The following is a 72,089-nucleotide window of genomic DNA, read 5'->3' as shown; positions in this document are numbered from 1 at the left end:
CAAAACTAACTTTTTATTCAATTCTAGCAAACATGTTATTAAATATGAGGTCATTCTTGTTCCAGAAACCCTGCGGGTTGTTTGTTCATCTAGGAACTTGACCTTTAATTACAGTGCCTTGCAAAGTTATACAGACCCCTTGGCATTTTTCACACTATCGAATAACAACCACAAACTTTATTGTACTTTATTGCATTTTTCGATAGACCAACACAAAGTAGTGCATAATTTGGAAGTGGAAAAAAAGGATGCATAATTTTCTTGTGGTCATACACTTTGATTCAACCCCTCCTAAATAAATACTTTCAAGAGCTACCTTTTCTTGACTTTACTGTAGCTACAACCTTTTATGGAAAGGTTCTCCAATTCCAGTCGTGAGAGCTATTGTCCTGCTACAGTTAGATGCATCATGCTCTACCACGCCTCTATCAAATGCTGGCAAGATAACTTGTTGATTTTATTCAGGAAGGTAGTGACCCCTGCTTTAGGCGAAGTCTCATTTAGGGCTGTAACTATTCCTCGAATGATTCGAGTACCTCGATTATTAAAATTAAAATGTATCTGCCCCGAAACTTCGTTAGATTATGTTTCATCACACCGTGTTCTGGATGGATCATTATTTGTGTTGCCCGGTGCTCTCATTTTCACCTATGAGTTGTTGCTGCATGCTAAGTGCTAAAGTCCAATTTTCAAGTTCGGTCTGGGAGGATTTTATTGATTGATGATAATGTCCGGATTTTTATTGTTTTTTGGGAGGACCAATAAGCATCCTTAAAATGACTGGTGCCTGGAGTACGGCAGCCTTTCTCCTCTTGGAGCTGCTGCCTGGTGGCCGGGTCAGAGCGAACGGCGGAGAAGAGAGCAGTATTTATACAGGTGAGCGGATAAACTGAACAGAATGTGCATGGTAAATATAAGATTTAATATTCTGCACATTTATAGTTTGGTCTATTTAACTCTCTCTGTGTGTGTGACCTTATACTTGGTACATTGTAAGGACTATTTTCCTAACACATACTACATTGAAGGGAACAACTGCCCTTTACAAGGCCAAAAGCCCGGACCCAATAAGGGGAGGTTTTTGGGTTATGACTTAGGTTTTAGGACTAAGGTGTAAATTGAAATTGGGTTAGGCTTATGCTTAGGCGTGTACTGCTGATGGTCAGGTTTAATAAGGGTCAGGTTTGGGCTATGTAAATGAATGTAACATGAAAGGAAGTCAATGCAAACTCCTTGTGAAGATAGAAAAACATAGTATTTGTGTATGTGCATGTGAAAGAGAAAGAGAGAAACCGAGGGAGAGAGAGATAAAGAAAGATGTATTCAAACTGCCTGTCTGGCTGCAGACTACGCCTTAAGTAAATAAGGGCCAGTCTGACCCTGTCATTGCAGACTTGGTTTTGGGGGAAACAGGATTCCATAGAGCATCCTTTTTCTTCCCTTCATTTGCAGCAAACCTGGTTTAGCTCACCATTATGTGACCAAACTCTTGGCAATCAGGATTAAAGTGTTACTACAGGGTAATTGAGCTGTCTTTCTCCTGGCTCCCACACATACAAACTCTGACATATTAATTATAGTTTCTTCATTACTGGGCCTATGTATTATGTGTGAAGAATGCAACATTTATACGACATGTTGTATTGTTTAGAAGTGATGCCTAATCACTGGATATTTTTTTTATTTACTTAAAACAGATTTGAATTAATATGTCAAAGAAGTTAGCAAGATAAAGAACACTACAGCAAATCTGAAGTATATTCATATGGCATTTGTACAAGTCATCTGGGGCCTTTACTGTAAGTTGATTGCACCTCAAACATCAGAAATCCTCTGATTTAAATTTAATGTCAACAAGTGCCCTCATTAGAAATAAGTTGGCCTTTAGCAACCGTCTCTTTTCTTACTCTTTTCTTTGGGTTTGACACATGCTGCACGCAGGATAATTACTCATTTCTAACTGTGCCAGATTAGCTGACCCCATAAAACAATAGTGACACAGAATGCCCAGAAAAGAATTACAATCTCTAAATGAGTTTTTATTTTTGGGTTATATCCATTTTTAATACAGCAGTTAGAGACTGCGCATGGGCAATATAATAAGCTCATGTTGAGATCAGGCCTTACGAGATGTCAAAAGGGCAAAGAAAGGACAAGATATGGGTTAGAGGACACGGGGAGTTCAAGGATCAGCTGGAGCATCAGTGAGTGATACTGTATCTGCTACCTAGAAGGGGCATAGATGCTTCAAAGAGGCTTTCACATTATTTGAAGCACAAATGCACAACACTGACAGAATAATGCAAAATCTTCATAGAAGTATTAAACACACCCAAGAGTGATGTGAACTTTTGTTCATGAAACACTTAACACAATGTGTCGATGTTAAAGAATCCAAAATTGGCAGAGTTTTTTAGACTGAGCTCCTGGGGAACGTTATGTTGTCCGAGTGCAGAGTATAAGGAGGACCCACGTGCATAGAGCTAGAAGGAAATGAAAAAGAAAAGAAGACTAACGTACAAGGGTGAATCACAGGAACAATGGCGAACATGGAAATTAGCCGGAGTGCAATGGAAGGAGCCAGTGGAGAGGCTAGGGGGATTAATATAAAGAGAAGGGACTGGAGATCACAAAATAACTGATTTGAGAAGAGAATTGAAGGGAGAGCAAATGATGACTAACAGCTGGGAAGAGGGTCAAATGGAAGGTTGAGGGTAAGAACCAAAACAAGGAGAAGAAAGAGGGTTCCTTTACTAAGTAGTACTCGTTTAGAAAGTAGGAAAACACATGGATTTATGAACAATTTGGGAATGATAAACAAATTAAAATCATTTGCAATTATTTTTCTCTGAGTGGTTATTAAAGCCAGAGAAGATGGTTGATGTGTTCCATTAGGAAGCTGAAAGCTGAAAGGTGATTCTTTAGTCCAAAACATGTATCATACAAGTCTTGAAGACTTCCTGTAACATCTGCCACTACTAAAAAGAATGATTATTATTCTAACACCCTAAAGGTACAGACCATTCATACCAGTCAGACCATTCATACCAGTGATCTCTACCTGGTATGCACCTACAGTACAGTCTATACCACAGCACACATTTCTGCAACACAATTACAATATGGCACAAACAGTATGGTACAAGCAACTTTATCTTAACCATAACTCACAGAGTAGCTCTGGATTTGGGTTAAGTATTTTTTTTTACTTCTACAGTTAAGCAGGATAAACTTCATCTTATGGTAATATATCCAGTAGACTGTTTAGTTAAAAACTTGGTGTCCTTTCTAATCATAAATATTATTTACCAAATAAAAAAATTATCTATTTCCATTCAACTGAAAAACAAATTCGCAAACACAGTATGTTTGTGTTTACAGAACATTTATGGAGAGATGAAAGGCACTAATGCCTAAACTAATACTTACACTAACTCAAGGATGTCGACAAAAATGAAGATAAATGAAGGACAGAAAAAGAAAAGTTACAAGATTTAGATAAAGACTAGTAGGGATTATTACATATGTGTTTATTTTAAGGAGGGTTGCCTTAGAAAAAAAACTAAAAAGCTCATGAAAACAAACTGCAACTTTAAATGGTTGTGTATTGACCATTGTCTGTAATAAATTTTTGTGAGCCTGGGAGAAATGGTTCTCACAGGTAATGATAAACTCTTCTCTGGCTCAATTACACAGCACTGTATGACCTGAGGGGACTGTTTGATAGGTCTATTAGCTCTTAGTCAAGATAGCAATGCCGCCTATGGGACCTTTAGTTTAACACACACTCTAAGCACTTGAAGTTGCCTACACACAAAATGCACAACAGCACACACACATTGCTGAATTATTAAAAGGAAGTGACCAAGTTCAGTGTACATTGCTTAACACTGCCGAGCTGTAGAATATCTCGGGCGATTTGGCCTGATTCTTTGAATTTCAAAGAAGCACAAATCTTGAATGTCTGTTTATGCTCTCTGTTTAACATGTCACTATACTATCACATTATTTATCAGTTTTGAAAGAGTATATACTTAATATAACAGGGTGGGAAACTGGAGAAGCAGCTAACGTTTTCAGAATTGTAATTCTTATTGGCACATTTTGCAACAAATCTGAGAAGCATGAGTCACAGCAGATTTATACCATGAGATATCAGCTTGACTCTTGCCTGACTTCAGAACACTTATGATTATTTAGAAAGAGCAGGAAAATTATCTGTATTCCTATTTTTCTTTCTGTCTCTTTTTTTCTCCCAGGTGGATCGCCACCCATATCCAAATCTATAAAAGTTTAAATCTACTAACATGCAAAGCATGGTTGAATAAATTTGTATGCGTAAAAAAGTACTGCTAAACTAGGCCTACACACAAATTATTAAAGCAACAACTTTTTTTTAAAAATAGCACAATTTCTTTAAGTGATCTTGTACAAGCTATGGGTTTTTGGATGTGCACTTCTGTTTTTTTTATTTTTTTAATTAACTGTTTTAAATTACTGTTTGCAGACAAACTCTATATTGTCTTATTTGTTAGTTTTTATGGTACTAACTGCTGTGACCCTTCTAATTTCCCTTTCTGTGATTAATAAAGCATAATCTGTCTATATATTGTCTCTAAAAAGGTAACAAAAAAAATGTTTCACTTGGTAAAAAAAAAATAAAATCACTGAAAGAAGCAAAAATACATTTAATTAAATTCAAGTTTTCGTATGAAGCAATCCTTTTTTCAAAATATTAATATGAACCACATTTTCATCAGGCAGACATTCTCTTTGTATATTATCTTTCTTCTTATGCATTTCTCCTCAGTTTGAAGTGAAGATGCATTATGCAGTAATAACCATGCACTTTGGCATCTTGCTTTAAGTTTTTCTTATGTTGAAAAGTGCTGTCACTGCAAGACCGCCTTTGCTCTATGATTCTCTCTCTATATATCCACTCTAATAGCCAGAGAGTAAATAGCCTTACAAAAATGCACTTTTGAAGACATTTGGAAAATGAGCCAGTTATACGAAAAACATTTAGCCATCTTTTAGGGGACAAACTACAATAATAATTTCTTAAAATATACTTTTGAATGAAAAAAAAACACTTTTAAATCTAACTTTCAAAGTTTATTGTTACAAAGCTTTTCAAACTAGACAACCACTTTATAATGTAGAGCAGGAGAGTTAAATACATTTTAATTTTGGGCCATGCCAAGATCACAAATGCTCTCATATGGCCGGTTGTGCCAGAATATATTAATAAAACTACCCAATAATATTTTTGACATCTAATTTGGTCCTATACAAATGAAAACTGATCTAATTTTAATGATACAATAATACTGAAGCACACTGTTATATTAAAGTTCAATTTATGTGGTCTCCCAGAGTTTAGAGGGCCAGATAAATAGTTATGCAGGGACAAAATCACAAAAATCCAAGACAACTAAAGAGCTAGATCAGCCCAAGCAAATATTCATAGACCCTGTAGACTCTGTATACATTATTATTTTACCTAATGAATTTAAAAGTTGATTGCAGGGCATGCGGTGGTGGCGTAGTGGATAGCGTGACCCATATTTGGAGGCCTTGAGTCCTCGACGCGGCCGTCGCGGGCTCGATTCCCGGACCCGACGACATTTGCCGCATGTCTTCCCCCCTCTCCTTCCCCGTTTCCTGTCAGCCTACTATCATATAAGGGACACTAGAGCCCACAAAGGACCCCCTGGAGGGGTACATAAAATAAAAGTTGATTGCTTTTACAACCTTTGTTTTATCTTAACAAAAAGAAATGATCTTGAGCACACTTTTATGTTCATGCCCACTAAAACCCCATAACAAGCGAACTACGCTTGGCATGTCAGTACCGTGTGGCAATTTGAGGCTTCAGTGCTTTCCATTAGGAGTTTGAAATTGATTGTAAATGAATATGGATTCATTATAATTTCACAACTAAATAACTGTACTTTGATTTGCATCCACATGGCGTGCAGCCCACCTGATGTTAGATGTGGGTCCCGTGTTTTAAATTGGTTTCAGGATTGCAATGATTAGCATGGAAAGACACACATCACAAACACATGCAGAAACAAACATACAATGTGGATACTGAAACTCAATTGTGACAAAGGCCATAGGGATTTTATAATGAGTTCCCTACTGCCATAAATTGAATATTGCCAGTAAAAGGAAATATATTCATGAATGTTTTAGCTTGTGTGGGAAAACATTTTTCTTGTATTTATGTGTTTTTAGTTGCGTAAACCTCTGTGTTTCTGGGGAAACGGATTGCATTTCCGGGATAATCAATGCCTTAGTCAATATAACGTCTTTACAGTAAATGTCACATTCACATGTGGTCCCTGGAATTTGTTTGTTTTCAATAATCTGAACTTAAAAACATGAATTAGTCACAAACATTTTGAGAATGGTGATGCAATTTTGGAGAATGGTGAAAGTACTTGAATAATTCAACATTTTTACATAATCTATTTCAACCAATGAAAAGTGGAATTGAGAATGGGATTGCACACATTTATAAGGACCTTTCAAGCACCATAAAAGTTTATTTTTTGCTCCACATACTTTACTTCAGTCATCCCCAGCCCTGATCACCAGGGCCCATTGCCCTGCATGTTTTAGATGTTTCCCCTCTCCAGCACAGCTGATTCAAATGATTGCACAACCTTGTTAGGATTTATGTAGAATGTTTTGGGGGACATTCCTCTAGATACCGCTGTAACTTAGGAATAGGAAGTAAGAAGGATTGTCATTTTAGCCATGGTATGCATTGCACAATGGTCAAAGGACATTATTTTATGATACAGAAAAGAAATTCTTGATTTGACTTGATGCAGGTATCAAAAAAGAGTGCTTGGACATCAAGACATTTGACAGGCGCTGGTTCCTTTTGAAGTTACATTTGATCATCATACTTTGGAAGAAATATAATAATATATAAATATTTTCCAGACAAGAAAAAGGACAATTTTGTTTAAATTTACTTATTTTTATGTTTATGAAGTGTCACTTAAATAATGGCATTCTGTTAAAGTATACTTCGGGTTTAGAAACAAATATGTACCTATAACTAATCTATGAAAGTGTTTTTTTTTTTGTTTTTATTTTAACTCAATCTTACTAAAAATGTAAGTCATCTTCATTTTTAAAAATCTTTTGTGTAATATAGTTTTAATTTCTTCACATTTAATTATTTGTCCCACACATAATTGTTCGTTCATCTATGAGTACTAATTACTTTAAAGCTCTTTGTGCACTACATAATATTAAGAAGAACAGAAAAGGAGTAAAAGACCAAAAGAGATAAAACACAATAGGGAAAGAAAAACATACAAATAGAGTGAGAGAGAGGAAGGTACAGGAAATGAATAAGAACATACACAAGTCGCTCACCTCACTTTCCTTTCCTTCAGTCTCATATATAAATGTGATGGCACCTCTCCCCATACAAAACCCCATAGGCAATTTAAAAGAAAGTAGGCCAAAATGAAATATGGCTGCAATATAAAAACAACACTTTAGACACATACAGTGTCTGATAGGACCTTTTTGTGTGTGCACATAAACAAAAGTGTATGCACATGACCACACAGTGCAGGGCAGCTATAGATGCAATGGTACATTAGGTGAGCTGCATGACAGAAAAGTGTTTTATTAAGATTGAACAGTACGTAAGATTTGAAATGCAATTTTATGCCACTAAAAGTGCTGTATAATGAATCACCCACTACACCAACACACACACACACACCAGTGCCACACGCAAACTCCATTATTTTCTCCCTCTTATGTAGACCCTGACTCACAAATAGAAACACACACATGTGATTTCTGTGGAGTCAAACTGCTTTCACAGTGTCCTAACCTTTAGCCACCACCATACTGTCATATAAACAGGCTAAATCCCTGATAATCTGTGTGACAGCCACAGAGTTCTGTGCTGAGTTACATTTTAAGAGTGAGGCTGACCCAAATATGGATGTGGGCATTAGCCAAGAAACTGACCTATTAGCAATGTGATGTCATACATGACTCCATATAGACTAAAGAGCAGAGAGTGGACATGGAAGCCAAGTGCCAGTAAGAGGTGACTGCATTTCCTTGTTTGGAGCTTCAGGGCTTAATTACTCAGAAACTACACACTGCAACATCAGTAAAGTGGACACTAATCTGGCTTAAACATCCTACTGAAAATGGTGTAAAATCACTTTAAGGAAAAAAAGTAAGTTCAATGACCTCCAACAAACTTAGGACCGACCAAAATAATATTTAACTGGTTAAGCTTAGGGCTGCACAGTGGCGCCGTTGGCACCGTGCAATCTGTGAAAGTGTATCAACTTTCAGAGATTGTTGGTACACTATCTTGATAGTATATCAACTATCATAGATAGTTGGTACAATAACCTACCTATGACAGTGTCAGTGTCATAGATAGTTACTACAATAACTATCTACACTGTATGTTGCCCTGCAGCATGAAGGTTCTGGGTTTAAATCCCGACCACAGGCCATGTTCTCCCTGTGCACGCCTGGGTTCTCTTCGGGTACTCCGGCTTCCTCCCACAGTGATTTGTCTCTCTCTAAGTTCTCCTTAAGTGTGCGTGTAGAAAACCATGTGTTCCCCTCGTTACTTGTTAACATTGGGTTGAAGAAAGTTCAACGCCAATTACTGTAAAGACCTATTTTTATCTATTACAGAGTTATTTTCTATTGCTTAACCTTTTGGTTCAGTAAAAAATGTCAACTATTTCTTTGTGTCTGGAAACAGCTGGTCCTGTTCAGGCCAATTTACTCTTATCAGTCTACAATCCCCAGCAAGTTATCTTGTTAGAGTGGTGCAATGGAAACCAGTTAATAAGATGTCACACACAGTTTTTCTCTTTTGCAGTCCACTGGTTTTTAAGTAAACTTCCTGCTCCATCTCCCTAGTTTTCCCATTCTCTCTTCCATAAACTGAGAATATTTATGCTTATACAATTCCAACATTTTGTATTTTCACTATGCTTTCACTGTGAAGGATAAAGAAACCAGAATGTTTAAGACCATTCTGATTGCTAGGCCGGTGCACATGTTGAGAAGGGCTGAGTTAAGAATTCAAAGAATTTCCTCCTCATAACTTAGAAATAGTTAATGAGCAGGCTTGTTAATCACCACATTTTTCTCCAAAATTGAGAACAGATATTTTGTAGACAGATTTATCACTGACGCATAAGGACATATTTTACATTTGAAATTATGGTTTGAAATATTTACAGTTTGAAATCAGATAGATGTGAAGTACATGTAAGAGTGACAGACAGAAAGAGCATGACATAAACCAATATTCTTCTCTCTGACACCATGATTGGATATTTGCTATCGCTTTGCTCCAAGCTTTTACTCGAGAAATGAATTAAATGGGGGTTTTTTTTCCCCCTGTCTTTTTTCAAAACTTCTGAGCTCATCCTTCATAACAGCATATTGATGTTAAAGGGGCATGGGTGAAATTAACTTGTATGTTTGGGGTTACATTTCACAACACAGCCTATTCTGATGATGCCAGAATGAGAGACACTCTCTCAAAGGCCCCCATCAAATTCCTGTCATTTCTTCCTTTAACCACCTAATCCCTGATGGTGTGCAGTTAGGATGGAGATGAGGCGGTTCCACATCTCAAACAAATTGCTTCCTTCATATCTCTCTAGTTTTGTATGTCTGTCTCTTTCCTACCTCCATCTGTGCAATTGTCCAACCGTACTGCTCCTACATGACAGAACTCCCATGGACCCATGCATACAGATTGATGTCCACTTTAAGGTTCACTTGCAGGCTGAAAGACATAAAAAAAATAAACAAAAATGAATAAAGCTGAACAAGTTGAGTCAACAGAACTGATTCTAGTCTGTCCGGTGAAGATAAACATACCAATCTGACTGATTCCTGTGTCACTAGCTTAATCTTATTTAACATTAGACGATTTAGTTTATTTTTAATCAAAATTATTTGACTTTGAAAACATATATATGACAGCAGTACTGTCATAGTATCTCTCCAAAACTATAATCTCAGAAATGAAATTTTTCCATAACTGAAAAGAAGGGGCATGACACAAAATACATAATCATTATGAACTTTCTAGCAGCATCCATAGAGAGATTAACAGTCAACGTCACATTGTGTCATCAGCCATGCTGTGCATGTCGCCTTTGGAACTCAGGCAAGAATATATTATTGTAACTATTTAAAATATTTACAATTAAGCTAATACAATAATTTACAACTTGCCACCAGTGTAGATCACCTCTCTTTGTCCGGTGCAACTCCCACATGCAGCTTTTTGCCGTCTGCAGTTTTTCTTTTCAGAGATTTTCTTTTCAGCACATCGTCTCTAGCACTGCCTCCCTTCTAACCTGCTGCATTTTTAACTTTTGATGGCTTAGTTTGTCACCTGCCTTGATAGATGCAGCTACATCCTCGTTTTCCCTCTAATTGTGACCAAACTAATGGCACCGGAATAGGGTTTTCCTAAACCCTATTTGTTTTTATTTTAAAAAACACAGCATTTATATCTAGCTTGCATAGGACAAATACAATACTATAATTTCTTCCTACATTGGCCACACTTAGAGGGAAAATGAAGATGTAGCTGCATCCATCAAGGCAGGTGGTAAACCTGCCTTGATATATTGAAAATGCAGAGGGTTGAACGTCATGCAGTTGAGCCAGACAAAGTGAGGTGATCTGCTCTGGCTGCCAGTTGTAAATTACTTTATTAGTGTATTTGTAAATAGTTTAAATAGTTAGAATAACATATTCTTGCCTGCATTCTGAAGGCAACATTCACAGTAGTGGCTGCTGATGCAAAGTGACGCTGACTCATAAACCCCCTGATTTTGATTTTTCCATACAAAATGCCTGACTTTACTTTCACATAAACAATGAAATCTAGTGCTTGTAGTTGATTTTTATTTTTTATCTGGCATCTGTTATGTTTCCTTGAACAGTTTAGGGTACGCCTATGAGTTATACAAAACATATTTGTTAAATTTTTTTACAGAAAATTATTCTTAGATAATGAGATTTTAATCTGGTCAGTTTTGCCTATTTTGTATCGGGTGGCATTTGTAAAGTTACACAATAAAAAAATCAACACCAATATTTTGGTTTACTAAGGCTATAGACAAAAAGCCCTAGGCTAAATATTTAGCCTGCTAACTAAATATTTAATTTGAAATCCAAATATTATTTTTTGCTTTCCACAAACAAAATAGTTAATACAGCAGTTACAGCAGTTGAGACTGCAGTTACAGCAGTTAGTATGCCACTTTGTTTCTCACTGAGCAACAAGAAGCATTGTTTCGTACTGGAGGTCCCTCCGAAGAATCAAAAGGTGTGTCAATTCTAAAAGGTACTTACTTTAAATGTGTATTTTGTTAATATGTTTATTTGACATAAACTTAAAGTAGCATATGAATGGAAGCATTGAAAAATGATTAGTTACACACATTTTATATGTGTCTCAGCTCTTATAGTGGTGATATGTCGTGCTTTTGAAGGAATTAAATCTCATAAAACCATCAGTTAAATTTCATCCTTGTTCGGGGTGTCAGGCTACAAATAACATGGTGAAATTATGACTGATTTTTTTTTTCCTATGACAAGCTATACAGGCCAAAATATTGCTGTTAAAATGTTACTGAGTGACTTTATGAAAAGGCCTCCAAAATGTTGAGCTCCTTTCAAAATGATGTTTTAGGCCCTCGTCACTTTAAATCCAAATAACCTGCTGTTGGTCAAGCATTCCCGGCCCCTCCCCTGACTTTTACACAAACACATTTACACAAACACGGGAAAATAGCTGCAGATGTGCAACAATGCGTTTTAGCCTGTTGCGATTCCTAGGAAAGGTTAGGATAGATCTGTGAGCTATACAAAACATGTTCTTTACATTTATTGAACTGAATCATTCTTAGATAATGTGATTTTAGTCTGGTGAGTTCTGCCTATTGTGTATGGTGTGCCATTGGTAAAGATACACAATAGAAATGAATAGCAATATTTTGTTTTATTTAGCCTGTCAGAACAAAAAATGCTTTTATTTTGATATACCATATCTGCTTATAAGCATGTTAATTTGAATATTAGCTAAGTATTTAGCTAATATGCAAAATATTTAGGTTTCTAAATTGGCAAGCAACCTAGATACCTGGAAAGCTACAGATTTAGGTGTGAGCTAAATACTTAGGTTCGAAAATAAATATTTAGTTTGAAAATTAAATGTTTAGCTTGGACAATAAATATCTAGTTTGGAACAAAATATTTAGTTAGAAATACAGATATTCATTTTGGAGTTAAACACCTAGTTGGAAAGTAAACCTTAGTATAAAGGCTAAATATTTAGCTTCCTAACTAAATATTTAATTTGAAATGTAAATATTTATTTTGTAAACTAAATCATGTGGGTTAAAAGTTTGGAATGCTAACATTTACAAATATATGAATAAGATAAATGATTAGTTTTTATTACAGCAAATTTAAATATGTTTTATTGTGCCAGTAATTTTGTTGCTTATGTAGTGAAGTCATTGATTTCTGTTTTGAGCTGTATACATTTATTTTTGAATTTGCGCTCTGTCTAGTGCTATTGTATAACAGTTAATTGGTTTTCCCCAAATAAAGCAGTTGGTACAGGAGATGTGACAGTTACAGCAGTTGCAGCAGTTAGTACAGTTGTTACAGCAGTTAGTGCAGCACTTTGTATTTCACTTTGTATTTCACCTTGCAACAAGAAACATTGTTTCATACTGGCAGCCCATGCCAATACTGAAAAGGTTTGTTAATTGTACATTGTATTTACATTTGATGTGTATTTTGTCTGTTATGTTAATTTGGCATAAACTTAAAGTAGCATCTGAATTTAAGCATTGTAAAATGATTAGCTACTCACATCTTATATGTGCTTCAGCTTCTACAGTGGTGATATGTGGATTTTAATGCTATGATGAATGGAATGTGCTTTTAAAGGGATTAGATCTCATTAAATCGTAAGTAAAGCTATATCCAAACAACATGGTGAAATTATGACTTTGAAAAAAACAGACTTTTTTTCTATAAACTAAAATATTACTGTAATTTATTTATTTATTTTTATCCTGTAACTTTACAAGTGGCACGCCATAATTTTGAGCTCCTTTCAGAATGAACTGCTTTGGGCACTCTTGTCACTTTAAATTGAAACTGACACCCAAATCAATTTTTATTTTTGCTGATAAACTATCTAAATATGTTATTCAGGGTTCTATCTTTATGTTTCTGAGTGAAGTTTGACATTTTGGTGCAATTTGTTGAGTCCAGCGTTATTTTGCCCGAAACCGTCTCATTTGCTGGCCTCGTTCTGTCAAACGGTTCTCTGGCAGTTGAATATTCTCCTGTGTTTACAAACAAATAATCCTGTAGTTGTCATGTGACGCCACACTTCCGGAAACTTTGTAACTGACAGTCTTTCTGGAAGGCAGCTGCTACGGAGTTGCTATGACAACAAGAAACAATCCGCAGGCTCAAAACCAGCTCTCATCTCTTCCTATCTAATTTGAAAACAGCATAAGTACACTACAAATATTACTCGACCACTATTTTTTGAGTACTCTACAACCTCTCTGTAATACTAAGATAAATATCAGTGGTATTTACTGTAGTACTTACTGCCGAACTAGCAAAATTAGCTTAGCTAATGTAGCTTTTATCTGCAAGCTAACACGGACATAGCCTATGTGTATGTTACTACATGTACTTACTCTGCCAGTCACCAGAACCTTGCAAATTATGTGAAGATGTCGCACGTAATTTGCAAATCCGTTTAAACACAGATTGTATGCGTCCATGAGTTCCAGGCCATAAAGCTCCCCCATGCTGTGTACCCTTCCTGTTTACTAAGCAATGAACTATGTCATATAGATCGGAGGCAGCTTGTCCACACTGACTGACCTGTTATCTATCTCATAAGGGTTGATCAATACAACAGCTATTTTGTTGATTTCTCTTGCACTTTGGTCGACACTCATATGGTTCATCTATGCTTTGTGCCGTATAGGTTGTAGCGCTTGGTACAACTTCGTCACAGCCTGGTTCGGTCAACCTCCCCCGCCCACACACACACACACACGCCCACGCACACACCGATGTTGTCGCCATAAAGGCATCCAACAATACAGAGAAAGAGTTGCTAAATTTACAATAAATGTTTTGAAAAATTTATAAATATAGAGACAAAGAGGGTAAGCGGGCAACGTGCTTCTTTAGTGCTGATCACAACATACCATAAGTAAACATGGCCGACGATGTGGCAATAGCGATAGTTTGTGGACTTATGTTAAAGCGATAAAAGACTTAACAAAAAGAAAAAGCCCTTGGAATGCATTTTATTATAGCAAGGATGGAGTTGGAATTTGTGCTATAATTTGCTTCTGTTTTGTTGGATTGATGTGAGAATGAATTGGGTGTATTTGTCCCATTAGTTGTAAATTAGCACCATAAAGTAAACAAGAATGATTAGATTTTATAATTTATCTATTTTTTATTGTTATTAATATTTATAATAAGTGACCAAAAATGCTTCTATTAATAGTTGCTCTTTGCTGTGATGACTGTGTGTTGGCTGCAGCTATTGAAGTGATATTAAGGGTGGGACAGCCGGGTAGGCACTCGCCTACCTCATTCCATTAAGGCTGCGCCCCGACTCAAATACACACACACACACACACACACACACATATATATATATATGTATATATATATATAAAGTACATTTCACATGACAAACGTAGACTTAATGTGCCAGGAAGAATATATAAAATATAAATAAATAAATAAACAACTAGATATAGAGAGATGTGATTATTTAAAACGGCGCACAAAATAAGATCCCATAAAATCAGACAATGAAAGAAGTGAAGATAGTTGAGCATAAGATACTGCTCAGCTTGATAAAATCAAGTAATTTATTAAAAGTATTAATTCTTGAGAGAATAATAATGGGTATCTGTTCCTTTGGTTTCTCCTTAGATTTCCCATGGCAGCCTTTCAGCCTTTGCTTCTTCTCACCCTGACTGAATTAGTTGCCTCTCACCCTATAATCATCACCAAATATGGACGAGTTCGAGGGAGGTTGATGACTGTGCTAGATGGTCAGGTTCAAGTATTTCTTGGTATTCCGTATGCAAGACCGCCTACTGGAAGTTATAGATTCCTTCCTCCGACCCCTAAACCTAAATGGGAACATGTGTTGGATGCCGTTACATTACCAAATTCCTGCTACCAGGTGCGAGATACCACCTTTCCAGGTATGATTCAAGAATACACAAATTAAGTTATTTTAAAATAAGTTTAATTTCATCTTGCACCTCTATATTATTTGTCAGTAAAATTACTTGTTCTGTTCTTTGCACTGAGACTGCCCTCGTCAAAGTGTTCAGTGACATTCATATAAACGCAGACTGTGAAAGAACCACAGTCCTGGTTCTATTGGACCTCAGTGAAGCATTTGACTCTGTTGACCATGACATACTACTGAAACGACTGGAAAGTTGGGTCGGACTCACCGGTCCACTACTCAACTGGTTCTAATCTTAGATAAAGAGTTCTCTTCAAAGCAGACAGAAGTCGGGTGTGGGATATCCCAGGGTTCATTCCTAGGATCTCTCTTATTTAATATCTATATGCTCCCACTATCTCAGGTTATAACATGAAATAAGATTAGCTACCTAGGCAGATGATACACAGCTCTACATTATCAGGTCACCAGGTGACTCCAAACCCATCCAAACTGAACAGAGGCTTATAAATGACAAATTTGTGGATGTGCCAAAACTTTATCCACCTAAACAGAAACACAGCTGAAATTATTATCTTTGGCCCTTAAAATGTAGGATCTAGAGTCAATGCACGGCTTCTGTTATTACAAATAAAAAACAGCAATCAGGCCTGAAATCTGGGTGTAGTGATGGACCCTGACCTGAACCTTCAGAGCCACATAAAGACAGTTACAAAGTCGGCTTGAAGAACATTTCCAGGATTAGAAGACCGCTGTCTCAGCTAGTTCTAGAGAAACTCATCCATGTGTTTATCTTTAGACATATTGATTACTGCAATAGTGTCTTTACAGGTTCATAAAAAAATCAGACACCTGCAGCTGATCCAGAATGCTGCTGCTAGCATTTTGACTAAAACCAGGAAGATAGAGAACACCACCCCATTTTTAAAGTGCAGCTCATAAAATAGACTGTAAAATACTGTTACTAGTTTATAAATCACCGAACAGTTTAGCACCACAATACATTAAAGATCTGCAGTTGCTGTATCAACCTTCCAGACCCTTCAGGTTTCCTGGTTCTGGTCTGCTCTGCATCCCCATAATTAGAACCAAACATAGAGAGGCAACATTCAGCTTCTATGCATCACAAATTTGGAACAAACTTTCAAAAAATTGCAAAACAGCTGGAACACTGAGTGCTTTTAAATCTAGACTTAAACCCCACCAGTTTAGAGTTGCTTTAGAAACATAATCAATTAAAAATTTAACAATGGCATTTAATATTTCATTTATTATGCTTCAAAAGCAACTCTAAACAGGTGAGTTTTCAGTCTAGATTTAAAGGCACTCAGTGTTTTACAATTTTCTGGAAGTTTGCTCCAGATGTGTGGTGCATAAAAGCTGAATGCTCCTTCTCCATATTTTGTTCTGGTTCCGGGGATGCAGAACAGACCAGAGCTAGAAGACCAGAGAGGTTCGAAAGGTTGATGCAACAGCAGATCTTTATGCATTTTGGTGCTAATTTATTCAGTGTTTTATAAACTAATAATAGTATTTTATAGGCTGTTCTCTGAGCTATAGGGAGCAAGTGTAAGGACGTTCGAACTGGGGTGAGGTGCTCCATCTTCCCAGTTTTAGTGAGAACTCAAGCAGAAGCGTTCTGGATCAGCTATAGCTGTCTGATTTATTTTTTTATGCAAACGTGAAGACACTGTTGCAGTAATCAATGTGTCTAAAGATAAACGCATGGATGAGTTTCTCTAGATCTTGCTGAGACATTAGCACTCACAGGTCACCGTGGTTACCCGCATTTATCTTGCTGTTTTAACATTAGCTAGCATGTTGTCATCGTCATGGTCAACAGTGTCAAATGCTGCACTGAGGTCCAACAGAACCAGCACTGTGGTTCGTCCACAGTCTATGTGTACTTCATTGAACACTTTAACCAGGGCAGTCTCACTACTGTGGTGATCACGGAAATCAGATTGAAAGACATTAAGGCAGTTGCTTACTTTTAGGAAGCTATTTAGCTGCAGAAACACAGCTTTTTCCATAGTTTTGTAGATAAATGGAAGGTTGGAGGTTGACCTGTAATTCTGCAGTAGTGATTTGTCCAGATAGTTCTCTTTTATCTGCGGTTTGATCACTGCTGTTTTAAAAGTCTGAGGGGAAACACCTGATGAGAGGGATGAATTTATTAATTGAATCAGATCAGATGCAAAGACATTAAGAAATTTCTTTTAGAAAGTTGTGGGTTTGATATCCAGACAACAGGAGGAGGAGCTTAATTGATTCATAATTTCTCCTAAGCATTTATAGTTAGGTAGTTGAAATTCAGTAATTTTTTTCTGCATTTATTATGCTTGGTCATAGCATCGGTAATGGATTTTGAGTGGATGTGCAGGTTACTCTAATTTCTGCAATGTTTCTCTGCAAAGTGGCTGGCATCTTCATTGCAGGCCCTTTTAGATTGGAGTTGAGGTAGTAAAGTCACAGGTGGGTTTGTGAGCCTGTCAGCTGTTGCAAATAAAGCTGGAGCAATTGTTAATGTTTGGTTTACAATTTCCTTTGTGTGGTTTAGTATTAAGTGATAGTTAAGCAGTCTTATCAGTTGACATTAAACTGATAAGACTCTACTGTACTCTACTGTGCATGTCGTCTTCAGAATGCAGGCAAGATTATTCTAACTATTTAACGGAATTACATTTAGGCTAATAAAACAAATTACAACTTGCGAGTTGACGACTTTCTGACGACTTAGTTTATCACCTGCCTTGATGGATGCTGCTACATTCTCATTTTCTCTCTGATTGTGACCAAAGTAGGAAGAAACCATTGTATTTTATTTGTCCTTTGCATAATAAATATGATTTCTTTTTTCAAATAAAAACATACCTTTTAGGAAATCCCTATCCCGGGGCCCTTATTGCTCACCATATATATGTTTGTCTTATTTGGAGGGCCTCAACATATGATTGCTGGTGATCCTAATGTCAACAAATTGATTTAATGAAGGTATTGAGTAATGTCCGACGTTTGGGCCACTCATTTATCGATTCACCTACATTTAAAGCTTATACCCATAAGCTTTAAATGGGTATTAAAGCTTATGGATAAGCTTTAATACCCATAAGCTTATGGGGTCTCATTTGCATCTCATTTGCATCCAAATTAGATGCATTTGGATGCATCTCATGTCAACGTCAATGTGGTAGCATAATTTATTTTATTATGCTGTGATAAACAGTTGTAGTACACTGACAACATGCTGGCAATCTTACAACAGCACAATACATGCAGGTAACCATGGCAACCAGTGAGCTTTTAAAGGCCCGTCGACTGTTGCTGCAGTCAAGTTGCGCAAGCATCCACAGTGTTTACAAACAAATAGTCGTTCTATAGGAACTGCTTGATCTTTTTGTAAAGACTGGACTAGGTAGTCTGTCCTACAGAAGGACAAGACTTTCTTATCAAGAGGAAGTAGGGTGACTTAATCTGTGGTGGTTTGTACAGCCTTGGTATAATTGACTAAGCAGAGTAACTGTCCAAACCTCCTAGTAGAAAGGCTTTGCATAAACAAAGGTTTCATTTTTTAAAAATTATTTCAACAAATCAGGCATTCCACTGTTCACTAACTAAGATTTAACCTTGACAGCAGCAGCTGTAATTTGTTATATACATAAAATTCTTATCTACTGTTTAATGTACAGTGTATAATATGCTGATACTGGAGGTCACTACAGCAGGGACAGTGTTTTTTTATTGGTATGCTTCATTTTTCCATCTGTGAACATTAAGCTTATGTGCCTTACCAGAAAGCTCCAGTTTTATCTCATCTGTCCAAAGGTTATTCTCCAAGAAGCTTTGTGGCTAGTCAATAAACCTTCTCCTACAACGCAGTCTCATATTTTTATGTTTTGTTTTCCTCCTTGGTCGTCTCCCATGAATTTCACTTTGCTCTAATGACTGATGGTGGGTTCTGACCCAGGTTTAACTTGACCTTTAAGTTTACCTTCAATTTCTTTGGATGTTGAGTTCTGGACTCTTTGGTTACCATTCATATTATCCTTCCCTTCAGTTTGTCATCAGTTTCCACCTGCAGCCACAGCCAGAGAAGTTTACTAAAGTCCTGTGTACCTTAAACGTCTAAATAAATTATGTGCAGCTGTAGTCGCAGGAGCATCATTGACTGACTACAAGCTTAAAGTTACCTTTAATACTAATTAGAAGACACACTTTTATTGAACATATCCCTATCTGGTCGAACTTTTTTCATTCTTTTCTAAAAGTGCCATCATTTTTGTTCATTAGTTTATTATTTAAAATGATTTAGTTAGACCTCATTTGAAAAGCATTGTCTGATCTTTGTTGGTTAATTTTCAATAGATGTTTATTTATTATTATCTTTTTAATTGTAATTGTAATTTTCAAGTTATTTAAATGACGGTTGAGGGGTATTCTGTTATGGACAGAGGGATGCCAACAATTTTGTCACTTGTGTGTGAGCTAAAGGCAGAAATATTCCTAATTTCAACTGGTTTGTATTTACTAAGGTAAATACAAACACAAACAATATACTCATGTTCATGAGGAAAGTACTAAAATTAGTATCCTAATTACTTTATGAAGCTGTCATTATAATTATCAGCCTTCTACTGAGTGATGAACAGCCCAACACTAAACTAAAAACTTTGGTGCTGAAAATAAGTGAAAAAGCAGCCGATGTCCAATGAAAAGCTTTTAAAGACATTCAAATAATCTACAGGAATTATTTGTAACTGTGAAAACTTGTAAAAAGCTCTCTTCCACCACATGCCTTGTTCCTAGCTTGTCAATAATCAACAAATTATAGAGTGATCCATAACTTTGCACATTATAGACTTTAACCTTAAGATTAGAATAGTTAAGAGCTAGTACAGCATATCTAATCTGTGAAATGCTTGTGATAAAGGCTAAGGATTCAATGGACTCAAAGGTTTTATAATCTTGCAACTACTCTGGCTGTAATCAAACTTTATTGTTAATAACAATGTGATATTGTTGCAGGGTTTGAAGGTGCAGAGATGTGGAATCCAAACACCCCTGTGAGTGAGGACTGTCTGTACTTGAATGTTTGGGCCCCTGTGTTCAAGACACCCAAACCCCAACGCGCAGATCGTGTTCCTGTATTAGTTTGGATATATGGAGGTGCCTTTGTGTCAGGAACATCCACCCTGGATGTCTACCAAGGCCATTTCCTGTGTAAATCTCAGAACGTTGTTGTGGTATCTATGAATTACAGGTGAGAAAACATTTCAATTGCAATCACGAGTGTACCCAATCCTAGTTCTTGCGACACAGCTTTCTGTATGTTTGGCTGTTTCTGCTCAAAAGCATTTCATCAAGTTTTCATTGTTTTCAAAGAAAAAGAATTCTGTCAACAGAATCAAGTTTTCCACGATTCTTTTCTGACTCATTTGTTCAGACATGAGAGTCGTCTGGAACATGGAATTTAAAAATGAGAACAAAACACCAGGATTGGAGAAACACTGTTACAAAGTCTACAATAGGCATCTCATACATCTGTTTGTCTGTTTGACTGAACTGGTTATCTCAAATACTAGGAGAGCAAGTTCAATATTCATCTTAATATAAACATGTTCATATTCACAACTTACAGCCAGTAGAAGGGAAATCACTAAAAATTCACAAGATGAACTAGTTTTACAATGTTTTACATATTTTGTCATAATTGTTCTTGTTATTGCTATATTTTTTATAAAGCTTCCTTTACGTCGCTTTATCTGCAAAAATGATAACAATGGTCAGTTTGAACACAAGGTGGAAGTGACAGTAAAATATGTTGAGTACAGCACTGACATATGGTGAATGCTTTTAGTATTGTTTTTTTCTTGTGGTCATAATTTTTAGACTGGGACCACTTGGCTTTCTGGCTATTCATGGACACAAAGAAATCCGGGGAAATCAAGGTCTACTGGATCAGCGTTTGGCACTTAAATGGGTGGTTGATAACATTGCTGTATTTGGAGGTGATCCTAAAAAGGTAAAATAATATTGTCCTTATTTTTCCTAAAATCAGAGAGTAATACTGTATGGACCATGAATGAATTAATGTAAATGCACTTTTGCTTCCAGATAACACTATTTGGGGAGAGTGCTGGAGCAGCATCTGTGGGGTTCCACCTGCTCTCTCCAGGCAGCCAGGGCCTCTTTCAAAGGGCTGTGATGCAGAGCGGCGTCCCTAATGCAGCATGGGCCATAGCAAATAAAACTGAGATATATGACAGGTATGTGTGCTTAGTATTGAGCTAGTTGTTCCTAGATATTTTGTGTAGATCATTTAGTTGTTTTTTTCTGAAGTATGATAATTATCCTGAGACAGACTGGCAACCTGTCCAGGGTGTACCCCACCTCTCATCCAAAACGTTAGCTGGAGGGAGGCACCGGCACCCTTCCCGAACCCACTAGGGATAAGAGTGTTAGAAAATGGATGTATGGATGATAATTAGCTTTCAAAATATCTTATAGCCAAATAGTAAAAAATATTTGATACTGAAGGGTAATTTTGAACATGTTCTACAGCAGTTCTGGCACCTGGTACTGAAGGCAACTTAGAAATAAAGCATAAAAGAATACATTCATTCCAAGCTTTCTTTTCCACTCATATGCAGTGCAATGGGTGTCCAAAAAACTAGCATTATTAGTACAAAAATACAGTGTCTTGACAAAGACACAGCTTTCTTCTCTTTTGGCTTTTTAGTGCACTTAATGGATCACTAACCTATTTGTAATATCAAATATGATCTTAGGAAATATAAAAAACTGTTCTCAAATGTTGATTTCAATTAATAATCCAAATCAACCTAGCTTTAAGTGAAAAAGTAATTACTGTATAAACACCGAAAAATGGTTGTGCCACCTATAAGTGTAACAAGATTTCCATTAGCCATATTCATTCCAAGCATCAGTGACATTTAAAATCCTGCCACAGCATCTCAATCAGATTTAATGGTTTACTCCCAGTTATTTTCTTCACCTTAAAGCAACTACAAATAATCAACAATTACAATGAACACATATCTAAAATTTGAGACTAAACTAAGATAAGTTGATCAAAGCCGTATGATGAAATGTTCACCCTTACCATATATGGAAGTTCAGAGTGAGGGAGGACACGATGTGCTAGCTTCTGTTACTAGCAACAGAAGATAAATACATGAGTTGTTTTTTTAATGATGAGCAACTGAATTGTTAAAAAATAATTAAAATACTGACATACATATAACTAAGACAAATACTATAGGCACATTTGCAGAAGTAAAAACATGTTACTTTTGTAACAAACAGGACAAGCAATGAGGGAGAAAATGAGGTGAGGTACATAAAGCCATAACTTTTTCTTATCAGGAAAAAATTGCATGGCCGCACTCTAAACAGACTGACTAACATTATTATCAAGTGAAATAATTGCTTCTTTTAGTTATCTTTAAACACCCAAGGACAGCATTCTTTCACCATCAATTATTGTTAGATTTGTAGTCTTAAATAAAAACTTAAATGAAAATAATCGGTATTGGTATCAGCAATACTGCATCAGTTGGATCGACTCCAAAAAAAAATGCATTATCACTCATAGAGGTAAACCACTCAAACTTTTGATCTGTCGTGGAAGATCAAAAGTTTACAGCACCAACACAAACTTTTTCATTTGACAATACCAAACTACAAATCTCCAAAGCTCACCTACTTGCACTGAAATATGATTCCATTCAGTGTCAGTTAACTTGAAGAGGATCAAACCCAATTTTCATCTTATATTGTTTAAAGCTAAATGATCAAATTAAACCAGTTTATTTCCAAAAATAGCGTGACTCACATTAAAAAAAAATTATGCGAGACCTCATTTGGATGTAAATGACACAATCCAGGCACTGACGGATGCAGGGACTGAGCAGTGAATACAGAACAGGTCGTTTAATAAGGGATCGGCTTTTTCACAGTCAGACGGGCCAGTGTCAGAGCCAGGGAATCCAAATCAGGGTCAGGCAGTTCCTGATCTCAGGGTCAGACACACAGGGGGACAGAGCCATCAGGTACAAATCCAGGTAAGGTAGTTCCAGATCTCAGGGTTAGACAGACAGAGGGTCAAAGCCAGGATGTCCAAATACAGTGGAGTAGGTCAGGATCGGGGACAGGAAGGGCAACTGGACAGAAGGGAAGAGACAGACAGGTTAGTAACCGGGCAAATCGCTCAAGTAGCTACAGCGGGCCTGAATGTGTTACCGCTGAGGGTTTCACAACAATCTGATGCCATGCAGGAGGAAGATCTGTCCTTATATGGCAGCAACCGGACATCAGGGTGATGGTGATCAGGTGTGAGTGGTCACAGCTCAGTAGCAGCTGTGACAGGTCCCCCCTTCAAGGCGCCCCTCAGGACAGCCGAAGGCGTCCATGACGACTGTTGAATTCATGGATGATCTGAAGGTCCAGGATAGCAGAACGTGCCACCCAGCTCTGCTCTTCAGGACTGTACCCTTCCCAGTCCATCAGGTACTGCAGACCACACCCATGACGGCGCACACCCAGGAGACGGATGTGTAAATAGGGCCACCATCAACAATCCTAGGTGGAGGGGGAGGTAGAGCAGGGGAACAGAGGTGACTAGAGACAACAGGTTTAATCTGGGACAAATGGAATGAGGGGTGGATCCTCATTGTTCGAGGAAGGTTAAGATGAACAGTCACTGGATTGATAATCTTGTGAATGGTAAATGGGCCAATAAAACGAGGTGAAAGTTTCTTACAGTCTGTCTTGAGAGGTACGTTTCTTGTGGACAACCAAACCTCTGGAAGAGGTTGGTAACTGGGAGCTGGGTCCTGTGACGATTGAGTTCAGCGATCCAGGAGAGAGCTGCACGGGTCCGTCGCCACAAACGATGACTCCGGTGAAAGTGATGCTGCACAGATGGTACTGAGAGTTCCTGTTCCTGAGAGGGAAATAGAGGCGGTTGATAACCCAAGGACACCTCAAATGGGGACTTACATGTGGCTGTACTGGTAAGGGAGTTGTGGGAGTATTCTACCCAAGGTAGATGCTGAGACCAAGAGGCAGGGTTGTTAGTTATGATACAGCGCAGGGCTGTCTCCAATTCCTGGCCGACCCTCTCAGTCTGGCTGTTGGTCTGTGGGTGGAAGCCCAATGAAAGACTGACTGTGGCTCCTAAGGCTCGACAGAAGGCATGCCAGACTCTGGATGTGAACTGGGGCCCCCGGTCTGTAACAATGTTCAGGGGGATGCCATGTAACCAAACCACATGATGCACCAGAAGGTTGGCAGTTTCCATGGCAGTCGGCAACTTGGGTAATGCTACAAAATGGGCAGACTTAGAAAACCGGTCAACAATGGTTAAAATAACAGTTACCTTCGGATGGGGGTAGCCCTGTAACAAAGTCCATTGAAATGTGTGACCAGGGTCGTCCTGGGACAGGCAGAGGGCACAAGTGCCCGGGGGGTTGTTAATTGCTGGACTTTCCTTGATTACAAGAGGAAACATACTGACTGGTGTCTTGAGCCATAGATGACCACCATAAATGGCTCTGCAATAAGATGAGTGTTCAATGGACCCCTGGATGGCAGGAAAACTTAGAAGCATGGATCCATTGGAGAACCTTAGGATGAACACTTTCTGGAACAAACAAATGGTTGGGAGGACAGCCCACTGGGGTGGGTTGTTCGTGTGGAGCCTGTCTCACCAACTGTTGGTGAGACAGCTGGTAAGACACTCTCTGGTTCCTTTTCCAGAGCCTCAGGTTCAAACTGACGAGACAGTGCATAGGGTTTTGAGTTCTTGGAGCCAGGTCTGTAAGTTAAGACAAAGTTGAATCTTGAGATAAACAATGACCATCTGGCGTGGAGTGGAGCTAACCTTTTGGCAGACTGAATGTAGGACAGGTTTTTGTGATTAGTCCAGACTACAAACGGTTGTGTTTTTTCAAAATGGCCTACTGGTGTCTTAAAAGCCGTCTTCCATTCATCTCCCTCACATTTCCTGACTAGATCATAGGCATTTCATGAATCCAATTTGAAGAAGATGGTTGCCCCCTCTGCAGTAGTTCAAAAGCTTTGGACATCAGTGGTAATGGGTATTTATTCCTAATGGTAATCTTGTTTAATCCCCGATAGTCGATGCATGGGAGTAATGTGCCATTTTTCTTTCCTACAAAAAAGGAAGTGGCACTCAGTGGGGATGACGAGTGGCGGATAACACCAGCTGCCACAGAGTTGTTGATGTACAGTACAGACCAAAAGTTTGGACACACCTTTTAATTCAATGAGTTTCCTTTATTTTCATGACTATTGACATTGTAGATTCACACTGAAGGCATCAAAACTATGAATAACACATGTGGAAATATGCACTAAACAAAAAAGTGTAAAACAACTGAAAATACCCCTTATATTCTAGTTTCTTCAAAGTAGCAACCTTTTGCTGTGATTCTGCTTTGCACACACTCTGCATTTTCTTGATGAGCTTCAAGAGGTAGTCACCTGAAATGGTTTTCACTTCATAGGTGTGCCCCGTCAGGTTAATAAGTGGGATTTCTTGCCTTATAAATAGTCATGAAAATAAAGAAAACCCATTGAATTAGAAGGTGTGTCCAAACTTTTGGTCTGTACTGTAGGTCTCCATGGCCAGGCAGCGATGCATCTGGCAGGAGCTCTATTGCACAGTCGTACGGCTGGTGGGGGGGGATAGCGAGAAGGCTAGGGTCTTGCTGAAAACGGTGGCCAGGTTGTGGTACTCAGGAGGAACCAATCAGGATCAGGAAGATCCGGACTCTCACAAAAACTCCCACAATTGGGCTGGGCAGCACAAAGGCAGTTATTAGAACAGGGCAGACTCCAGCTAACTATACTTCCTGTGACCCAATCAATATGGGGATTATAAAGTCTTAGCCAGGGATGTCCTAACACCATGGGGAAACTGGAGGAAGGGATTACTTTAAATCGGTTACCTGATGTTAACAGGGGGGGATGTCTGACAGGTGACAGAAAAGAGAGCACCATTAAGACCGTCAGCAGATAACGGTGAGCTGAGGGGTTTGATGGGAATATTAAGTTCTTTAATTAAGTCTTCATCAATAAAATTATCCTCAGCCCCAGAGTCAATTAAGGCAGTTAATGTGTGGGAAGTTGACCGGTGGCAAAGCTTAACATCAAGTAGTAGGCAACTGGTTGAGAGTTGGGGATTGCCCATGCTGCTCACTAGGGTCCCCACCTCTAATGAGTTTTGTGTTTTGGCCGTACAGGGCAGCTGGATATTCTGTGCCCGGACTTACCACAATAGAGGCAGTCACCAGTTTGAAGACGCCTCTGTCTTTCTGTGACAGTCAGGTGTGTTCCACCTATTTTCATGGGTTCGTCACCAGGGGGCGCTGGAGCCTGTGACTGGGCCGACGGAATGATAGGGGTGGCGCTGCTGCGTTCCACAACAGACGGAAACAGCCGAGGATGCGCTGAAGCAGACTGGCCGGGCCGCTCCCGACGTCGCTCACGAAGCCTATGGTCAAGACGGATCGACGTTGTGATTAGTGAGTTCAAGTCTTTGGCATAATCAGTGACAGACATGCAGTCCTTAAGGCATCGTTTAAGGCTTGATCGGCAGCCAATGTGCGAAACTCCACTGAGAACTCAGCCGCACTATGGAAGCCTTGGTGAAGTTTAAGCAGACATTTAGAGGCGTCCCTACATGATACGGGTGATTGAACACCGTGCTAAATTCTTTTAGAGAACTGTTCAAAGGTAAGGGAAGCTAAAGGTGTAGCAGAATCAAACGCTAGCACCCAGGCTAAAGCCTGATCCCTCAGCAGTCTCATGACATAATATATCTTGGATAAATCGGAGACAAAAGTCATAGGTTGCTGATTAAATACATCTGACATTGTAACAGAAAACCGAGGCACTTTGACACCTCACCCGAGAATGGAGCGGGGATCAGGGACATACGGACCTCGAGAGGTTACCAGACCGGAGACAACAGGAGGTTCGGCCGGTGAGGAGACGGGTGGTGGAGCAGCCGAAGTTTCTGACGGTCCTGGATTGGGAGAAAGTATTGAGGTTAGTTTAGCTACCTGTGAGGACAACTGCGCGATTTCCAGATGGAGAGTTTCGCTGGCTGCTTCCAGTCCAGACAGTCGATGTTCGTTTTGCCCTAGCAAAACTCCTTGTCAGTCTATGATGTCCATCAGGGACGCAGCGGATTTCTTTTCAGTCGGGTCCCTGTTGTTTGGTCAGATTGTTCTGACACAATCCAGGCACTGACGGACGCAGGGACTGAGCAGTGAATACAGAACAGGTGTTTATTAAGGGATCGGCTTTTTCACAGTCAGACAGGCCAGGGTCAGGGAATCCAAATCCGGGTCAGGCGGATCCTGATCTCCGGGTCAGACAGACAAGGGGTCAGAGCCAGGATGTCCAAATCCAGTGGAGTAGGTCAGGAAAAGGGACAGGAAGGGCAACTGGACAGAAGGGAAGAGACAGACAGGTTAGTAACCAGGCAAATCGCTCAAGTAGCTACAGCAGGCCTGAAGGTGTTACCGATAAGGGTTTCACAACAATCTGACACTGTGCAGGAGAAAGATTTGTCCTTATATGGCAGCAGCTGGACATCAGGATGATGATGATCAGGTCTGAGTTGTTACAGCTCAGCAGCAGCTGCATCAGTAAATATGACATTTTCTTTTTTTGTCACATGTTATGTAGATATAAATATGCTTCTCTGTGCCCATATATTGAATTAATTCAAATATTGAATTAGTATTAACAGCCACCTTGTTCAGATTGGCACTTGGAGGATGGTTGATTACAGTGCCGGCCATTTCCATTAATCATCAAAGTGCCAAACTGCTGCATTACACATGAAATGGACAAGTATTAATTTTTAATAATAAAAACGAATATTATCTTAATTAGTGAGAATGCAAATGCATTCCAAACTAAACACAAGAAATGAATAATAAACATGATCTAACAAAATTAACCAAAGACAGACTGAAATAAATAATAACAAACAAAAAACACACATAACAAATGATCAAAACTATAAATTCAGAAAAAACACCAATGCAACCAAAATCCCAAAACACAGAACTTATATTTTTCATGTTAGTCTTTGTCCCATCTTCTTTTTTTTATTTCTTTTTTTCTTTATTTTATGTTTTCAATAAATGTTCAGTATTATTTACTTTACATAGTGCTGCAGTTTCTGCTTGGTGCCAACTAATTGTTTTATTGAACTCTTTTCCCAACAAACAGAGCCGTCGGACTAGCAAAATTGCTAGGATGCCCCGTGGGTAGTTCTTATCGTATGGGATATTGTTTGCAGGATGCTAGTGCTGAAGACATAGTAAACAAACAATATGAAAATCTTGTTCCGCCTTCAGTTTTGTCCGTGCCTTTTGTCCCAAATATTGATGGAGACGTCATACCATCTGACATAGAAGTAAGTCTCTACGTGTTTGTATAAGCGATTTCTTCAAAAGGTGAAGAACTGCAAATGTTTGACATATTACTTGCAATATTTGAATTGTATTGAATGCTATGTTAAATTACCATTTGAAAAAAAATAACTTCTTGCTAAACAACAGCAAACCTTGTCTCAGTGACCAAGGATCTTTATTTCTCTCCTCTCTTATGGAATTCCAAACATTCAAGGGGAAATGAAAATCTTTTAACTTCAGTACATACTTAATTTTATGATTTTTAAAAAAATATTAAGATTTTATGGTAAATTCCTGTAGGTTTTACACCGTATGGCACTGTAAACTTGTGGTCCCAGAAATATCTTAATTTGGATATGGACAGACAATAATTTGCTCATGTTAAATCAGTAGTTGTGTGGTTATTGCCTGTTAATGTTCTACTCACTAGGAAAGTGACATTCGTTGCCAATAAACAATGCGATTCAACATCATTTCTAAACTGGTCTTAGTGTAACACAAAAGCTTGACTTGTCAATGAATACCTAAGATCAAGACATTTTTTAATTGAGGATGGGTCCAACATAATTATTTTAATCATTTCTTTTTTCTTCTGCAGACGTTGCTAAACAGCTCTACTCTTCTCAAAAAAGAACTGTTGATAGGCTTGAATAAAGATGAAGGAACCTACTTTCTTTTTTATGGAATGCCTGGTTTCAATCGCGAGGGTGGAAGTTTCATCACCAGGAAGAACTTTATGGACGGTTTACCACTAGCACTGACAAATAAAAGTGAGCTTGTTAAAGAAGCTGCTATTTTTGACTACACTGATTGGCAAGATGAATCCAATACGATGTCCAACCGTGATGAAATGGGGAGGATGGTTGGAGATGTGCTGTTCAATTGTCCTTTAATGGCATTTGCTACTAAGTAAGTTCCAGGTTTCACGTTAAGTGATAAATGCTTTTACATAGAAAAACATCCTCTGTTCTAACTGTGGTCTACATATGTTTGATCCCTGATAGCAATACCAAAAACCTTTATAGAACTACTTTATAGAAGTATATTTATAGAACTTTATATAACTATTACTTAATTTCACTTTGGGATTAATGAAGTATTTGAAGTAAATTGAAATGAGTATCAAACACAAGTTAACTTTCTAAAAAAAAAAAGACATCATTTACCTACATTTCAAAATGATGTACTTGTTGTATAAGTCCATCACATAAAATCTCTATTACATACAGTCATATTCAACAAATCTCAAATCTAAATGTGCATTTCGATGAGGCTTGTTTTCCAGATTAGAAATGCCTTTTGAAAGTAACTTTTAAGCAGTTATTAACATACCTTTCTTTAGGCCACATTTTTGGATTAAATGTTTTGCTTAATTGATCTGATGTAACATACTAATCCTATGTTATGTCATTTCATTATCTGTCAGCAAAAATCATCATAATTACCAGAAATAAGTAATTAAAATATCAGTAGTTACTCTAATGTTTCAGTTGATGAATTTTTAATACATTTCAATAGCACTGCCACTTTTTTAATATGCCTGTGCATATAAGGCTGTGTTTATAATTGGCCAAATTATAAAAAGTTGAAGGTGGTAGCAATGCAATTAGGGGAAATGAATGTTATCTTATCAAAAATATCAAGAGTACAAAAAAACATTTTTGATTAGTTACAATGCAGAACTGTGAATTGTTTGAGTCAAACAAAAAAAAACTATTTGTCAAACTAAAGTAATTATTTGATGTTATCAATGGTTTTCAAGATAAAAAATAAATAATGGATTCTATAGATGCTGCTTGTAGCAAAAGCATAATATATATTTATACAGCTACTATAGAGTTCATGATACTCAAAAAGAAAAGCTAAAATAAAATTGGAGGTGGCTCAATACTTTTCTTTTAGCACCATGACTTACTCTATAAAGCATGTGGCTGGAATAGTGAGATGCGGTTCCATTTTGGACAAAAGGGTTTCAAATGTCAGATTTCTGTTTGGGGCTTCATCTGCACTGAAATAAATATGTCACCTCTGAACTGTGGCAATATTTCTAAGGAAAAACAGGTTGATAAACTTATTTTACATCTGTTAAGTCTTATTAGTATTACTAGCTGCAATGCAAAAATTTGCAAATATGATGTATTTATTGACTTTTCATTATTTTTGTAGGTTTGCAGAACATGGCGGTAAGACCTTTTTTTATTTTTTTGACCATGTGTCATCCAAAAATCCCTGGCCAACATGGGCGGGTGTTATGCATGGCTACGAGATAGAATTTGTCTTTGGGATGCCTCTGAATACTTTGTTGAAGTACTCAGAGGATGAAGTGACTTTGGCCAAGACGGTTATGCAGCACTATGGCAACTTTGCCCGGTCTGGGTAGGCTAAACATATTCTCAGTCAGTCATGCAGAGATTGTGAGAACCTTAAAAACTCTTTTGTTTTACCTTTTCAGAAATCCAGGGTTTAGAGGAGGTGACTGGCCACTGTTTACCGCTAATGCTCAGAGCTATGTCACTTTGAATGACGATAGTAAAGGAATAAAGAGCAGGTTAAAAGCTAATGAGTGTTATTTGTGGAACAATTTGATGAAAGAATATCAGGAGTTGTCAGGTGAGACACACTAACAAGTCCCTCTACACCAGAGGTCTCAAACTCCAGTCCTCGAGGGCTGCAGTCCTGCAACTTTTAGATGTGCCTCTGCTGCACCACACCTGAATAGAATAATTAGGTCATTAGCAAGGCTGGGAGAACTGATCTACACAAGGAGGAGGTAATTAAGCCATTTCATTCCAGTGTTTTGTGCCTGTGGCACATCTAAAAATTGTAGGTCTGCGGCCCTCGAGGACTGGAGTTTGAGACCCCTGCTCTACACCACAGGTGTCAAACTCCAGTCCTCGAGGGCCGGTGTCCTGCAGTTTTTAGATGTGCCACAGGTACAATACACTGGAATGAAATGGCTTAATTACCTCCTCCTTGTGTAGATCAGTTCTCCAGAGCCTTGCCAATGACCTAATTATTCTATTCAAGTGAGGTGCAGCAGATGCACATCTAAAAGTTGCAGGACAGCGGCCCTGCAGGACTTGAGTTTGACACCCCTTCTCTACACAGTCTGACACAAATGTACACGTTAGGTTTCATATAAAGCATCTCCAGTTGGAAGGTTTTTGTTCATATCTCAAAAATAGATGTTTTGCCTGTTGAGATTAGCCATTTTGGTTTGCTCTAGGTTTTTAAACTAAAGAAATTCACCTCAAAGAGGAAATTAAAGCTTGTAACTGAAGCTATTCCTTGTGAAAGATTACTTAATCCCACACCCAATCTCTTTGCTCTTTGTCTTTCACAGATTCCCTGACGCGGTGCAGTTCAAGTGGGATTGTTCACTACAATTGGGTGTTCCTTCTTATTTTGTTAGTTATCAGTTTTACCCATTGACTGAGCTCCTGCTCTTTGCTTAATTCATGTGTTTAATGTGTAACAGGTGGGTGCTTGCTTTTTTTAAATATGTCAAATATTATCAGAGCACCACCTGAAGCCCATATGTTGATCTTCGGGTCCCTATAGCCTGTTTTATTTAAGGGTTCACTGAGAAGCATAGTTTGAAAAAAGGCCCTTTAAAACTATTTTTACACTGTTTGAATAACTTCCTTCCTATGCTGATTACGAATAGTTGTTAAAGTGGTTTATCATTAAAACAAATTTATTCTATTTTTCCTTGACTGGTTTTTTATTTGTTAGAAACACACAAGATGTCACCAGTTGTTGCTTGGTCTTTTTAAGACCTTGTTATTAAATACAAATGTGAAAATGAGGAAATAGCAACAGAAAAAGGTCCAGTAGCCTCTCTCTCATGTTTATAAGCTACATTTGCAAGAGCTATTTCTAAGCTTGTGGTTTGTTTGTTATTGCTATAGCAACTCCATAGCAACTACACTGCCTGGCCAAAAAAAAAGTCGCCACCTGGATTTAACTAAGCAAATAGGTACAAGCCTCCTATTGGATAAGTACTGCATAGGCGATTATCTTTCAGCTGGCAACAAGTTATTTAACCCCAGCTGATGCAATGAGTAACTCCTCATTTCTTAAACAACCATGGCAAAAGACACATCCTGTGGTCGTGGAAAAGACGTTAGTCTGTTTAAGAAGGGTCAAATCATTGGCATGCATCAAGCAGAGAAAACATCTAAGGAGATTGCAGAAACTACTAGAATTGGGTTAAGAACTGTCCAACGCATCATTAAAAACTGGAAGGATGGTGGGGAACCATCGTCTTCCAGGAAGAAATGTGGTCAGAAAAAAATCCTGAATGATCGTGATCGGCGATTACTTAAACGTTTGGTCAAATCAAATCGAAGAAAAACAACAGCAGAACTCAGGAGTATGTTTAATTGTGAACGCAAAAGCATTTCCACACGCACAATGCGAAGGGAACTCAAAGGGTTGGGATTGAACAGCTGCGTAGCCGTAAGAAAACCTCTAATCAGTAGGCTAACCAGAAAAACAGGCTTCAGTTTGCTAGGGAGCATAAAGATTGGACTCTGGAGGAATGGAAGAGGGTCATGTGGTCTGATGAGTCCAGATTTACCCTGTTCCAGAGTGATGGGCGCATCAGGGTAAGAAGAGAGGCAGGTGAAGTGATGCACCCATCATGCCTAGTGCCTACTGTACAAGCCTGTGGGGGCAGTGCTTTGATCTGGGGTTGCTGCAGTTGGTCAGGTCTAGGTTCAGCAACATTGTGTGCCCAAAGAATGAGGTCAGCTGACTACCTGAATATACTGAATGACCAGGTTATTCCATCAATGGATTTTGTCTTCCCAAATGGAACGGGCATATTCCCAGATGACAATGCCAGGATTCATCGGGCTCACATTGTGAAAGAGTGGTTCAGGGAGCATGAGACATCTTTTTCACACATGGATTGGCCACCACAGAGTCCAGACCTTAACCCCATTGAGAATCTTTGGGATGTGCTGGAGAAGGCTTTGCGCAGTGGTCAGACTCTCCCATCATCAATACAAGATCTTGGTGAAAGATTAATTCAACACTGGATGGAAATAAATCTTGTGACACTGCAGAAGCTTATTGAAACAATGCCACAGCGAATGCGGGCTGTAATCAAAGCTAAAGGCGGTCCAACAAAATATTAGAGAGTGTGACCATTTTTTGGTGGCGACTTTTTTTTTGGCCAGGCAGTGTATTTGCCAAGATGGCTATCAGTTACAAAGTTCACTGAAGAGTGACGTCACATGAGAACTTTTATTATTAACCCATTAAAAGCTTACAAAACTATTACATCATCCTCAGGGCTTTCAGATATTGTATAAATGCAGAGTAACTACTTCATGTCAATTTCTGAGTTTCAAGAAATTAAAACTCAAGGGTTCGAGCTTACTGGCTCTAACCCTCTACTATTCAATCTTGTAGCAAACAGACACAACTCTGGTCATCTGAACTAACCTCAAACATGAAAGCTGACTCAGTGTCTAACAAATGTGACAAAAAGGTTTGTGTCCACAATGTTAGATTCTTAAGCAATACCTTTCTCAAAGAATATGCTGCCCTTCTATTGTCGTTACTATTTTAGGTGCTATTGTCCATAGAAAAAAAAAAAAAAAAATTGTCTACTAATCAGAATCAGTAGGTTAAAACTCAGGTATTACAATTCTGTAAAAAAACATTAAAAGGGTAAAACATCCAAGAGGATGAATGCATCTTTATCTGAACTGATTTGTTGATTTGTATTTGATTTTTCAGTTGATTTGTGTTGGCTTTATTTTGGAAAACTTATTTACACTTTGTTAGTGTTGAGTATATGAAAGAAAGATTCTGTGAAATACCAAGAAAGTTCTATGTGGTAGAACAGTGAATTATTGACTGTTTAAGAGGTATGGCAATTAAAACTGGAGAGAAATTATTTTCTCTGAGGTAGTTCTTTTGTTTGTCTTCATTGCAATGCAAAAAAATATTTGTTTGAGGCACCCTTGACTCTTTACTTCTTTACTTCAAAGCATTTTTTTTTTCCCAATATGTGATAAAAATTCCAAATAAGTTGTAAGGATTTCGAAACCACTGTTTGGTAAAACGATACAGCAACTGAAGCATGTTTTAAACATAATGCAATCTAACTTTGCTAACTGTCACTTATGCCCTCAAGCAACTTGAGTACATTTATTTATTGTGTTTTTCCGTGATCTATCTGTTCATTTAAAATAAAGATGATCTTTAAACTGCTCTAAAAGTTTTAAAATCTCACAACTCTCTAATATTTATGATGGATAAATAAAAAGTAAATATGCACTTCTTGCTTCATCACTTCATTTCTCTTTTCAGTGCTCTGCATTTGCCAAGCTCCTTAGTGCTGAGCTGCTCTCTTTTCAATACTGCTGATTAAAAATGTCTGATGCATCAACACAACTAAGCTGATTACAGATTTTGTTTCCCTGAGCAAAGGTTTCTAAAGAAGCAAGAAGTGAGGTATATTGGGGCACACACTGAGTCAAAGTGGTTAAACTGTGTTTAGTCTCATCTTTCTAAAGTGTGTTTAAAAAGAGGAAGCCTTTGCGTCTGTGTTCGTGCAAATTGCTTTGACCATGTCTAAATGTGAAGTGTGTGATTTTAAGCAGCAAACCACTCAAGAAGGAAGAGATTAAATAAGACCTTGTAAGTGTATGTGATACACTTACAATGATGTTTATCAATGTTTTGATAAATATCAAAGCAATGGGCATTCTAAATAATAGGAGTCCGATTCATCAAACTACTTCTTTGTTTTTTACTTAATGTGATTTATACATCTCTCCTATAATTTGATACATTGGGAGGACATAACTTGTAGGTTCCCAGCTTTTGAAGTTACTATTGTGGTTAACTTTTTAAAAGATTGTAGGAATTTGTGAATATCACACCTCCACTTTCTCTGGCTGAAGAGAGCTATGGCACTAAGTGTCAGTTAGCTCTGCCCTGGAGCTGCATACAGCAAGGTGCCCACTCCAACTCGAGGAGAGAAAACAGCAGTCTCTGATGGGAAAAGATTAGAGGGAGAAAAAAAATTGACCTATCTTACATCTGATATTTGCTTTGAAGTGTGGCGAATCAAGCAAATGTTGTAGTGGTAATACACATAAATCTTTTAGCTGCTACTTTGCATGGGGACTCTCTAATGCAGATCAGGCTTATAAGATTATTTGTTGGTGCCCCAGAAACGAGACAGAATCCACTCCGAGTGGTGTGATGCTGATTCAGGTTCAACGTTTTAAAAGTGTCAGAAGGTACTGAAAGGTTGGAGTTTCTGGATTTTTACTCTTGTATTAAAAATGCCCAATGGCACTACCAAACATGATTTATTTTCTTGCTATGAAACAAGTTTAACATGAAGTTTAATTAGTTTCAACTTCAATTTATTTTATTTGCAGTCTCAGACTTTACTGCATTCTCTTTGGTTAACTTCATACACACCGGACTTATATTGAAGGACTGTTTTACATCTGTATATACAACATAGCACATTGGGTAAGGCATTGGAGGGATTTGGTCAAGCAAATGTGGATCACAAAAAAGTTACTTTGAATGCTACAGTCACAGACAACAAATTGGAAAGTCCTCAACAGATGTGCAATCTTTGCATTTCAGAGCTTGATGAAAAGGGAGAAAACAGAGAAAAATCCCAGATTATCCACAGACAGATGATGTTCTTAGTCATGATAGACAAGGTCACTTTAAATCTGGCATCAGTGAAAGCTTCATGTGTGGCCCAGCAGCTTTGGTCTTCTGACAAAACACATAAATCCATGAACCCTTGACCGCCAGAAACAAGGCTGTCCTTATGGACAGCAGATTGGGAGTCATTTTCTTAAACTGTTCAGAGAAAGATTTGCACATCAAAGGCTTTTGTTGTTTTTGTATGCTTCCTAACATTATTTCATGTTTCCCTATAATAACATATCAGCTCATTGATTTCTTGGTTAGGGACCTCTTACACAGAAATCTAGAAGAAGGACAACATTTAATCATAAACTGAGTCTGAGCATGTTAATTTTTTATTTAAAGTTTAATCAGCTTTAAAAGCCTATGTGATCATTGTACTTTGGATAGGACGTCTAGGGACAAAAAAAGGTCTATGTCATAGAAGACTTTAGTGCAGAGAAAGAAGTATCTGTCTGACTGAGCGTTTTGCCAACACAGTTTATGCAGAGGATGTGATCTATTGTACAACTAACCCTACTTATGAAACTGATTCCAAACCACAGAAGTCAGAGTGCCTGTGTTTGGCACAGTCATGAGAGGAACAAAAAGAACAAAAGAGACTGGCAAAACTTTGAGACACAGAATGCAGCATTAACCCATTTTCATGTAGGAAGGAGTCACCACAGCTGGAATCGCCATGATGTCAGATCTATAAAACTCTGATCACAGGAAAATTCCTTCCTCTTTTGGCAGCAGCACCCATTGCATTGCAGAACACACATGCATACATCTTTAAATATATATATCTCATATATATATATATATATACTGTATATATATATATATATATGGGGGGGTGGACACACACACATCCCATGTATTTTCTCTTCATCATCTTACTTAATTATTTTCCTGCACTTATATTTCATTTTGCATGTATTGCACAGCTGTAGTCAACTAAATTGGATTTGGATCTGGTTTTTATTAGTAGTCACCAAAATATACGTATATAGTCCACCAAGGCTTCGTACATACTGAGAAAGGGGGCGGGGGGAGAATCCGAACCACAAACATTTACATCTTATTATTGAAACAACAGGGTGTGAAATTGGAGTTGCAGTTCATGATTGAAATGATTTTATTTTAGAAGGTGAAACAACTCCAGGTAATGTCATGGATGTTTCTTTTTCTATGCAAGAAATGAAGAGAACAATATTTAGATCAGGATTAACAGCACCAGGAAAAGATCAGATATGCTATATTATGTTAAAACACTTAGGGAATCAAGCTGAAGAAAAACTTTTAGGTTTATATAATAAAATCTAGAAACAAGGAAGATTACCTTCTAATTGGAAGGAAGCAATTATTGTGCCAATTATTAAACTGGGAAAGGATCCAACAAACCCTTCAAGTTATAGACCAATTGCACTTACTTCATATTTAAGAAAGATTATGGAAAGAATGATAACGGAAAGGATCACATATTATGTAGAAAATAAAGGACTTTTGTCTTCATGTCAAAGTGGATTCAGAAAAGGAAGGAGTACAATGGATCCAGTTGTGTGTTTGGAATCAGATATTAGCTCAAATTAATAGGGAAGTAGTGGTAGCAATATTTTTTGATATTGAGAAAGCATATGACATGGTATGGAAGGGTTACTTATAAAGTTATATAAAATGGGGATTACAGGAAGGACTTATAATTGGATTAAAGATTTTTTGTTTAATAGAATTATACAGATGGGTACAGATGAGGAGTAACAAGATCTGATAAATATAAAATTGATAATGGAACTCCACAGGGAAGTATTATCAGTCCTTTATTATTTTCAATCATGATTAATGATGTTTTTACAGAAGTACATCAGGATCTCATGCAGTCATTATTTGCTGATGATGGAGTCTTGTGGAGGAAAGGGAAAAATGTAAGATTAGTGTATGAGAAAATGCTATTAAATCTGTTGAAAATTGGGCTTATAACTGGGGAGTTAAATTATCGGTAGGTAAATCAAAGACTGTTGTTGTCATGTTCTGTGTTTTCTGTGTATTTAATTAGAGTTTTCTGTGTCCCCGAGTCTTCGTGTTGTCCTGTCTTCCCCTTGATTGTTTCTCGTTCCCTAATTACCCCGTGTGTATTTAGTGTCACCTGTGTCTCTGTCGGGTCCTCGTCTCATTTGGCGTCTAGTCCATTCGTATGCCTTGTTGCTACCTCCGTTGAGCCCTGGATTCCGCTCAGCAGTGCTGCCTCGGTTTTTGGACTGTGTTGGATTTTTGTTTGTAACTCTGTGCATTAAAACCACCATTTTTACTCCGTACCTGGGTCTACAGCGTCTGCCTCACCGCCACACCCCGCACTTCATGACAGTTGTATTCAGTAGGAAGAAAATTGATTTAAAAATGTATGGAGAAAAAAAAGAAAAAGTAGGTAAATTTTGTTTTGCTTTTTGTTGTTGTTTTTTAACCCAATGAATGATCTGGATTAATCTGGAGTTGAACTTGTGAAATTTTGTATATAATTATATAAATTATCCAATGAGCTTAATGCTTAATGTTTGTCAATGAAACAAAAAAACAAATGCAGCCTGTAAATAGCTTCAAGCAGTTATACCAAACAGGTATAACTGGAGAAAAAAATAATTTAAGCATAAACATTCAAATATAAACACAGCATATATTCATCCAAGGAAAATCAATTCTTCTATGTAACATCTGCAACAATGAGCTGTTTCTCACTGTTTTCATTGCTGGAAGAGTTTTTCTCTATCGCTTAGTCTTTTCCTTCTCATTTCCTATATTTTATATATTTTTACCTGAGACTATGTTTCCTGTCCTTTGTGTTGTATCTCATTTTTCATTGGCACATGTCACAAGTGACTCATTCAGGACTACACATAACACTGTCAGCATTTCTTAGGATAAATAAGGAAACCAGTGTGGATACCAAAACATATTTTCCTGACTAAGCACTAAACTCCACATGACGAGCTTTGACTCCAACATTTCCCATGAGATTCCTTGCATATTGCTTACATACACATGGCAGACAACTTTTTATCCGCAAACAGCCAATTAGTGGTATTATGGCATAAAGAAGTGTTTTGGAGTCTTGTTCAGTGAAAAAAAAAAGAGAAAAAAGCTGTGCTAAAGAAACAGTGATGTATATGTAATGTTTCTTAGAAAAATAATGGATTGAAATGCTTATGTTAACAAAAATAAAGCACACAGTTAAAAGTATGCTTTATTTGAGTAAATGTTCTCTTGTGCAAAAGCTATGAAATGTTTTGTAGACAAGTAAATACTCACAACCATCCACTGAAAGCTGAAATAACCTCTGGCCCATCGACCCTGAAAAGAATAAACAGGGTTTAGAAATTGAATAGAAATAATGTCTCTTTGTGTGCTGATGGAGGAATTTTCATTTTTTAATTAATCTTTTATATGGTTAATATGTGTAGAATGAACAATCCTATGTTCATCAGATTTACCGTATTTCAATTCATTAACATGTTTGTTCAAGATCACAATTTTTTAAGATAAAGAAATTCATAAGCAGCTCCAACAGTATATGTAAATAATTTACACAAATCTTGATCAAAATGATCACATTTTATTTTGCAACTGAATTAAATTCCCATGATGGATGATAACCTGTCCAGGGTCCAACCTGTCCAACCTGTCACCTTTCGCCCATTGACCTCTGAAGCTAAGCATCCCTTGCGACTCCATAAGGGCTCAGCATATTGGAACACCATAATTCATTATGGATAATGAATTAAATTCATTTTGCAGGGATGATGAAATGAAGACCTGAGAAGAGAACTTTGGTTAGAAAACACGTCTAACAATAATAGAAAACGTTTAGAAATGAAACTGTCTTCATAAAATAAATATATATACATTGTTAAAATAAAACAATGTGTACCTTTTTAGTTATGCTGTTTTCATAACAAAAAGTGTCAAAAATAGAACCAAATACATATAAAAAAGGGTATATTACAGCAAAAAGAAAAATAAAAGTAAAAACATATAACAGAGGGATCTGCTTATGAGATCAAGTTAATTTTTTGATGCAGTACAAGTTTTTGCAAGTTTCTAATTATTAAAGTTACGTTTTTCAACAAGGCAGTATACGTTTTAAGTCAGTTTTTTAAAAATTATTAAAAGAGGGGATTTTATCACTCAATTTCATCTTGTGGAATAGACTTTATTGATCCCCAAGGGGAAATTGCTTATTAGTTGGCAAGCTACTCCGTCCAAAGTCACAAAAGACAAAGTTTATAATATATACCCAAGATTGATGTAAATAATTCAATATGTCTAAATATAAATAAGTAAATAAATAAATGACTAACACATGCAAATATATGAATCTATAAGTAACATATAAATGAGTGCAGAGAAAATAAGATTTAAGTCACTCAGACTTGGGTATTGTAAAACCTAGTGGCTACAGGCAGAAATGATTCATAATAATTTAGGTTTCTAGATTAGCCAGCAACATAAATGCTAAATATTTAGGTCTAAGCTAAATATTCAGGTTGGAAAATAAATATAGCTTGAAAATTAACTGTTTGTTGCTTTGAAAAAAAAAGTGTTTGAAAATTAAATTTTTAGCTTGGAAAATAAATATTTAGTTTAGAACTAAATATATAGTTAGAAAAATGCATATTTAAACATCAAGTTGGAAACTAAACATTTGTTTGAAGGCTAAATATTTAGCTTCCTAACTAAATATTTAATTTGAAATGTAAATATTTATTTTGTACTCTAAAAGGTGTGGATTAAATATCTAGTTTGGAATGCTGACTTTTACAAATGTATGAATAATGTGAGAAACCATAAACGGCTTTTATTGCAGCAAATTTGAATACATTTTATTTTTGCCAGTAATTTTGATGTTTATGTAGTGAAGTCCTTGATTTCTGTTTTGAGCTGTATACATTTCTTTTTGAATTTGCGCTCTGTCTAGTGCTGTTGTATAACAGTTACTTGGTTTTTCCCAAATAGAGCAGTTGGTACAGGAGTTATGACAGTTGCAGCAGTTAGTACAGTTGTTACAGCAGTTAGTGCAGCACTTTGTATTTCACTTTGTATTTCACCTTGCAACAAGAAACATTGGCAGCCCATGCCAATACTGAAAAGGTTTGTTAATTGTACATTGTATTTACTTTTAATGTGTATTTTGTCTGTTGATATGTTTATTTGGCATAAACTTAAAGTAGCGTATGAATTTAAGCATTGTAAAATGATTAGCTACTCACATCTTATATGTGCTTCAGCTTCTACAGTGGTGATATGTGGATTTTAATGCTATGATGAATGGAATGTGCTTTTAAAGGGATTAGATCTCATTAAATCGTAAGTAAAGCTATATCCAAACAACATGATGAAATTATGACTTTGGAAAAAAAAAACACCCTTTTTTTATGTGACAGGTTATATAAACCAAAAATATTACTGTTATTTATTTATTTATTTTTATCTTGTAACTTTACAAGTGGTACACCATAATTTTGAGCTCCTTTCAGAATGAACTGCTTTGGGCACTCTTGTCACTTTAAATTGAAACTGACACCCAAATCAACTTTTATTTTTGCTGATAAACTATCTAAATATGTTATTCGGGGTTCTATCTTTATGTTTCTGAGTGAAGTTTGACATTTTGGTGCAATTTGTTGAGTCCAGCGTTATTTTGCCCGAAACCGTCTCATTTGCTGGCCTCGTTCTGTCAAACGGTTCTCTGGCAGTTGAATATTCTCCTGTGTTTACAAACAAATAATCCTGTAGTTGTCATGTGACGCCACACTTCCGGAAACTTTGTAACTGACAGTCTTTCTGGAAGGCAGCTGCTACGGAGTTGCTATGACAACAAGAAACAGTCCGCAGACTCAAAACCAGCTCTCATCTCTTCCTATCTAATTTGAAAACAGCATAAGTACACTACAAATATTACTCGACCACTATTTTTGAGTACTCTTCCACCTCTCTGTAATACTAAGATAAATATCAGTGGTATTTACTGTAGTACTTACTGCCGAACTAGCAAAATTAGCTTAGCTAATGTAGCTTTTATCTCCAAGCTGAGACGGACATGTGTACGTTACTGTATAACTATGTTCCAAGCCGCACAACTCCTCCATGCTATGCGCACTCTTCGTGTTCACTAAGCAATGAAATGTCATAGAGCTCGGAGGCGGCTTGTCCACATTGACTGACCTGTTTTCCTTACCTATCTCAAAAGGGTTGATCCCTTCAGCACCGATTTTGTTGATTTCTCTTGTACCTTGGTCTAGACCAGGAGTGTCAAACTCCAGTCCTCAAGGGCCATTGTCCTGCAGTTTTTAGATGTGTCACAGGTACAAAACACTGGAATGAAATGGCTTAATTACCTCCTCCTTGTGTAGATAAGTTCTCAATTATTACAGATAAAATAAATAACATATGGCAGGAGAGATGAAATTTAGAAGAAAGAGGAAGGAATTTACATAAAACATCTAAAAGGTGCAGGGCAGAGGCCCTCCAGGACTGAAGTTTGACGCCTGTGGTCTAGACTCATACTTTCTTTTTGTTGATCTGGAAGCTATGGTTCATCTATGCTTTGTACAACTGCGTTACAGTCCCGTTCGGTCAATAAGGTTTCTTTACAATTGTGTTAGTAGGTTGTGTAAGAGGATTAGATAATTTTAAAAAATTCAAAAACTATTATTTTCTTGCACAGTGCGTACCATAGTACAGCTGCATGGCTCACGGTGTTTCCACATATCAACCAGACAGTCCTCCAATTTTGATGTCCACCGGACTCTAGTTCCACCATGTGTGTTATTTTTTTGTCTGGGATTCCCCTCCGTGTTTATTTCACCATGCTTTCTGGTTGGCTTACCTGTCAAAAAGCTGCGTTCTGGTTTGCAGTAGAGGGACACCACACAAGACGCGATATTGGGCCAAGACAATCCAACATGTTGTCAGAAGGGGAAAATCAGGAACAAAAATCCTGCCCTGTGGACTAAGTTTAAAGGTACTGGCGTTCTGCTTGGGTTGTGAGAAAATGGGCTCGGCTGGGGTTGCTATAGGTAATCTAGGTAATGGCGGAGTTTTATTAATTGTATCTTGAGATATGGGGATTTTTGAAACGGCTCAATTTCCAGACAGCAAAAAATAATTGGTTGAAGTTAATTCATTTTTGTCCTCACAGTGCTTGGCAATGTTTTTTTTTCCACAACAAGTGATTCAAAGCATAATATACTCTAACTCTGTTAGTTTCTATTTAAAGTGAAAAGCATATGTTTTGAGTCAAGTGATGTTTTTGTGACAAATTTCACATGACAAACATAGACTAAATGTGCCAGAAAGAATATATAAAATATAAATAAATAAATAAAAACTACTAGATATAGAGAGATATGGATATTTAAACAGAACACAAAATAAGATCCCATAAAATCAGACAATGAAAGAAGTGAATATAGTTGAATAGCAAGGAGGATAAAATCAAGTAAAATCACTGTTTATTAAAAGTGTTAGTTCTTGAATGAATAATAATGGGTATCTGTTCCTTTGCTTTGTCCTTCTTAGATTTCCCATGGCAGACTTTCAGCCTTTGCTTCTGCTACTTCTCATCCTGACTACATCATTTGCCAATGAAAATTAACCTATAATCTCCACCGTAAGTGGAAAGGTTCGAGGGAATGTTTTTAATGTGCTAGACGGTCAACTTCAAGCATTTCGTGGAATTCCGTATGCAAGGGTGCCTCGCTCTATCCTAAGATTCCGTCCTCCAGTGCCTGTGAGTAAATGGGATGATGTGAAAAATGCCCAAGATTTACCAAATTCCTGCTACCAGCTGCGAGATGAAATGTTTCCAGGTATGATTCAATACTACACAAATAAAGATATTTCAAAATATGTTTAATTCACCTAAATATTGTTTATCATTGAAAAACTTGTCTTAATATGATGGAAGTTCTGTCCTTTGCATTGACTAAATTTAGGAAAATAAAACAATAGTAAAAAAACAACAAAAAGATGATCTGCTGCTATTGCAAGGTGGATGTGGGGGACATTTGTAAAACTGAGGTAGCAAAACTGAAGTGGCCAGAAATTCTCAATGGAGGAAAAATGCAATGACCTAAATGTTAATGCCTTTCTTTAAACCACAATTCTCAACTGACCCTTTAAAAGTCCTTTAAACCAGTAATTCAAAACTGTTGGCTATAACACTGGACATAGGAAGAGAAATGTCAAATGTTAATTACCAAAAATCCCACAATGGTCACTAAAATAACTTGAAATGGACAAAAGTGAAATTAGTAGAGTTTTAGGAAAAATTAACCAATGAAAATCAGACATTGTCTTGGAATTGTGGCTCAACATTATCATTTCAAGCAATAACTAATGAAAAAGACCTTCACAAAAATTATGATACATTTACTGATAACTTAAATTTTCAACCTCCCATTCTTCAGCAAAATTACTGAAAAAGTAATGTTTAAACAGTGAAATAGCTTCCTAATGACAACCAACAACTTTGGTTTCAGGGCTCAGCACAGTACTGAGACTGCCCACGTCAAAGTTTCAATGACATCCATATAAATACAGACTGTGCAAGAACCATAATTCTGGTTCTGTTGTACTTCAGTGCAGCACTTGACACTGTTGACCATGACATATTACTGACACGACTGGAGAGTTGGGTAGGACTCTCTGGTCCAGTACTCAGCTGGTTCTAATGTTACATAAAGAACCGAGATTTCTTTCAATAGTTAATTTCTCATTGATTAGGCTAAAAAATACTACAATAGGCTAATAAAATAATTTACAATTCGCAGGTTGAATGCAACAATTCAACTCACTGCATTTTAAATTTCTGATGACTTAGTTTATCGCCTGCCTTGATGAATGCTGCAACATTCTTGTTTTCCCTCTCAATGTGACCAAACTAGGAAGAAATTATTGTATTTTATTTGTCCTTTGCATGGTAAATATGAGTATTTTTTTTTCAAATTAAATTACATTTTAGGAAATCCCTGTTTTGGTTCGATATTGCTGACTACCTATATGTTTATCTTATTTGGAGGGACTCAAGATATGATTGCTGATGATCTTACGGTGAACAAATTGATTACACGTTGGTATTGGGTAATGTCCGTCGTTTGGGCCATTTTGTCTCGTCGTTTATTGATTCACCTAAATTTAATGCTTATGGGTCATTAGAACTCATCTCATTCACTAATGTCAATGTTGTAGCATAATTCATTTTATCACACTGTGATAATGAGTTGTAGTACACTGACAAAATGCTGGCTAATATTATAACAGCAAGATAAATGCGGGTAACCATGGCAACCAGTGAGCTTTTAAAGGCCAACCGACCCTTGCTGCAGTCAAGCTGAGCGAGCATCCGCTGTGTTTGCAAACAAATAATCCCTCTATAGGAACTGCTTGATCTCTTTGTAAAGACTGGACTAGGTAGTCTGTCCTATAAGGATGCATTAAAAATATTACCCATACAAGACATTGTCATCAGGAGGATTTAGTGGAGTGACCTAATCTGAAGTGGTTTCGTATATACATTTGTCAAAACAGAGTGACTGTTCAAACGAAAAATGTTTTGCATAAATAATACTTTCATTTTTTTAAATTATTTCAACAAATCGAATATATCATTGACACTCTTTGGTTACCATTCATATTATCCTTCCCTTCAGTTTGTCATCAGTTTCCACCTGCAGCCACAGCCAGAGAAGTTTACTAAAGTCCTGTATACCTTAAACTTCTAAATAAATTATGTGCAGCTGTAGTCGCAGGAGCATCACTGACTGACTACAAGCTTAAAGTTACCTTTAATACTAATTAGAAGACACACTTTTATTGAACATATCCCTATCTGTTCGAACTTTTTAATTTTTTTCTAAAAGTGCCATCATTTTTGTCCAGGACTGTTCATTAGTTTATTATTTAAAATGATTTAGTTTAACCTTATTTGAAAAGCATTATCTGATCTTTGTTGGTTAATTTTCAATAGATGTTTATTTATTATTACCTTTTTAATTGTAATTGTAATTTTCAAGTTATTTAAATGACGGTTGAGGGGTATTCTGTTATGGACAGAGGATGCCAACAATTTTGTCACATGCATTTTAGCTAAAGGTAGAAATATTCCTAATTTCAACTGGTTTGTACATTTTATTCTTTCAGTCATTATTTATGGGGACGTTTTTGTCATGACAACTTTGAGCAGGAATATACTCATGTTCATGAGGAAAGTTACTGAACTTTTGCCTTATGTGCTGATTGAAATTTGTATCCTAATGAACTTTATAAAGCTATCATTATAATTATCAGCCTTCTACTGAGTGATGAACAGCCCAACACTAAACTAAAAACTTTGGTGCTGAAAATAAGTGAAAAAGCAGCCGATGTCCAATGAAAAGCTTTTAAAGACATTCAAATAATCTACAGGAATTATTTGCAACTGTGAAAACTTGTAAAAAGCTCTCTTCCACCACATGCCTTGTTCCTAGCTTGTCAATAATCAACAAATTATGGAGTGATTCATAACTTTGCACATTATAGACTTTAGACTTTAAATAGACTTTAACCTTAAGATTAGAATAGTTAAGAGCTACTGTAGTTCAGCATATCTAATCTGTGAAATGCTTGTGATAAAGGCTAAGGATTCAATGGACTCAAAGGTTTTATAATCTTGCAACTACTCTGGCTGTAATCAAACTTTATTGTTAATAACAATGTGATATTGTTGCAGGGTTTGAAGGTGCAGAGATGTGGAATCCAAACACCCCTGTGAGTGAGGACTGTCTGTACTTGAATATTTGGGCCCCTCTGTTCAAGACACCCACACCCAAACCGGAAGATAGTGTTCCCGTATTAGTCTGGATATATGGAGGTTCCTTTATGTCAGGAACATCCACCCTGGATGTCTATCAAGGCCATTTCTTGTGTAAATCTCAGAAGGTTGTTGTGGTAACTATAAATTACAGGTGAGAAAACATTTCAATTGAAATCACGAGTGTACCCAATCCTAGTTCTTGCGACACGGCTTTCTGTGTGTTTGGCTGTTTCTGCTCAAAAGCATTTCATCAAGTTTTCATTGTTTTCAAAGACAAAGTTTATGTCAACAGAATCAAGTTTTTACAACTCTTTTCTGACTCATTTGGTCAGACATGAGAGTCATCTGGAACATGGAAGTTAAAAGTGAGAATAAAAGACCAGGATTGGAGAAACGCTGTTACAAAGTCTACAATAGGCATCTCATACATCTGTTTGACTGAACTGTTTATCTCAAATACTATGAGAGCAAGTTCAATATTCATCTTTGAAACATTAATATAAACATGTTCATATTCACTACATACAGCCAGAAGAAGTGAAATCACTAAAAAATCACAAGATGAACCGGTTGATGTTTATCTATCTGAATATACTACACTGCCAAAGTCAGCTTATTAAAAAAAGAGTATCAGTGCTATTTTTTTATAACGTTTCCTTTACATCACTTTATCTGCAAAAATGATAACAATGGTCAGTTTTAACACAAGGTGGAAGCGACAGTTAAATATGTTGAGTACAGCACTGACATATGGTGAATTCTTTTAGTATGTTTTTTTTTTTTTTCTTGTGGTCATGATTTTTAGAGTGGGACCACTTGGCTTTCTGGCTATTCCTAACAACCCAAACATCCAGGGAAATCAAGGTCTACTGGATCAGCGTTTGGCACTTAAATGGGTGGTCGATAACATCGCTGCATTTGGAGGTGATCCTACCAAGGTAAAATAATATTGTCCTTATTTTTCCTAAAATCAGAGAGTAATATTGTATGGACCATGAATGAATTAATGTAAATGCACTGGCATTTACTTTTGCTTCCAGATAACACTATTTGGGGAGAGTGCTGGAGCAGCATCTGTGGGGTTCCACCTGCTCTCTCCAGGCAGCCAGGGCCTCTTTCAAAGGGCTGTGATGCAGAGCGGCTCCCCTAATGCAGCATGGGCCATAGCAAATAAAACTGAGTTATATGACAGGTATGTGTGCTTAGTATTGAGCTAGTTGTTCCTGGATATTCTGTGTAGATTATTTAATTGGTTTTTTTTTCTGAAGTATGATAATTATCCTGCGACAAACTGGCAACCTGTCCAGGGTGTACCCCACCTCTCATCCAAAACGTTAGCTGGAGGGAGGCACCAGCACCCCTCCTGAACTCACTAGGGATAAGAGTGTTAGAAAATGGATGTATGGATGATAATTAGCTTTCAAAATATCTTATAGCCATATAGTAAAAAATATTTGATACTGAAGTTTGAACATGAACATGTTTTGAACATGTTCTGGCAGTTCTGACACCTGGTACTGAAGGCAACCTAGAAATAAAAAATAAAGGATTACATTCACATCAAGCTTTCTTTTTGATTCCAAATATCCACTCACATGCAGTGCAATGGTTGTCAGAAAACTATCATTTTGTGTACGAAATACAGTGTCTTGAAATAGACAGAGCTTTCTTCTCTTTTGGCTTTTTTACTGCACTTCATAGATCACTAAACTTTTCATTATTTTTTTAGGTATGCAGAACGTGGCGGTAAGACCTTTTTGTATTTTTTTGACCAAATGTCATCCCCAAATCCCTGGCCAAAATGGGCGGGTGTTATGCATGGCTACGAGATAGACTATGTATTTGGAAATACTCTGAATGAGTCCCGTAAGTTCACGTGGGATGAAATGACTGTGTCCAAGAAGATTATGCAGCACTTTGGCGACTTTGCCCGGACTGGGTAGGCTAAACAGATTTTCAGTCAGTCATGCAGGGATTGTGAGAAACCTAAAAACTTTTTTGTTTTACCTTTTCAGAAATCCAGAGTTTAACGGAGGTGATTGGCCATCGTTTAATGCTAAAAGTCAGGTGTATGTCATTTTGAATGACGATAGCAGAGGAGTAAAGAAGAATTTAAAAGCTAAAGAGTGTTATTTGTGGCAGACTTTCCTGCCTAAATTACAGAACATGTCAGGTGAGACACACACTAACAAGTCAGTCTATACAGTCTGACACAAATGTACACGTTAGGTTTCATATAAAGCATCTCTAGTTGGAAAGTTTTTGTTCATATCTCGAAAAGAGATGTTTTACCTGTTGAGATTCGCCATTTTGGTTTGCTCTAATTTTTTAGACAAAAATTCAGCTCATAGAGGAAATTAAAGCTTGCAACTGAAGCTATTCCTTGTGAAAGATTACTTAATCCCACACACAATCTCTTTGCTCTTTGTCTTTCACAGATTCCAAGCTGCAGTGCACTTCAAGTGGGATTGTTCACTACAATTGGGTGTTCCCTCTTATTTTGTTAGTTATCAGTTTTACCCATTAACCGAGCTCCTGCTCTCTGTTTAGTTCATGTGTTTAATGTCTAATGTGTAACAGGTGGGTGCTTGCTTTTTTAAAATATGTCAAATATTATCAGAGCACCACCTGAAGGCTATATGATGTTCCTCGGGCCCTATAGCCTGTTTTACTTAAAGGTGTCACTGAAAAGCATAGTTTGAAAAAAGGCTTTTAGAATGTTTGTGCAAAAAATATATATTTTTACACTGTTTGAATAACTTGCTTCCTATGCTGATTAGAAATGGTTTATAAAGTGGTTTATCATTAAAACAAGTTTATGCTGTGTGCCCTTGACTGTTTTTTTTAATTTGTTATAGACACACAAGAAGTCACCCATTCTTTCTTGTCCTTTTTAACACATTATTATTAAATACAAATGTGACAATGGGGAAATAGCAACAGCTAAGCTTGTAGTTTATTTATTATTGCTATAACAACTCCATGCAACTGCCTACCAAGATGGCCATCAGTTACAAAGTTCACTGAAGTGTGACGTCACATGAGAACTTTTATTATTAACCCATTAAAAGCTTACAAAACTATTACATCATCCTCAGGGTTTTCAGATATTGTATAAATGCAGAGTAACTACTTCATGTCAATTTCTGAGTTTCAAGAAATTAAGACTCAAGGGTTCGAGCTTACTGGCTCTAACCCTCTACTATTCAATCTTGTAGCAAACAGACACAACTCTGGTCATCTGAACTAACCTCAAACATGAAAGCTGACTCAGTGTCTAACAAATGTGACAAAAAGGTTTGTGTCCACAATGTTTGATTCTTAAGCAATACCTTTCTCAAAGAATATGCTGCCCTTCTATTGTCGTTACTATTTTAGGTGCTATTGTCCATAGAAAAAATAATAATAATAAATTGTCTGCTGATCAGAATCAGTAGATTAAAACTCATGTATTAAAATCCTGTAAACACATGAAAACGGTAAAACATCCAAGAGGGTGAATGCATCTTTATCTGCATCGTAGATCAACAATGACATTCTAGAAAGCTGACAGTTTAGACTGACTATTCTCAGACAGCGAAGGGATATCAGTTCCATTATTGGCTGCAGAAGCCGGCTACAAGTAACACAAATGACTGTGCTTAAATTTGTGTTATGCAGTTTTGGACCCAATGAGTGACATTATCCGAGTTGATTTATATTTGTTTTTTCAGTTGATTTGTGTTGACATGATTTTGGAAAACTTAAACATTACACTTAATATTGTTGAGTATATGAAAGAAATATTCTGAAATATCAAGAAAGTTCTATGTCGTAGAACAGTGAATTATTGACTGTTTAAGAGGTATGGGAATTAAAGCTGGAGAGAAATTATTTTCTTGAGGTAGTTCTTATGTTTGTCTCCATTGTAATGCAAAACATTATTTGTTTGAGGCACCATTGACTCTCTTTACTTCAAAGGATTTTTTTTTTCCAATATGTGATAAAAATTTCAAATAAGCAGTAAGGATTTCAAAACCACTGTTTGTTTGTTGTTTTTTTTTCTATCCCAGATTTAAATAAAATGAAGCAGCAACTAAAGCAGGTTTAAACCGAATGCAGGCTAACTTTGCATTAATATGTTTCATTCATCTCTCATTCAAGCTAAAATCAAAATCCAAAGTTCTTTTCATCAATTTTCCCTTTTGATAGAACACTTTTGACAATATTGTCTTTTAGTAGTAGTAGGCCATATTTGCATCACGTTTGTTAGTCCCCTCTGTGCTTACGTCACCGTGCTTTCTGATTGGCTTACCCGTCAAAAAGCTGCGTTGTCGTTTGCAGTAGGGGGACGCCACACAATCTAAATTGTTGTCGGAAAGGGAAAATCGTGACCAAAATCCTGCCGTGTGGACAAGGCTTAAAGGTGCTGGAGATCTGCTTGGGTTGCTTCGTGAGAAAATGGACTCGGCTGGGGTTGCTAGGTAACGTCTAGGTAATGGCGTAGTTTTCCTTAATTGCAACTATCTGGAGATTTTTGAAACGGCAGCAAAAAACTTAAACCTGGGTGTCTTTTTAAGCGCTTGGGTTGTTTTTAGAAGCAGTTGAGAACGGAAGAATGGAAGGGAAACTTTCAAAATGTGAATTTTGCACACACCTTTAAACTCAGAATGATTTTTATTTTAACTAGGACTAGTTGTCATTTGTGCTAAAAAAAATGTGTATGTTTTATCGGATTAATTTAGGTATTTGTGAGGGTGAATTGGGCGTGTTTGTCCCATAAAGCAGATGACATCAGTTGCACAATTAGCACTATAAAGTAAACTGAAATGATTCGATTTTTATCATTTACTTATTTTTTATTGTTATTATTTAAAATTACGTAGTGACCAAAAATGCTTCTATTAATAGTTGCTCTTTGCTGTAATGACTGTGTGTTGGCGGGAGCTGTTGAAGTCATATTATGGGTGGGACAGCCGGGCAGACACTAGCCTAAGGTTGTAAACGCCTTCCTCATCTCATTAAGGCTGTGTCCCGACTCAGTCCACGCAAATACATTCTTAACTGACTGACAAGGTAAGACATGCCTAAAACTTTGTATGTATGTATGTATGTATGTTTGTATGTATGTATGTATGTATGTATGTCAAACGTGGATACATATATATATATATATATATATATATATATATATATATATATATATATATATATATATATATATATATATATATATATATATATGGGGGGGACGTGCACGTGTGTGTTTTCTTTTCTAAGTTGCTTGCCTTTATAATTACTGCATGCGTTTGAACATGTGTGCTCAGAGTCCCACTCTCTTGCATTCTCCCCTCCCTTCCCCAAGAGCTTGTGCACGTCCAGTAACCTGAACTGTCACGCATTCGGAGTTCACCCCTATTTGAAGAATATAGACGATGCAGAAATAGCAACACACTCAGCTTGATCAGTTTTTTGTCGGCTGTGCGCCTGTCACAAGCAGCGTTCATGCCACTCACCGCATTCAGCCCCTGACCACCTGGCACAGGGCTCGGACGCTAAGTGATCTACTTGATTTGAAACTATACGATTATGTTAGCTTTACTCAAAAATAAGAGACATAGACAAATGTGTGCGGTGTGTTCCAGAGTCAGCGTGTGGTGGAAAATTATGTTAAGTAAACATCTGCTGATCATGTTATGTGATATGCTTGTGAACTCTCACCAAAAGAACCTGTTTGGGCTACACACAAAAGTTGGAAATTGTTTTGCTGCAGCTGCAAGGGAACCAGACTGTCTCGCCCATGTTTTAGATTCCTTAGTTTGGTATAAAACTCATGTGTTATCACTGCCTGGGAGAGCTTTTCACCCAGAACTCCTTCATTAGTGATTGTCCTACAAGCTCTCTGTATTGTGCACAATATATGAATAAACCTGATTGAGTAAATTCACCTGACAGTGCTTGGCAATGTTTTTTGTAACAAGCGATTCAAAGCATAATATACTCTAACTCTATTAGTTTCTATTTAAAGTGAATAGCGTATGTTGTAATGTTTTTTTTTTTGACAAATTTCACATGACAAACGTAAACTTAATGTGCCAGAAATAATATATAAATAAAAACAACTAGATATAGAGAGATATGGATATTTAAACAGCACACAAAATAATATCCCATAAAACCAGACAATGAAAGAAGTGAATATAGTTGAATAGCAAGGAGGATAAAATCAAGTAAAATCACTGTTTATTAAAAGTGTTAGTTCTTGAATGAATAATAATGGGTATCTGTTCCTTTGATTTGTCCTTCTTAGATTTCCCATGGCAGACTTGCAGCCTTTGCTTCTGCTGCTTCTCATCCTGACTACATCATTTGCCAATGAAAATGAACCTATAATCACCACCAAATATGGAAAAGTTCAAGGGAATGTATTTAATGTGCTAGATGGTCATATTCAAGCATTTCGTGGAATTCCGTATGCAAAGCCGCCTACTGAATATCGAAGATTCCGTCCTCCAGAGCCTATGGATAATTGGGATGATGTGAAAAATGCCCAAGATTTACCAAATTCCTGCTACCAGTTGCGAGATGAAACGTTTCCAGGTATGATTCAATACTACACAAATAAAGATATTTCAAAATATGTTTAATTCACCTAAATATTGTTTATCATTAAAAAACTTGTCTTAATATGATGGAAGTTCTGTCCTTTGCATTGACTAAATTTAGGAAAATAAAACAATAGTAAAAAAACAACAAAAAGATGATCTGCTGCTGTTGCAAGGTGGATGTGGGGGACATTTGTAAAACTGAGGTAGCAAAACTGAAGTGGCCAGAAATTCTCAATGGAGGAAAAATGCAATGACCTAAATGTTAATGCCTTTCTTTAAACCACAATTATCAACTGACCCTTTAAAAGTCCTTTAAACCAGTAATTCAAAACTGTTGGCTATAACACTGGACATAGGAAGAGAAATGTCAAATGTTAATTACCAAAAATCCCACAATGGTCACTAAAATAACTTGAAATGGACAAAAGTGAAATAAGTAGAGTTTTAGGAAAAATTAACCAATGAAAATCAGACATTGTCTTGGAATTGTGGCTCAACATTATCATTTCAAGCAACAACTAATGAAAAAGACCTTGACAAAAATTATGATACATTTACCGATAACTTAAATTTCCATCCTCCCATTCTTCAGCAAAATTATTGAAAAATAGTGTTTAAACTACTGTTTCATGGTCTTTGATGGAGGCTGCAGGTAACTGAAAATGGCCTTGCGCTTGAGGTCGTTTTCACTGACTCCATCGCAATTAGAGCTGCCAGCAGATGCCTCTGTTTTAACGTCAGCATGGCTTCCTTCTGCTCCGACTCGCTTCTTCATTGGCTGAGTGAAATAGCTTCCTAATGACAACCAACAACTTTAGTTTCAGGGCTCAGCACAGTACTGAGACTGCCCACGTCAAAGTGTTCAATGACATCCATATAAATACAGACTGTGCAAGAACCATAATTCTGGTTCTGTTGTACTTCAGTGCAGCACTTGACACTGTTGATCATGACATACAGTATTACTGACACGACTGGAGAGTTGGGTAGGACTCTCTGGTCCAGTACTCAGCTGGTTCTAATGTTACATAAAGAACCGAGATTTCTTTCAATAGTTAATTTCTCATTGATTAGGCTAAAAAATACTACAATAGGCTAATAAAATAATTTACAATTAGCAGGTTGAATGCAGCAATTCAACTCACTGCATTTTAAATTTCTGATGACTTAGTTTATCGCCTGCCTTGATGAATGCTGCAACATTCTTGTTTTCCCTCTCAATGTGACCAAACTAGGAAGAAATTATTGTATTTTATTTGTCCTTTGCATGGTAAATATGAGTATTTTTTTTCAAATTCAATTACATTTTAGGAAATCCCTGTTTTGGTTCGATATTGCTGACTACCTATATGTTTATCTTATTTGGAGGGACTCAAGATATGATTGCTGATGATCTTACGGTGAACAAATTGATTACACGTTGGTATTGGGTAATGTCCGTCGTTTGGGCCATTTTGTCTCGTCGTTTATTGATTCACCTAAATTTAATGCTTATGGGTCATTAGAACTCATCTCATTCACTATTGTCAATGTTGTAGCATAATTCATTTTATCACGCTGTGATAAAGAGTTGTAGTACACTGAAAAAATGCTGGCTATTGTTATAACAGCAAGATAAATGCGGGTAACCATGGCAACCAGTGAGCTTTTAAAGGCCAACCGACCCTTGCTGCAATCAAGCTGAGCGAGCATCCGCTGTGTTTGCAAACAAATAATCTCTCTATAGGAACTGCTTGATCTCTTTGTAAAGACTGGACTAGGTAGTCTGTCCTACAGAAGGACAGACTAGGTATGGGTAATATTTTTAATATTACCCATACGTAGTTTCCATACAAGATTTTCTTATCAAGGGGAAGTAGGGTGACCTAATCTGTGGTGGTTTGTACAGCCTTGGTATAATTGACTAAGCAGAGTAACTGTCTAAACCTCCTAGTAGAAAGGTTTTGCATAAACAAAGGTTTGATTTTTTTAAAACTATTTCAACAAATCAGGCATTCCACTGTTCACTACTAAGATTTAACCTTGACAGCAGCAGCTGTAATTTGTTATATACATAAAATTCTTATCTACTGTTTAATGTAGAGTGTATAATATGCTGATACTGGAGGTCACTACAGTACCCTCAATTAAACTGATATATATCTGAGGCAAACAAGTAGATTATCCTATGTGTAACCTATGTGTTTCAAAAATATCCTGCATGAGACATTTCCCTGTCTGCCAGTTGGGCAGATGTAGCTCAAAGGTTTTTGTGAGCAGGGCTCATAGAAGGCCAGTTCACAATTGTCCAACGTTTTCCTCTTAGCCATTCTTGGGTGTTTTTAGCTGTGTGTTTTAGGTTTTCATATTTACTCAAAAATGCCTTGATAGTCTTCAGATTTCATGACACCCTGCACTGATTCCAGACACCCTGTGCCAGATATAGAAAAGCAACCCCACAACATAATTGAGCCTCCTCCATGTTTCCCAGCAGGGACGGTGTTTTTTTATTGATATGCTTCATTTTTCCATCTGTGAACATTAAGCTTATGTGCCTTACCAGAAAACTCCAGTTTTATCTCATCTGTCCAAAGGTTATTCTCCAAGAAGCTTTGTGGCTAGTCAATAAGTCTTCTCCTACATCGCAGTCTCATATTTTTATGTTTTGTTTTCCTCCTTGGTCGTCTCCCATGAATTTCACTTTGCTCAAATGACTGATGGTGGGTTCTGACCCAGGCGTAACTTGACCTTTAAGTTTACCTTCAATTTCTTTGGATGTTGAGTTCTGGACTCTTTGGTTACCATTCATATTATCCTTCCCTTCAGTTTGTCATCAGTTTCCACCTGCAGCCACAGGTCTGCATCTGTGAAATGCTTGTGATAAAGGCTAAGGATTCAATGGACTCAAAGGTTTTATAATCTTGCAACTACTCTGGCTGTAATCAAACTTTATTGTTAATAACAATGTGATATTGTTGCAGGGTTTGAAGGTGCAGAGATGTGGAATCCAAACACCCCTGTGAGTGAGGACTGTCTGTACTTGAATGTTTGGGCCCCTCTGTTCAAGACACCCACACCCCAACCTGCAGATCGTGTTCCCGTATTAGTTTGGATATATGGAGGTGCCTTTATGACAGGAACATCCACCCTGGATATCTACCAAGGCCATTTCTTGTGTAAATCTCAGAACGTTGTTGTGGTAACTATGAATTACAGGTGAGAAAACATTTCAATTGAAACCACGAGCGTACCCAATCCTAGTTCTTGCGACACAGCTTTCTGTATGTTTGGCTGTTTCTCCTCAAGAACATTTCATCAAGTTTTCATTGCTTTCAATGAAAAAGTTTATGTCAACAGAATCAAGTTTTCCACGACTCTTTTCTGACTCATTTGTTCAGACATGAGAGTCATCTGGAACATGGAAGTTAAAAGTGAGAACAAAAGACTAGGATTGGAGAAACACTGTTACAAAGTCTACAATAGGCATCTCATACATCTGTTTGACTGAACTGGTTATCTCAAATACTAGGAGAGCAAGTTCAGTGTTCATCTTGGAAACATCAATATAAACATGTTCATATTCACTCCACAACAGCCAGAAGACGTGAAATCACTAAAAAATTCTACTACTACTACTTTTTTCCCAGGCTTTGAACCATGCGGTTTTTAGTCCGGTGCGGCTTTTCGGTGGATTTTTCTTCAACCACCAGGGGGCTCTTTAGCAGGAAATGAATCATTGGAAGTCAAAATTGGAAATAAAAGAAGAAAGTGCTAATTTTCATTTAGAACAAGCACAAGCAGGCACGAACAACAGAACAAGCAGGAACAAGAAGAAGAACAAGCAGACACGACGGATATATTTCTTCAAACTCATTCATACCCTCTCATCATGGAAACAACACGAATAAAAAGATGCTGCTTTTAAGTTTAGGAGTATCGATCTGGCAGTACAGGAGGGAAACAGCCGCTGCACGTAAGCTTGGCGTGAACGAATCCATGGCTGCGTCCTTAATAGCAAACCGAGAGCGGAGGAGATACCAGCGGCTTATATATCTACGTTTCCAGTTTTTATATTTATTTATTTTTTAATTTGTAGGTGCAGCTTACAGTAAGGTGCGCTCTATAGTCCGGAAAATGCGGTAGTTGATGTTTATCTATCTATATACTTGTTCTGAAATCCATGTTGTAGTTCCTAGCTTCGCCACCAGGTTGCGTTTGTGGGTAGTATTTTTTTTTTTTTCATATAGCAAAACATTGTTGAAAAGCTGTGCAGGTCAGCGGGCGTGATGTTTGAGGGGGGTTTTGTGATTTCTTTCGAGTGTGCGTTCATATGAGTGGTAGGTTGCAGTGTACCTACACTGCAACCTACCACTGAATGAAAAACACTTAAAATAAATATAAAATGTATGTTTTTCCTCAGTCTTTATACATATTTTTCCTGGCAAAGAGACATCATAGGTGAAAGACTGTGTTTATTCCATGTCATCTCCATATTTGACATGTTTGAGTGGCATTATATGTGTATTTTAGTACTTTGAACATTTTCTCTTAGATTTTTTTTTTTAAGAATAAGTGAAGGCTAGGTTAAGCTAATTTCTATTCTAAAATGGTAAACCATATTGTATTTAGTTGCTTTCTTTTCCTTTATTTAATTTTAATAGTAATGAAAAGGACAAGTAATGTGATTATAATATGTTTGTAAAAGAGTATCTGTGTTTGTGGTGGATGGTAATTTGTATTTATTCATTTTCTTTGTAGAACCACACACCTACACATTTCAGTCCACACACATCCGGCCTGTTAAGTAGTTGTATTCTGCTGATTAAAGAGTCAAACCATCACCTGGCTTCATTATTGGCCCGGGGTCACCTGGACATCTAATCGGTGCACAGTCTGCGATCACCATTTTTATTCCGAACCCCAAATGTGCGAACATTATAACAATACTATACTGCAAAATTCTGATTAATTAAAGTCTGATTAATAAAAAGAGTATCAGTGGAATATATCATAATAGTAGTATATTCATCAAATCACATTTTAGAATTTGAATTGAATCGTTTTACATATTTTGTCATAATTTTTCTTGTTACTGCTATACTTTCGATAAAGTATCCTTTACGTCGCTTTATCTGCAAAAATGATAACAATGGTCACTTTGAACCTAAGGTGTAAGTGACAGCAAAATATGTTAAGTACAGCATTGACATATGGTGAATGCTTTCAGTATTTTTTTAATTTTTTCTTGTGGTCATGATTTTTAGACTGGGACCACTTGGCTTTCTGGCTATTCCTAACAACCCAAACATCCAGGGAAATCAAGGTCTACTGGATCAGCGTTTGGCACTTAAATGGGTGGTCGATAACATCGCTGCATTTGGAGGTGATCCTACCAAGGTAAAATAATATTGTCCTTATTTTTCCTAAAATCAGAGTAATACTGTATGGACCATGAATGAATTAATGTAAATGCACTGGCATTTACTTTTGCTTCCAGATAACACTATTTGGGGAGAGTGCTGGAGCAGCATCTGTGGGGTTCCACCTGCTCTCTCCAGGCAGCCAGGGCCTCTTTCAAAGGGCTGTGATGCAGAGCGGCATCCCTAATGCAGCATGGGCCACAGCAAATAAAACTGAGATATATGACAGGTATGTGTGCTTAGTATTGAGCTAGTTGTTCCTGGATATTTTGTGTAGATCATTTAGTTGTTTTTTTCTGAAGTATGATAATTATCTTTCAAAATATCTTATAGCCATATAGTAAAAAATATTTGATACTGAAGTGTAATTTTGAACATGTTCTACAGCAGTTCTGGCACCTGGTACTGATGGCAACTTAGAAATGAAGCATAAAAGGATACGTTCATTCCAAGCTTTCTTTTCCACTCATATGCAGTGCAATGGGTGTCAAAGAATTAGCATTTTGAGTGCAAAAATACAGTGTCTTGAAAAAGACAAAGCTTTCTTATGTTTTTGATTTTTTTTAGTGCACTTAATGGATCACTAAACTATTTGTAATATCAAATATGATCTTAGGAAATATAAAAAACTGTTTTCAAATGTTAATTTCAATTGATAATCCAAATCAACCTAGTTTTATGTGAAAAAGTAATTGCTGCTTGATATACTAAAAATAAATGGTTGTGCCACCTATAAGTGTAACAAGATTTCCATTAGCCATATTCGTTCCAAGAATCAGTGACATTTAAAATCCTGCCACAGCATCTCAATCAGATTTAATGATTTACTCCCAGTTATTTTCTTCGCCTTAAAGCAACTACAAATAAACATCAACAATTACAATGAACAGATATCTAAAATTTGAGTGTAAACTAAGATAAGTTGATCAAAGCCATGTGGTGGAAGTTCTGATTGGGGGAGGACTGTTACTAGCAACACAAGATAAATAGATGGGTTGTTTGTTTTTTAATGATGATCAGCTGAATTTTTAAAAATAAATAAATAATCATTAAAATAATACTAAAATACATGCAACTAAGATAAATACTACAGGCACATTTGCGGAAGTAAAAACGTCCATCATGTTATTTTTTGCAACAAACAGGACAAACAGGGAGGGCGAAAATGAGGTGAGGGACATAAAGCCATAACCTTTTCATATCAGGAAAAAATTGCATGGCCGCACTCTAAACTGACTGACTAACATCAATATTATCAAGTAAAATAATTGCTTTCTTTAGTTATCTTTTAACTTTAAGAAACACCCAATTTCACCAATTAAAAATCTCCACCAATTACTGTTAGATTTGTAGTCTTAAATAAAAACGATCAGTATTGGTATTGACCCTGTATGTATTTGGTGTTGGATCGACTCCAAAAAATGCATTATCACACCTAGCGGTAATCCACTCAAACTTTTGATCTGCCGTGGAAGAGCAAAAGTTTACAGCACCAACATGAACTTTTTCATTTGACAATACCAAACTACAAATTTCCAAAGCTCACCTACTTGAACTGAAATATGATTCCATTCAGTGTCAGTTAACTTAAAGAGGATCAAACCCAATTTTCATCTTATATTGTTTAAAGCTAAATGCTCAAATTGAACCAGTTTATTTCCAAAAATAGCGTGACCCACTTTAAAAAAGATGATAGGAGACCTCAATTGGATGTAAATATGATATTTTCTTTTTTGTCACATGTTATGTAGATGTGAATATGCTTCTCTGTGCCCATATATTGAATTAGTATTAACAGCCACCTCGTTCAAATTGGCATTTGGAGGATGGTTGATTACAGTGTCGACCATTTCCATTAATCATCAAAGTTTCAAACTCCTGCATAACATGGACAAGTATTAATTTTTAATTATAAAAAAGAAAATGATCTTAATAAGTGAGAATGCAAATAAATTCTAAACTAAATGCAAGAATGAATACTAAACGTGATTTAACTACATTAACCAAGGACAGACTGATCTAAATCCCAAAACCCAGAACATCTATTTTTCATGCTAGCTTTTGTCCCATCTTTTTTTTTTTATAGTATTTTTAATAAATGTTCAGTATTATTTACTTTACATAGTACTGTCATTCCTCCTTGGTGCTAACTAATTGCTTTATTGAACTTCTTTCCCAACAAACAGATCCTTAAAACTAGCAAAATTGCTAGACTGCCCCGTGGATGATCCTGCTCGTCTGGAGTATTGTTTGCTGAATGCTGATCCTGAAAAGATGTCACTCAAGCAATTTGAAAATCTTGTTCCGCCTTCAATTTTGACCATGCCATTTGTCCCACATATTGATGGAGACGTCATACCATCTGATATAGAAGTAAGTCTCTACGTGTTTGTACAAGAGATTTCTTCAAAAAGGGAAGAATTGTAAATGTTTGACATATTACTTGCAATATTTGAATTATATTGAATGCTATGTTAAATTATCATTTGAAAAATAATAACTTCTTGCTAAACAACAACAGCAAACCTTGTCTCAGTGACCAAGGATCTTTATTTCTCTCCTCTCTTATGGAATTCCAAACTTTTAAAGGGAAATGAAAATCTTTTAACTCCAGTACATACTTAAAGAACAAAGTTATTTTTTTAATATTAAGATTTTATGGTAAATTCCTGTAGGTTTTCCACCGTATGGCACTGTAAACTTGTAGTCACAGAAATATCTTAATTTGGATATGGACAGACAATATTTTGCTCATGTTAAATCAGTAGTTGTGTGGTTATTGCCTGTTAATGTTCTACTCATTAGTAAAGTGACATTCGTTGCCAATAAACAATGCAATTCAACATAATTTCTAAACTGGTCTTAGAAACCTATGTGTAACAAAAAACTTAACTTGTCAATGAATACCTAACAACAAGAAAACTTTTAATTGAGGATTGGTCCAACATAGTTATTTTAATCATATAATTTTTCATCTGCAGACGTTGTTAAGCAGCACTACTCTTCCCAAAAAAGAACTGTTGATAGGCTTGAATAAAGATGAAGGAACCTACTTTCTTTTTTATGGAATGCCTGGTTTCACTCTCGAAGGTGAAAGTTTCATCACCAGGAAGAACTTTATGGACGGTTTACCACTAGTACTGACAAATTCAAGTGAGATTGTTAAAGAAACCGCTATTTCTCACTACACTGATTGGCAAGATGAAAACAATATGAAGACCAACCGTGATGAAATGGGGAGGATGGTTGGAGATGTGCTGTTCAATTGTCCTTTAATGGACTTTGCTACTCGGTAAGTTCCAGGTTTCAGGTTAAGTGATAAATGCTTTTATATAGAAAAACATCCTCTGTTCTAACTGTGGTCTACATATGTTTGATCCCTGATAGCAATACCAAAAAACTTTATAGAACTATTTATAGAACTTACTTAATTTCACTTTGGGATTAATAAAGTATTTTTGAATTGAAATTGAAATGACAACCAAACAGGTTTTCTTGTTGTGTAAATCCATGACATAAAATCTCAAACACATACAGTCATATTCAACAAATCTAAATGTGCATTTTGATGAGGCTTGTTTTTCAGAATAGAAATGCCTTTTGAAAATAACTTTTAAGCAGTTATTAACATACCTTTCTTTAGGCCACAGTTTTGGATTATTTTTGGATTTCATGATCTGTCAGCAAAAATTATAATTACCAGAAATAAGTAATTAAAATATCAGTAGTTACTCTAATGTTTCAGTTGATTAATTTTTAATACATTTCAGGAGCACTGCCACTTTTTTAAGATGCCTGTGCATATAAGGCTGTGTTTATAATTGGCCAAATTATAAAAAAGTTGAAGGTGGGATAAAGAGGGAAATGAATGTTTTCTTATCTTTACAAAAATATCAATAATACAAAAAAAAAACCCTGTTCTGGTTAGTTGCAGTGCAGAACTATGAATGGATAATTTGAGTAAAACAAAAAACTCTAGTTGTCAAACTAAACTACGGTAATTATTTGATGTTATCAATGGTTTTCAAGATAAAAAAATAAATAATGGATTCTATAGATGCTGCTTGTAGCAAAAGCATAATATGTATTTATACAGCTACTATAGAGTTCATGATACTCAAAAAGACAAGCTAAAATAAAATTGGAGGTGGCTCAATACTTTTCTTTTAGCACCATGACTTACTCTATAAAGCATGTGGCTGGAATAGTGAGATGCGGTTCCATTTTGGACAAAAGGGTTTCAAATGTCAGATTTCTGTTTGGGGCTTCATCTGCACTGAAATAAATATGTCACCTCTGAACTGTGGCAATATTTCTAAGGAAATGCAAATGTGATGTATTTATTGACTTTTCATTATTTTTTTAGGTATGCAGAACGTGGCGGTAATACATTTTTGTATTTTTTTGACCAAATGTCATCCAAAAATCCCTGGCCAAAATGGGCGGGTGTTATGCATGGCTACGAGATAGAATTTGTCTTTGGGATGCCTCTGAATGAGTCCCTTAAGTACACGTGGGATGAAATGACTGTGTCCAAGAAGATTATGCATCACTTTGGCGCCTTTGCCCGGACTGGGTAGGCTAAACAGATTTTCAGTCAGTCATGCAGGGATTGTGAGAACCCTAAAAACTATTTTGTTTCACCTTTTCAGAAATCCAGGGTTTAAAGGAGGTGAATGGCCGCTGTTTACTGCTGATACTCAGGAGTATGTCACTTTGAATGACGATACTAGAAGAGTAAAGAAGAGGTTAAAAGCTAATGAGTGTCATTTGTGGCACAATTTGATGCCTAAATACCAGCAGTTATCAGGTGAGACACACACTAACAAGTCCCTCTACACAGTCTGACACAAATGTACACGTTAGGTTTCATATAAAGCATCTCTAGTTGGAAAGTTTTTGTTCATATCTCGAAAAGAGATGTTTTACCTGTTGAGATTCGCCATTCTGGTTTGCTCTAATTTTTTAAACAAAAATTATGAAATTTCAGCTGAATTTGAGCTGAAATTTCCTCTTTCACCTCAAAGAGGAAATTAAAGTTTGTAACTGAAGCTATTCCTTGTGAAAGATTACTTAATCCCACACACAATCTCTTTGCTCTTTGTCTTTCACAGATTCCAAGCCGCAGTGCACTTCAAGTGGGATTGTTCACCACAATTGGGTGTTCCCTCTTATTTTGTTAGTTATCAGTTTAACCCATTAACCGAGCTCCTGCTCTCTGTTTAGTTCATGTGTTTAATGTCTAATGTGTAACAGGTGGGTGCTTGCTTTTCTTAAATATGTCAAATATTATCAGAGCACCACCTGAAGGCTATATGTTGATCCTTGGGGCCCTATAGCCTGTTTTACTTGAGGGTTCACTGAAAATCATAGTTTGAAAAAAGGCCCTTTAAAACTATTTTTACACTGTTTGAATAACTTGCTTCCTATGCTTATTAGAAATAGTTGTTAAAACAAGTTTTGCTGTGTGCCATTGGCTGTTTTTTTATTTGTTATAGACACACAAGAAGTCACCAGTTGTTTCTTGGCCTTTTTAACACCTTGTTATTAAATAAAAATGGAAAAATAGCAACAGAAAATGGTCCAGTAGTCAGTCTCTCTCTCTCTCTCTTGTTTATAAGCTTTATAAGCTACATTTGCAAGAGCTATTTCTAAACTTGTAGTTTGTTTGTTATTGCTATAGCAACTCCATAGCAACTGCCTACCAAGATGGCTATCAGTTACAAAGTTCACTGAAGTGTGACGTCACATGAGAACTTTTATTATTAACCCATCAAAAGCTTACAAAACTATTACATCATCCTCAGGGCTTTCAGATATTGTATAAATGCAGAGTAACTACTTCATGTCAGTTTCTGAGTTTCAAGAAATTAAAACTCAAGGGTTCGAGCTTACTGGCTCTAACCCTCTACTATTCAATCTTGTAGCAAACAGACACAACTCTGGTCATCTGAACTAACCTCAAACATGAAAGCTGACTCAGTGTCTAACAAATGTGACAAAAAGGTTTGTGTCCACAAGGTTAGATTCTTAAGCAATACCTTTCTCAAAGAATATGCTGCCCTTCTATTGTCGTTACTATTTTAGGTGCTATTGTCCATAGAAAAGAAAAAAATACCCAGAAAATTTGCTAGAGATAGGCACCAGCACCCCTCCAGACCCCACTGGGGACAAGGGTGTTAGAAAATGGATGGATGGGTAGTTCTTATGTTTATTTCCATTGCAATGCAAACATTATTTGTTTGAGGCACCCTTGACTCTCTTTACTTCAAAGGGGTTTTTTTTCCCAATATGTGCTAAAAATTTCAAATAAGCAGTAAGGATTTAGAAACCACTGTTTGGGTTTTTTTCTATCTCAGATTTAAATAAAATGAAGCAGCAACTAGAGCAGGTTAAAACCTAATGCAGTCTAACTTTGCATTAATATGTTTCATTCAAGTTTCTTTCAAGCTAAGATCAAAATCCAAAGTTCTTTTCATCAATTTTGAATATTGATAGAACACTTTTGATAATATTATCTTTTATATTGCTTTGTAAGTATGTCTTGGCTTTAATAACTGTCCTTTAATCTTGTACAAATGATCCTTATTCAACCTATTGGCTTGAGCTTTCAAGACAAGAGGTCAAGACAGATAAATAATATAGCTACTTTACTTTTTCCATATCCTCAGAAAAAGGAATAAATGCAAAAAAAAACAGCAGTGAATTCATGTCATCCAGCTTACTTATATTTATCCTCAGCGAGTGAATTTAGAGACAGGATTTTCTTCTTGAAGATGAAAACAGGCTCATTAGTCACTTTAGGTGCTTGGATCTGGAACCTGACTTGGAGTTCAGATAAAAAAATTTAACTCACCCTTTCAAAAATGTGGCACACCACAGTTAATCTATATACAAACATACATCAAACAAAAAGAGGAAGCAATAGCCGCTCAGAGAGAAAAGCTAAAAATAATTATACTTATGAAGTTGATCTTCTGTGAAGGTGTTTCACAATTATCCATTGTCCTTCTCCTTCATTTTCCTTCAGAAAGCAAGTTGCACATTTATTCTAAAGCCTCCACAGTGTGGTTCTGTTTATGCATTGTTGGATACGTAGAGATGTGTGACTTTTAGAATGTTTGAGTCTGCATTACTTTAGAGTAACCTTACCAATATTTCTTTTTAGATTTTTGGTATGTGCAACATGTATGTAATCTAAATTAAAATGTGGAAGAAAATTCAACAGTGCAAGAACAACTCTGTGATTTTGAGTTGAGTTGAGTTGACGCTAAAAATATTGACTAGATATTTTCCCAGTAGTGTTGTTGTCTGTTGAAACTCTTGGAAATTGTTGTTGTGGCTCCCATTCAGCAATATTTACTGTTGGACCACATGTAAAATTAGAATTTCCACTTCATTTTGTGGTTTGTTTGTCAGGACACAGCATCGTTGGCTGGTTTCGCCATTGGACGTTACCCAAGCAGCTGGTGTGTTAAAGGCAAAACCAGCCAGTGGTTGGAATGTGTTTTTATTTTCCTACCCCATAAATAAAGTGCTGCCACACTGCCGCCCTCACAACCACTTTGGTCCTTCACATGCAGTGAAAGGTCAGATTGGGTCTCCCTGGTAGTTTGCATGCCAATTTGAAAGGGAAAGGATTAAGGAGGAGTGGGTTAAGTTAGCCAATATGCAAAAAAGACAGGTGAAAGACATGGAAGTGGCTGAAAAAAGTACACAGAAAAAAAACAAAAAAGGTAGCATGAGTAAATTAACAGATGTTTTCTTTCACCCGGTAAGCAAGCACTGTCTGCATGGCTCTACAATCCGTTCCCAGACTTGGCATATTGTGTTTTTTTTGTTGTTGTTTTTCAATGTGTTCAGGACACACAGAACATTAAAGGCAGCCTATCAGTATGCATGCATGAATAATTCATCTGCTCTGTAAGTTAAAATAATTCTACACCATCTGACCAGAAGACACATTTCTTTATATAAAAAAAAACATTTTAGGACAAAGTGTGTTCAAATTTAGAAAATATATCTGAATATTCAGACTATACATCTAGTGGTCCTGTTCTGTTTTTTTTTATTAATATGTAGCCTTTTTCTTGATAGCTCAAGAAATATACATATAAAGTGAGTCATTAACTTCCTGTCTGTTTAGTGCTTTTCTTAAGTTGATTTTCTTATCGTTTTTGTACTCTAACACTATGAATTCTTTGCAAAAATCATATACAGTTTATCATTATTGCTGTTAAGTAGACAAGAACGGTGTCAGCTGTGGTCTAAGAGTTGTAAAAGAGGGACAGGGTGTTTCCAGTCAGAGTAGAAATGAGCAGAAGGAGGAGAAACAGGAGAGTGGAGCAGGAACCATGAAAATAAAAGGCCAAGCACAGGCCTTTTATTTAGGATGGCATTACTTTACTTATGTTTCTTTCCTTAGGATTATGTTGACCTCTTAAAATCCAAGCCTCGGGTTTTTCAGATCTAAAAACATTCTATAAAATTATTAATTTCCCTTCTTGATGTCTGGGTCTGTATAACTTTGAAAGTTGTTTTTTGTTCCCCAACATTTGCTTTATAGGCTGTTTGTATAGCTGTCATGAGGACACAATTGTTCTAAACCCATTGGACAACATGCAAGCGTTTTCAGGGAGACAGTTAAGGGGTTAATAAATTTTTGTTGACTGTCTGTCATTAAATACATAAACACACACAGTAGTTTTGATTGTTGAAAAAAACTTAGTGTTTTCATACAACACAGAAAGTTCTGTCATTTTAAAATTGCGATTCCACTTTTGTGTGCGATCGGATAAAAGGCCACTCCAAACCAAGCTCCCAGGCTGAATTTCAACCCCTCCCTGCCCCTGGATACCATCCATCTCTCCATTTTCTCTCTCCTATGGCCAATGGGAGAGAGGCAGTGGACAGATCTCCAATTCATTACCGAGCAACACAGAGACAACAGTGTATCTGAGTTTCCAAGCTGTTCTCTCCCTCTTGAGCTCCTTGGTTAAGCAGAATGTTTATTTTTTAGAGCTTTTCCAGGGGACATTTTGTTTAAAAAAATTGTAAAACTCTATCCTGTAATAATGTAACAAGTGCATGGACTAATTTGTCTGCGTCACATGGGGACAAAGTGTTCCCAGTTGTTCTCATTCATCCAATTAATGCATGTGTTCAGCCTTTATATGAAATTAACTAATTTACAGGGAAAAAACCCTCATTGTGCTTTGTGGTTGGTCTCCCATGCACCGACCACCACCAGACTTGACCCATCACCAGAGGACTTGTGTATTATTGCTGGAGCACAATGGAAGTCCCTCCTGCAGATTTATGGGCCAGAATTTCTTCAACCCTAATTTTGTTTTTCTGCAAGTCATAATTTTTGAACATGCTTCAATAAACTGCTTCAGTTGAAATCAATGTCTCTGTCCTTGTGTAATGACAACGTCAATGGCATTCTTCTTTATATTATGTTCTAATGAACATAATAACATCAAATTATTTTCAAAAACGTCTCCAGATGGTGCAGCAGGGGTTATTGCAAAGAGACATGGCGTTCTTCAAATTCAAAGCACTTCTGGTGACTTTAATTTAGAAAATCTAATATAGTATGACGATAAATCAGAGTCAGCTTTATTGTCCAGGGTTGTGTGCACAAACAAGGGTTGGTCAAATCTGCTTTCATTATACAGTTATCAAATATAAATATATAGAATTCAGAAGAAATAAAAGACAAAGAGAAAATATTATTATATTATTATGTACATCCAGTTTTTCCCTTTTCTTTTTTCCACATAGCTTTATACCTGTTATCATTTCACTTTCACGAAGATGCTTTTTTGTAACTTAAACATTTAACCAGTGATAACATAGAGTTTTAATTACATGGCCAACCTTGTACTGACTGTCTTTTAAATGTATAACCACTTTGGTGTCATTCACAGTGACAACGTAATTGGCATTCTCCTTTAAAAACCACCTCAGTGCCTGCATACATTATGCAGAGTGTGGGTAGATGTCATCAGTTGATATAAAAATTTGCCCAGCACTAGAAATGAAGAATATATTTTTAACTTTCCCATGTCCATGTTGCAAAGTTTAATACTTCTGCTTGTGTTGTTATAAAGGAATCTTGTTCAGTTTTATTGCCATGTAATTTAGCTTTCATTTCCTTTTAGTCAAGCATTACCTTACTTTCTATCTGTTTTAGGAAACAGTATATCGTAATCAAAACTTGTTTGGCTAAAAGGTCACAAGGTAGTCTAATATGAACCAGCGACATTCATGACTGGTGAGCAATTTATGTAAAAATCAGTGTTGGGCCTATAAGGCCTGCAAGGCCTTCTCTGCAGGCCTAGACACTATCAAAATACCTACAATATATCTACAACCTAAATTATAATTTTTGTTCAGTTTTTATTAACCTACGCCCAATAATCCATTCTCTTTTTTATAACTTTTCTCTTGGCTGCGTTGCTTCCCATACATGTCAGTGTGGATTATCGGAGTTCTGTCCAATCGGATTAGATTATCTATGTGTTACCTTGGTCACTACGTTTTTTGTTTACTATGGTATTGGTGGCTTGTATAAATGTAACATTATAGTGGTGGATTAAATCTGTAAAGTCCCTCTGAAGGCCCAGGTGCCAAATTCACATTAAGCCTAAAATAGTAATTTATATTTCAATTTGACCTTGATTAAAACATTTGTTTTATAAAGTTCAATTATTATTTAATCAATCACATTCTCTTCAACAAGATGGTAGCCAGAAAAAATATATTTCCTATATAGTAAAGTTTGTTAAAATATAACTGGTTTTTGGCTGATATCTCTTTTTTCATTAAGGTGGAGTATGATGTATAATCAACATTTTTTAGCTTTACATCATCATGTTGTAATATTAATCCCTCCTCAGAAACCAAAATCAAAGTGTTGTTTTGATTCTTTAGAAATCCTTTAATTTCAATTTTCGGCCATTTGGGATGCAGAACCACTTTCTCTCACCAAGCACCGGAGCTGCAGTCTCCAAGCCGAGCTTCCACCTCACAGCATCCCTACCCTGCACCTTACCTACTCAACTACTTCAGATAAGTGGCAGCAACAACTAACACCTGGTAGAAGTGCGCATCTGCCTAACTCATCATACAAACTATCATAAGTTCAAACCTCCTAACAACACGTTGGAAGCAACTTAACGGAGAAACGTTGTTGTGATGGCGTGCTGAAGTGTGCTGACAGTCAGAAAGAGGGGGAGCTTCTTAAAGAGACAGAGGCCCAATTTCAAGGTGTTAAATTGCAAAGTCAAAATAATTTTAAGCCGTGTTGGATAGATGCAGCATTTTTATAACAACTGATGGTAGTATGGTTACTTTATTGTGCTATAAAATGGCGTTGTGGTTGCTCCATTTCTCTGGTCTTGTTTGGGGTGTTCTCAAAAGAATTTTAGCAAAGACTGGGGTCTGGTTTGTAAATCTGTGGTCTGTAACTTGTAAATGTATGGACTTACCACTTGTGATTGCTTTAGATAAAAGCAAACATTGACTAAAGGGTCACACAAATTTATGTTAATGTTCATACACAGTATTTAATTGTGTAATGTCACATTTATAGTGAGATGAATTATTTTTATGTATCTTTTAAAGTGCAATCACTTTGTGTTTGACATTTGAATAAGTTGGCACTATGATCTTCTAAAACCAAATACAGTAACTGGCAGGTTTGAATTCACTAAATCAATTTTTCAGTCAGTTTACACTTTGTACTTTCAACACTAAAGTAAGGCTAAATACATTAAGATGGAGAAGTGCTGAGACCTAAATTGCCATTTACCCCATAGTCGTTAAAGTTGGGCACTTAGAAAGAAAAGTGCTTGGAATAGAAAACCATTTATCTTCTCTCATGGCTTTCGAAAAGTATAAATCTAGATGGACAGAGCGATAACTACCTCAATGAATTTCAGATGCAGGAAGGTTTTCCCCTTAGTGACTTAACACTGCAACCTTTATGGGTCTCTTTTTGCTATGAGTCAGTCTTTGTCGTACATGGTATTGGTCATGCATTTTGCTTTACTGTATAATTTGACTTTTTCTAGGCACTGGCACAAAAGTAGTTTTGTAGGCTCCCTATAATGATTTGTTAAAGCATACCTACGTTTAAGTTGTCAACATAGGATAAGTAAAAATGTTCTGCATTGGAAAGTCGCTTAAGAAAGTATTGGTTTTCCAATAGAGTTGTGTGGTGGCACAGCTGGCAGCACTGCACTGTAAAGACATAAAATCTTCTTAAATATTTTTCACTGCTTTCTAGTGCAAATGAGATAAGACAAGACTAACTTAACAGTAACTTTTCAGAAAGATACTTAACCTTGTTTTAAGTAAATAATTAAAACTACACTCATTTTAGAATTTAGTTTCTGTATAATCCATTCAATATAAATCATTGAATGGTTTAGCTCCAAAATACATGAGAGACCTTTTGTCATTGAACCACCTCCAGGACCAAGTCAAGTCTATGCTGCAGCCAGATCCAAACATGGAGAACAAGCGTTTGTCAGGATCTGTGTTTTTCTGTGTTTATTTAGAGTTTTCTGTGTCCTTAAGTCTCTTCGTTGTCCTGTCCTCCCCTTGATTGTTCCCAGGTGTGTCTCGTTTCTGTGATTACCCTCCCATGTATTTAACTCCACCTGTGTTCCTTGTTCCTCGTCGGGTCCTTGTCAACGTCAATGTCTAGTCTAGTCGTCGTCAGTGTTTCCATGTGCCTGCTGCTCGTTGTTTGGACTGTGATTGTCTCAATTA

At 36.8% G+C, this 72,089-nt stretch overlaps 3 protein-coding genes and 1 long non-coding RNA gene across 5 annotated transcripts; 3 read left to right on the top strand and 1 right to left on the bottom strand.

Annotated features, from left to right (window-relative positions):
• Positions 1-15,054: 15,054 nt before the first annotated feature.
• Positions 15,055-32,499, top strand: LOC116737261 (acetylcholinesterase-like). The gene is made up of 9 exons (XM_032590309.1): positions 15,055-15,326; positions 20,342-20,576; positions 21,206-21,338; positions 21,431-21,582; positions 28,610-28,796; positions 29,393-29,703; positions 30,961-31,170; positions 31,247-31,404; positions 32,138-32,499. Exons 1-9 carry the CDS (start codon positions 15,056-15,058, stop codon positions 32,224-32,226), a joined length of 1,746 nt encoding a protein of 581 aa, XP_032446200.1. The 5' UTR covers position 15,055; the 3' UTR covers positions 32,227-32,499.
• Positions 32,500-43,924: 11,425 nt separating this feature from the next.
• LOC116707979 (cholinesterase-like) lies at positions 43,925-49,531 on the top strand. Its single transcript, XM_032545685.1, is given in 6 exon segments — positions 43,925-44,336; positions 47,237-47,471; positions 48,126-48,258; positions 48,361-48,512; positions 49,038-49,217; positions 49,219-49,531. Coding segments are annotated over 6 exon segments (1,296 nt in total). The 5' UTR covers positions 43,925-44,053.
• A 2,715-nt stretch (positions 49,532-52,246) lies between these two features.
• LOC116708132 (acetylcholinesterase-like) lies at positions 52,247-64,887 on the top strand. Of its 2 annotated transcripts, none has more exons than XM_032545921.1 (10): positions 52,247-52,375; positions 53,610-53,899; positions 56,868-57,102; positions 59,151-59,283; positions 59,384-59,535; positions 61,493-61,679; positions 62,288-62,598; positions 63,673-63,882; positions 63,959-64,116; positions 64,421-64,887. In XM_032545921.1, the coding sequence occupies exons 2-10, from the start codon at positions 53,617-53,619 to the stop codon at positions 64,507-64,509; spliced, it is 1,758 nt and encodes a 585-aa protein (XP_032401812.1). In that variant the 5' UTR covers positions 52,247-52,375; positions 53,610-53,616; the 3' UTR covers positions 64,510-64,887. The 2 variants fall into 2 exon arrangements, with proteins under 2 accessions (XP_032401812.1, XP_032401811.1); XM_032545920.1 differs by lacking the exon at positions 52,247-52,375 and adding an exon at positions 52,910-52,968.
• LOC116708133 (uncharacterized) lies at positions 58,012-58,597 on the bottom strand. The gene is made up of 2 exons (XR_004336612.1): positions 58,386-58,597; positions 58,012-58,239 (listed from the first exon to the last, which is right to left on the bottom strand). It is a non-coding gene; the product is annotated as an uncharacterized LOC116708133 (long non-coding RNA).
• Positions 64,888-72,089: the final 7,202 nt, after the last annotated feature.

Source organism: Xiphophorus hellerii, chromosome 18, assembly GCF_003331165.1.
Source record: "Xiphophorus hellerii strain 12219 chromosome 18, Xiphophorus_hellerii-4.1, whole genome shotgun sequence".
Lineage (NCBI taxonomy): Eukaryota > Metazoa > Chordata > Actinopteri > Cyprinodontiformes > Poeciliidae > Xiphophorus > Xiphophorus hellerii.
Note: the sequence above shows the minus strand (reverse complement) of the source record. Positions and strands in the feature narration are given on the sequence as shown.

Coding starts and splice junctions, on each gene's coding strand:
- LOC116737261 (XM_032590309.1), top strand. CDS start 15,056: ATGGCAGCCTTTCAGCCTTTGCTTCTTCTCACCCTGACTGAATTAGTT. Junction 15,327..20,341: donor GCGAGATACCACCTTTCCAG/GTATGATTCAAG, acceptor ATATTGTTGCAG/GGTTTGAAGGTGCAGAGATG. Junction 21,339..21,430: donor TTGGAGGTGATCCTAAAAAG/GTAAAATAATAT, acceptor TTTTGCTTCCAG/ATAACACTATTTGGGGAGAG.
- LOC116708132 (XM_032545920.1), top strand. CDS start 52,925: ATGTGTGCGGTGTGTTCCAGAGTCAGCGTGTGGTGGAAAATTAT. Junction 53,900..56,867: donor GCGAGATGAAACGTTTCCAG/GTATGATTCAAT, acceptor ATATTGTTGCAG/GGTTTGAAGGTGCAGAGATG. Junction 59,536..61,492: donor AAAACTGAGATATATGACAG/GTATGTGTGCTT, acceptor CCCAACAAACAG/ATCCTTAAAACTAGCAAAAT.